Source organism: Thermobia domestica, chromosome 14 (assembly GCF_964235325.1).
Source record: "Thermobia domestica chromosome 14, izTheDome1.hap1.1, whole genome shotgun sequence".
In the NCBI taxonomy this organism is placed as follows: Eukaryota; Metazoa; Arthropoda; class Insecta; order Zygentoma; family Lepismatidae; genus Thermobia; species Thermobia domestica.
The window spans coordinates 175,656,673-175,728,761 of record NC_137467.1 but is presented as its reverse complement, the minus strand read 5'-3'; the positions used below and the strand labels follow the sequence as shown (position 1 = coordinate 175,728,761).

The 72,089-nt window shown below is 35.7% G+C and overlaps 2 protein-coding genes across 6 annotated transcripts; both read left to right on the top strand.

Annotated features, from left to right (window-relative positions):
* Positions 1-33,886: 33,886 nt before the first annotated feature.
* On the top strand, positions 33,887-52,111 carry LOC145670491 (uncharacterized). Of its 5 annotated transcripts, none has more exons than XM_081739217.1 (7): positions 33,914-34,108; positions 39,009-39,260; positions 41,731-41,982; positions 44,162-44,296; positions 45,789-45,982; positions 47,851-48,010; positions 49,472-52,111. In XM_081739217.1, exons 2-7 carry the CDS (start codon positions 39,050-39,052, stop codon positions 49,651-49,653), a joined length of 1,134 nt encoding a protein of 377 aa, XP_081595343.1. In that variant the 5' UTR covers positions 33,914-34,108; positions 39,009-39,049; the 3' UTR covers positions 49,654-52,111. The 5 variants fall into 5 exon arrangements, with proteins under 5 accessions (XP_081595344.1, XP_081595343.1, XP_081595339.1 ...); XM_081739213.1 differs by having other exon boundaries at positions 33,925-34,108; positions 45,789-46,006; XM_081739216.1 differs by having other exon boundaries at positions 33,927-34,108; positions 44,165-44,296; positions 45,789-46,006.
* A 6,742-nt stretch (positions 52,112-58,853) lies between these two features.
* LOC145670490 (uncharacterized) lies at positions 58,854-67,001 on the top strand. Its single transcript, XM_081739212.1, has 5 exons — positions 58,854-59,083; positions 59,907-60,075; positions 61,305-61,483; positions 63,364-63,522; positions 64,579-67,001. Exons 1-4 carry the CDS (start codon positions 58,982-58,984, stop codon positions 63,490-63,492), a joined length of 579 nt encoding a protein of 192 aa, XP_081595338.1. The 5' UTR covers positions 58,854-58,981; the 3' UTR covers positions 63,493-63,522; positions 64,579-67,001.
* The last annotated feature ends 5,088 nt before the right edge of the window (positions 67,002-72,089 follow it).

Genomic DNA, 72,089 nt, shown 5'->3' with positions numbered 1-72,089 from the left:
GTTGACGTATTGAACACATCTCGTCCATTGGTATAAACAGAGAAAGCAACCAATAGCTTTTTTCTTCCTGGTGAAAGGAAATCTAGAAGGAAAACATAGTTGAAAATTATGATTGCTTTATTGGAATGTCAATGACTCCTATGATTGACTTATCAATTTTATCTACCACCTTGTAACGAAGCTACATACTTTCCGGTGTTAACCCGGGATAAAAATATCTAAAATATATCCAAGCAATTCAAGGCCTCTTCTCTACAGCTGCCTAAAATACGTGAAACTAATTGTGCGGGGTTAGCTTTATATATTAGTTTGATGCAAACGAAATTTCCACTTTAAGTTCTGTTTCCGAACTAACTTCAATAACCAACATAGGAATAAACCAAGTTCCTGTGTGTGACGCCATGAACTCTGTACACATCCAGCAAACAGTCTAGAATACTCAGACAATCAGAAGACAATACGTTGTTAAACAGGGTCATATGGGAATGTACTATTAAGGAAACACAATTACAATTAATATTTTTCACAGATCCAAACTTGAATATTCTGCACTGAAAACCCACAAGAAATATTAACTGCCCATTTGGGACAAAAATGGTCAATGAATTGATCATTCGCCTTTGGCATGTCAAAATTTGTTCCGGTGACAGAGCCTAATAAGCCCCGTGAAACCGACCAAATATCACGTTCAGGGTAGTTCTGCTAAAACACTGGATGTGGTTCCACTAAAAATTGTTTGTGATTGCCAACAAGTTAGGTAACTGACATACCAGTGTTGTTTGGTTGCTTCGTGCTGCATGAGTAGACAGGAACCAACAAGAAACGAAGTCTGCATATATGCAATTTCCGAGTGTACGAAATAACGGAAAATATTTCAGCATCGGATCAGCGTCCAGGGTGCTTTCCTAAACTACACCTTCACCCACAGATTATGTTGCTAGTATGGTAGAATATGGTGGAGTGCATCATATTTTAGTTAAGTGTGATGAGACCATTTGTTTTACTGATGGACTCCATAAAATGCACCACAAGCATTCAGCACTATTCAACAGACATGGTCCTCATCATGTTCAAAAATGCTGCAGTCTATAGGCGAGTTGCAGCGTAAACTTTTTTTCACCCATAGAATGCTCCTTATATTTCTCTCATTCTATTCCATCTATTTGCGGAATCCTCATCACTCTCTGCAATAGAAAACTTTTCGTGTTGATCGGGAATTTGAGAACTATTTTGTATCCTACACTCAAGTCTTATTTTGCCACAGAATGCAATCGTTGGATGAGCAATGGTAAAGAAATCTGACGACATCTGCTTTCATTAATCAAGTATTGTAGTCCATATTTTTCTAATGTATCTGTAGATGATGCGCTTAGGCATACATTTAATTCACACTAACGTAAGTGATTCCAATTCAAAATAGGGTATGGTCTCTAAGCTACAACTACTTTTCAACATGTAAAGCGAACATTTGTGGATGTCATCACTAATTCTGATTCTAATTTGTAAGGCCATTCCTAATGTTTTAAGTCGAAATAATTTCTACTTATATATTGCTGCTTAACATAGTAAATGTCTTGCTGAATAGTATGGAAACTTTGTCACATGCAGTTGATCACTTGTAATAGAAAACTTAGGACAGAAACGCAAGTCCTGAAGAACCTATTGAAGAAAGAGGGCGTAGGCCTTAGATATAGTGAAATAACAAGATACGACATTTCTCTAGCCGAAGGGTACTTATACCATCCATTTCTTACTTTTTGATCTGTGTTGAACTCTCAAACAGAGTTCAACAAAGTGGGAAAGGGGTAGTATAAATAATACGAAATGAATTACACAAGGAAAACAGGAAATATGTTAGAAGAGAAAATTAAACAACACAATAACTACTTTAGATCAAAGTGCTTTAATATCACATTATATAAGCGTGTGAGAGAAACAGGACGCATAATAGATTGAAAAGTGTAGAGGAACTCAAAAGAGAAAGTAAGAACAATATTAAAAACGGAAAAAGAGGTTCAAAAGAGGGAGAAAAACTGATAAATTGGAATAATGAGATGAATAAGAAAATTTGTAGCAAAATACTTTAAAGATAAAAGAAATAATAAAGGTATGTTCCTAATTCATGGTTTGCTGGAAGTTTAGTAAATCTTATTGAAAGTAGAGTATCCTTAGAGTATAGCATCTGTTTCAATGAAAAGTTCGTTATTTTTAAGTGTAAAACTTTGGATCATTAGAGATTGGGATATGTATGCAATCAGTGTTGCCACAGTTCTAGCTTTGGAGTGGCTAAAAAATAGTACCAAAATGCAACAAAAAGAGTTCAATTCATTATTTTATACATGACCCTAAAACACGAAACTTAAAGTGGTAAAGTTCTAGAATACACACCCTCTTCCAAGAGCCCGAATAAAAAAAGTGCTCTTTTAGAAAACATCCAAAAAATAGTACCCCGAAAAACCATGGAATTAGCTGAAACTTTTCTCGCACGTTGGAAGTATAACAGAGGCCAAAAATTAAAAGAAAAAACAGTTATCATCTTCGGTATGTATTATGATAAACCCAAACGCCCCTCTATTTCAAAGTGACCAATAAACCAACACAATACTGTAGACATATATGAAAAAATACATAAGACTAGGAAAAATCAATCATCTTCGAGTTCGTGTGTGAACAGTACGTTATAATAAAACATTACAATTTAAATTATTGCACCTTATTATTTTTTATTTCACAACTGAAGGAGGATAATAGACTGTAAGAAAAATAAAGGTAAGTAAAGTGACATTTGTGAAAAACAAATATAAAACTGGTCCAGGGTTCCAGAAACTTCCCTGAAATACATCACAACACATTATTAATAATGTTAAGTACTATTATAACACCAAATATTTGTTACGTGGTGCTGAATTGTTTAGAAATGTACCAAGTTTTCACAAAAGGGGTTGAAAATGCCAATGTAGTACCAACGGAGCGATGAATGACAAAAATGATTGGGTTTAATACAATTGTAGCACGTGTGGCAACACGATATTCAATTAAAAGTTGTCAAAAGTGAAAGGAGGGATTTCATTGTTTCTTAGAAATTACCTCATTTCATTTTCTGATATATGAACTATAAGATTTAGGTTTTATTTCACCGTGTGCTTAATAAAAATTTAACAAAATTCTAACCTTATTTACTATCAGTTAAAAATAATTTGTTTTGGTCAGGTTGAACTACTATATTTAAAAATTGTTGCATGTTGTAACCTACCTTCTTTGTCTTTGCTTATCGCTAAGTACTTGGAACATACGTCATATATAGTACTCGCAAGAATTAGCATTCCAAATAAAGCTAGTAGGAACCTAAAATAATAATAAACAAATATATTGCATAATTATTTACACGGTGAGAGTACAGTAATAGATAGAAACTAAAATTACAATTCTGTAGCTAATGCAAACCGTAGTAGCAAGAAAGCTTTCGGTAAGTTGGCGCGTGCTTGGCTTTCGACTTTCTACGTTTGCACTTCAAACGCATGCTTTCATAAAATCTGCATTTTGCTGTACTTGCAACCGATGCTTTAGATGTTTCGCATAGGTTCAAATTATCACTGGCCGTTCATTGACTATCGACTTGACTTGACTTGCAAAACACTTGCGTCAAGCTTTAATGGAACACTCAATGCGGGGTTGCCTCATATAACTTCGTTATTGAAATCCAGCTTGCAGCATGCTTGCACGTTTTCCAATCAAACCCAGCTTGCGGCATGCTTGCACGTTTCCAATCAATCATGCTTGTTGACTTACAATTCAAACGGTTTGCAAGTTGTTTCTGCTACTATGGAAATTTATTAAAGTAAACAATGTTTCATCGTGATCTTTTCAAATAATAGTCTATACTAATCAACAATAATAATGAATTATTTAATATATATATATATGAATTGCTTTGTCTTGAAAGGGCATCAGTCAAGGTTTTACCGATATTAAATTTTGTGCGAATTCGTAATCATCGACCATATGTCCATATATTGATGTTAAAGAGGCATAAATCTGATGGATAGAAATTGTCAAAAACAAGGCGGGAGAAAGCGAAGCTTTTTGAAAGGGTATCAGTAACTGACTGATGCCGTTTTAACACAAAAGTTGATAACGCCTTCAGAAGCGTAAATTAATTTGGGAATACATTTTCATTGCTTTGTTTGCCAGCATCTTGTATTATCATCATAAATATGACACTGTGCTTATTACGGGTGTCTCTGGCGGGGGGACTGGTTCCCTCAATATTTGGAAGTACAAATATCCAATATTCTATCCTAATTTAATTTATTTACTAACGACAGAATAACATACAAACAACAATATTTATATTTATTCGGGATATAATATTCAGGCTGTGAAACGATTATAACAGAGCTGTGGAATGATTATAACAGAGTTCTCGAAATGTCTCAGGGGGTCCGTGAAGATAACCAGAAAGGTAAAAAAAAATGGAATCAATCATAATAAACAGGTTGAGCTAGGTACTATTATTTACATCAATTTCTTTGATGTCCCTCCCCCCGCGAAATTTTACATGCCAGAGGCGCCAGTGGTGCTGATGGAACTTCAATCGAACGAAAGGTTGTGGCCTGAAAAAAGGCCATTTCCAGTTGATAATATGAAAAATGAAGACACAAAATTTGAAAACTGATGCAAACAGAAAGTTGTTAATAGCTGGCAATTGTGATTCACATTACATTCACTGAAGTATATCTGATGAAAAGTTTGTTATTTTCATGTGTCTGGCAACAGAAGGTGCATTCCAAGTTCCTATATAAAATGTACAAGACTTACATAATATAGGATGGTTTCCAAGTACTACTAAAGCAATTAGCATGTCTTTCTTGAAGAACAATTCCTATTCTTGATTTTCCTTTATGTATACATTTGAGGCCAATACCAACAATCCTTTTCTTGTTCAAGAAGGCTTGTTTCTCCCATCTATTCTTGATTTTATTTCATGTTGAGATTAAGCCCTTTCACCATTCTATAATTATTTCTTTACCATTCCTACTCTTGTTTTTCATTTCTTATTCATATTTGACATCTACATTAATATTGTGTTTTATGTTCCTAGAATCTTTTTTCTCCATTACTATTATTGCTTTTATTTTTCTGTCATATTCCCGACTTCTGCTAATAATGATTTTCACCTTTGTGAAACCTTACTTCTCCATTCCTATCCTTATTTTCATTTCCTTTTCATATTTGATACCTACATTAATAATGTTTTACCTATTCCTAAATGCATATTTCGCCATTCTTATCTTTGCGTTTATTTTCTCTTCATCCTTTATACTTTATCCTACAGACTTATTTGACCGTTCCCTTACATGTTACTTCATGTTACCTCATATTTCAGATCTTCTATAATAAAGCTTTGCCCCTCCATAAAATGTTTTCTTCTATTCTTATCCTTATTTTAACATTAGGGGACAATATTGTTCTTACGGCTTTCACTATCATAAAGATAAGTTGTTGATGCGACATTTTGCGCAATGATAATTTGATACAGGGAAATCTGTCTGTGTTGCCCAACATCGGTTCCAGTGAAAGTTAATCAACTTATACGGGTGGCTAGCTTACAGAAAATGAATGTAATTCGTGTATTTTTAGAATAGGATTTCTAGTATTACTTGATTGTAAACTTGAATGAGCAATGGTGCGACAGCTAGTTTTATATAATATATAGAGAGTAAAATCAAATGAAATCTTTAAGTTTTAGGTCCCGCGCTTATGCTGGTTAGGCAAAAGGAGATGGTGTTGGTGGGTAATGAATGAAATGGTGGAATGAAGAAAGTGAGAGGCAACGGGAGAACTCAGAGAAAACCCCCACACACGGTGTTTGTCCAAAACAAAGTTCACTTGGCAGGGACTGGGATCAAACCCAGGACCCCAAACATCAGAGGTGAACGGTCTACCACTGAGCCACCGCGGCCATTTACTTTCAAGAACAAATCATGGGAATCCAAGCTTTTTTTCTCCCGTCACAAATACAGGACATCTGCCTCTCATATGGGACGGATTTTGTGTGGGCAAGATATCATTATAATCATAGAGTAAACTTGCTTCAATGTGGCCAACTTCCAAGATAGACAGATGACCAAGTTACAAATTAAAAAGTAAGGAATATATTATGGGAAATGCGGGTTTAAGGCGAACCATGTTAAGATGAGCAAGAGGCCAACTTATAGAATCACCAAAGTTGACAGGTTTTACTGTATCTCACTAACATGTGTCCTAATTTTTTTCTTACATATCTCTTTGACGCCATTTCAAGACCGGGGACGCGTGCATTGTTCACGAAGGAATTTGAAATTTTACCCTAAGAATAATGATGCTTGTTGCTGTTAGTGGGCAATCGAGCAGAGCTCCAAGGAGCAGAAACTCTCATGTTCTGTGTAATTTAGCAATAAATCTTTTCCACTTTCGCCATATTTACACGATCAAGCTCAGCACAATTGAGTAGGCCAGAGTACTATGAAATAATCTTAAAGTCATTAATACTGTGGAAATTTGGTATACCAACAACTTCGCAGGCTTACATGCAAATAGTAACAGTACAATAACCCATAGATGTTAATAAGATAAGAGAACGTGAGTAGAACATGTAAGGACGGACGTGTTCGTGAGCGCGTTGCTAATCTTTTGCTCCTCAATATCATGGTGACGGAACAATTTGGTGGCCTTTCTTTATATTTCGGATTTACAATTCAAATTTTTGAGAGATTCGAATAACCAAAAATGCTTTTTCACATATTCACTAATAATATTTCGTAGTTCCTATAAGGTTTGATTTTATTTTTATTCTACACAGAAATTTATTCTTTTGTGCACTAACTAATGTAAATATAAAATTTCATAATTTTTCCTCTATTAAAGTAAACATATTCAAAACACATATATACTACTTACACCATACACCAATCACTGGGCCTTAAGCTTATTTCTTCCGTAACAGAACATTGAGGCTCAACAGAAACATTCACCTTAAACAAGGAAAATATACTGTTGATTTTTGTTTGCAAATTCTCCGCTGTACAAGTAGACGGCATACAAAACGATGTCGTGAGCAGGTCCGGCAACGCAGTAACATTTGCTGGATCACTCTATAAAAGAATAAAGAAATAAATAAATCACACCTCAGTTCCAAGGATCAAAATTTTCCTAGCAAGTGCGATGTGTTGTTATTATCAAATAAGTACCTATGCCCAGATGGCGAATAAGTAATTAAATCATTAGTTTGACAGTGGAGGAGTAAATAAACTGAAGCAATGACTTCTGTATCTAGGGAGACTACTTCTTATTTTATTTATACTTTTATAATATAAATAAGGCATTACAGCAGAGCATTAGCGTGGTAAACTTGCATGCTAATAATTTAATATGCATTTTGACATTCGCTGTATTATGCAATATCATGCTTTGAAAAATATGCACTTTCGTAACGCTCAAAGATGGGAAAATTAATTATATTTTATATTGTCCTTTGTTAGTTCCAGTACAATGTATCTATCAAACACCAGAGGAAGCTATGTAAGACCTAAGTTTAAGATGGAATCCAAACCATCCTAATACATAATTAGCAATTTCTTACCAGAGATCATACGTCATATCTTACAGTACTAGTAGACCCTATTTATACATAATAAAAGAATTCATTATCCGAAAATTTTGTAGAATACTATTTGAAATACCCTTTTCTCGCAGAGGAAGGATAAGGGTTTTCGAATATATAACATTTGTAAGCAGTGGCGTATTTACGACTTTGTTTCTAGGGGGAGTTTGCCTAAAAGTAATGAAATTCGACATTAATATCGGTTATTTTGAACATGCTATTTTTCATCTAAATATACTGCAGATGGCGGCTAAAGTATGACATTAACGACCCCAAGAATGTCTTTATGTACTTCTGTAACCCTGAAAATTGTAGATTTGATAGTAATGTCCGTCGATCTTTAATTTCGACAACCCCCTAATTCCCCGAAACCGAGTATAAAAATAGTGTAATGAAATGACTGAAATAAATTAATAAGGAAAAATAATGAATTCGATGTTACTCATGTCCATATGAGTGAAATAAATAAGTAACGAAGAGTGACAGCTTCAATATTGTTATGTTCATGTGAGATATATAAATTAAACAACGGAGTAACGCTTTTGGTGTTGTCCCTGTCAATATGAATGGCATAAACAAGTAATGAAAAGCAACGTCGTAGCTGTTGATCATGATATTGCTTGGCCAGCTGACATGTCTCTTCTTGTCTAAACTTGGGTGTTAGTGCCATCGTTGCTGTTAGTAGGTAAGTTAGGAAGCAGCTTATCGCTTACGGAAAATACGAATTCCAAATTAATACGGTCAATTTGGGCATGTCATTCGTCATCATCTAGAGACATGGGTGTGAAATTTAGATTTGAACAGCTTTGCGTGTATAACTATTCGTCTCAGGGACCCCAGAACTATGAATTTGAGACTAGCACCCGTTGGGAGCTCCCATGTGGCTAGATGGTAAGCGTAAGTGGTTTGGAGTTTGTGACCTGGGTTGATTCTCAGCGGCAGCGCGTGTGGTTCGTATCCTCAGTTAACATGAAGTTCAACGTCTCCGTTTCTTTGGAATAGAAGCTAAACTCCAATCCACCATCCATAGTATCCATCACTCTGGGTATTTATCCTCTCTTTTATGCGTACATTCTGAATACTCCCGAAACCTAAAATCGACAAACAGCTTTACATGCGATTGAATATTTTCAAGATGTGTCTTTGTACTATTTTTTTTCTAACTTAGACCTATTTATGCGAACATTTGATGATAGATAGACAGTCATTTACACATACAAATTAATATACATTGTTTTATATGTGTCGATAAGTATTTCTAACCTTATACAAAAGCAACATTAATTGTCTAGACGGAGGAGGATACTGACGAAGCTACTACAAATATTCAGTTTTCTTCTGCAAGAAATAACTATGACACAACACTTCAAATATTATGTCAAGGGTCTATATGAGTTCCTTATTGTTCATATCATCGAAGTTCAATTGTCGTGGCAGATTTGTGGCAACGTAAAACACACTAATATGCCAAATTTAATAACGATATAAAAAGGAGGTAAGTTAAAACATTGCATAGCCAATGAAAATGAATAGAAGTCCAGCAGCGTGTTTCCAAAGGTTTCCCACACGTACGCAAAGAGTAAGACATTTCACAGCAAAACGTCAGCTGACAGCTGCGCCAAATGGAGCCTGCTTATTCAATATCGATCAGTTGAACGAAAGACATAAAATAGTATGTCTCAGTCAAAGAGCTCTTGTGATGCTGCTACTCATATCAATATGATTTGGAAGCAATATTTAGATAAGTTCACATAGGGAAGAATCGTCTAAAAACTGGAAGAAGTAACAAGGTGTGACGACTGTGGCCCCAGGACTGTGGCCCTCGAGCATGTGAACCACAAGCAATGGTGTCTGAAGGTTAAGCTGTTGGTCAACTACGATCCGCTACAGTGGAGAATGACAGATACGTAGTGAAACACTCGAGAAGGGCCTGACGTCAAACAGCGAGTGTAATTGCAAATACATCTAAATGACCGCATGTCGCCCATACTCAACACGTCGACTGCATGCTGAGGGCCTCTTTCCATGGTGACCATTATATTTGTACAACGTTGAGACATGCACAACTCCAGCACCGTTTGCGGAGATGCCAAAAGCATCAAAGCTGGACCGAGGAGGTGTGTGGTCACATTCTCTTCTCCGATGAGAGCACACTCAGTTTAAATAGAGACTCTGGACGTAAAATCAGCTGGTGAGAAGTGGGAACATACAATGAACCCAGAAACATTTTCCAAGATGATCATTAGAGTTATCCTTTGTTGTTGTGTATGGAGAGGATAATGTTTTCCACAATTTGATGAGACAAGTTAAATACATGTGTCGTTCTGTTTAAGTCCCTACTGTAAATTTAAAATCTTATATTATATAGCATGTAGAATTATGTTAATTCTACTATAGAAACGAATTTTAAAATATCCCGCAGGAATTCGTGTACCTGTCACAAAATTCAACCAAAAGAAAAGTATTAATGGTGGTACGAAGGGCCTTGCACTTGAATATAATAGTGAATAAGCTATGCACAATCTTAGATGGATACGGAACTTTCTTTAAAGACTCGGCCACTGACACAATTGCTTCGTTGAAGATCTTAGCATAACTAAGAATGATCATTGTCAAAACCTCACTGAAAGTCAAAGGCCGTCTCATGATATTCTTCCTGTGCCCAATATTGGATAACTTTGGAGATTTAATATCAACGGTGAAAAGCCTATAACTATTACAGCAAGGTGCGAATTTCTTTCTACATGAAATCATCGTTGTCCTCTTGGAACATGAGTTATACCGAATTATTCAAACAAGGTCAAAAGAAATAATAACACCAACATGAATGTACAATGAATGTATTCTGTATAAAGGCAGCAAGCGAACTTTGGATTTTTGAGCTCTTCTGCATGGATGTACATATGACGTGTATTTTTTCCAAAATGAGATTTATAGATCATTAACACTGCCCTGCTTTTACCTACTGATGTCAGAGACAATCATACAGGAACATTGTAATGTAGATCTGATTCTAACTATTGATTATTTATTTTTGTTCGAACACATGGTTAACCAATATGCTTCAAATTACATTAGCATGTGCCGTGATGTAAGTTAAGACAGTCTGATCGATCTTTGTGTCCGAATACTCGTGGTACTTATCTCTCTGTTGTACTTATCATTTTTTCATCTTTAGTGGAAGAATACTAAATGCGTTATGATGGTTTCTATTTCACCTCACACTGTAAGTCTTACACTGTTGATGCTTAAAAAGAACGGTAAACTTGAAAAATCAAATAATGATATAAATCATTATTGCTTTCTCTAGTTACAAGTGCTGCTGTGGAGCTGTCTGACGTATACCGTTTATAACGGAAAGATCCACTCAAACGTCTCGATGCAAGTGACGGTCTATTCTGTGGAGAGACCACAAAACCTAACCATACAGCTAAGCTATGATTAAATTTTTTACACACTACACATTTTCCACCTCTTTCTAGTATTACAACACAAAGATTCACTGAAACGTCACGATCCCGTGATGGGCAATTTTCAGAAAGATCCGAAGGACCACAATACTGTTAAACCCCAAGTAATTTAATTACACAGCAGACATTTCCAACCTGTTTCTGCTATTACAGACACGAGCTATTATGTGCAAAAAAAGGATTTGCACATCAACCAAGGGCAACTTCAAGGGATTTCATTGACTAATCTCCCCAGAAATTGAATAATAAATACATTTTAATCAATTGTACAGCAATATACTGATAGCAAATATGAAATTATTAAGTCTGTATAGAACCTTGATCCCTTCTTTCAAGCAAAATCAGAAATGATTATGCTGACTCACTACACTTAACTTTCTTAACAATGACATTCAAACTACTAGCAAAATACCCTATACTCATACTACAATCATGCTGCCGTCCAGGATGATCCACGTTGAGTTTTGAATTAAGATCAGCTTTTCTTCGACAGTCACTATTTTGTTGTGATAATTTCGTTCCTGAATGTATATATTTCTTTGTATGATGTGCAGGGAGTGTACCTAAATGTGTGTAATGCTTTGGACGATGTGTACGAAATGTTCACTGAAATTGAGTTGAGTTGGGGTGATTTTTAGTTTAGCGTCCCTTTCAGCAGCGAGGCTATATGAAACGTGGACCTACCGATTAACATGGAATCCGAACCACATGAGCTTCCGCCGGGAATCGAACATAGGTCTCCAACACCAAAGGCGCGTACGCTAACCGCTTAGCCACGAGGGAGCTCTCCACTGAAATTGAGTAATAAATAATTTTTAATCAATTATACAGTAATATACTGATAGCAAATCTGAAATTATTATGTCTGTATAGAACCTTGCTCCCTTCTCCCAAGAAAAATCTGAAATGACTGTGCTAACATCACTCCACTTAACTTTCTTAACAATGATATTCAAACTACTAGCAAAATACCCTTACTCATACTACAATCATGATGCCGTCCAGGATGATCCACGTGGAGTTTCTGAATTAAGATCAGCTTTCCTTCAACAGTCACATATTTTGTTGTGATAATTTCCTTCTTGAATGTATATATTTCTTTGTATGGTGTGTAGGGAGTAATCCTAAATGTGTGCAATGCTTTGGATGATGTGTACGGAATGTTCATTAATACATGTATTATTTTGAACTATGTGTAGGGAATGTTTGTAAATGAGTATATTACTTTGGACCATGTATACATGTTTTTAAATGCGAGTATTTGTCGGAACATAGTGCGTGTTTTCTCTACATAATTTCTTTAAATACATAATTTCTAATATAATAATGGTTTGAAATATAGAATATAAGAAATTTCTTACCATCCTTTCATTAAGTATTTTCCCAGAATATGTTAAAAATTATATTTGTACCTGTTTGATTGTTTTTTGAAACGAATGATTGGTTCCATTTTGTTGACTATGTAAGGAATGAAACTCCAGTAGACAGTACTTTCCTTGGAAAATGTCATCCTTTTCATTGACACTTATGCTAACACATTCGTCGTAATCGCCTAACCAAACGCGATTTATCTCCAGCAATCCAGAAGGAATTTTGGAAATTGAATCCAGCACTGAAAATATAAAATTGATACTTTATAAACAATAATTTATCGTATAAAAGTTTAAAAGATAAGGGTATTGTAGTTTTAAGTTTGGTAAATTTTGTGTTAAATAGTTCACCGTAGCACTTTGTAGATCATGTTCGGTTCACATTTATATTTTTAACGTGCTTATTGAAGACTGTAAGATACTTTTGTTACATGCAATAGTTCTAGTTCTTGTATAAATTGTAACAACTATTTACGTAAGTGTTAGGGGTATCTCTGTCATTATTGGATCAACAAAATCTGTATAAATAAAAATGAAAGTGACTATGTTTGTGACTTAATAACTCTTGAACTACCAGACCGATCTCGGTCACATTTTCAACAGAGATGACGTTTGGAACCAGAAAGTATTTTATAATTTCACTTTGACAGTAGAGCTTAGGGTAGAGGGAAGCGAAGGGGAGATATATGATACTTTTGAATGACCCGATCGATCTCGATCAAATTTCAACACAGATGAGGTTCGGGGCTGGCATGGTTCCTATCATTTCACGTTGAAGGAGCAGCTGGGGAGAGGAGGAGTTGACGGTGCAACTTAAGGTAAGAGAGATATAACTGATCGAAAATGACCTATATGAGTGACGAAAATATAGTTTTCGGGGTTGCTGAGGTGAACAGTGTACCTTCCAATACCGTTTAAATCGAAGTTCAAACCGACAACTTGGGAAAGGGCAGGGGATATATATATGGGTTGTTAATGAATTATACCGAAAAACTGTAAGAGGTGATTCTCCACATCAAAATATGTCAAAAAGTTTCTATGGACCTGCGGGGAAAAGTTCATAGTTTCAGAGCTAGGACTGTACAAAATCTCAAAAAAGACAAATTTCAAGAGGCTCTATTTCGAATTCGAGAAATCATTGAGTAGTGGTCCTTATTAGCGTAAAGGCGTAACGCATACACAATCCAAAAATGCATATTTCATTAATTTTCAATGGATAGAGTATTCCATGCAGGATGAAATTCCCAGACATGCCATCAACCGAATTTTGAGATATGCTCTGACTTTATGATTGGTCCAAAGCAGGCAAACTTCAAGCCTCAATAACAGTTAACACGGAATCATTTGGCGCGATATCGGAAGTGTTAAGAATCGTCTAAAAGCATGCTACGATGTTCTCTTTCACGCTTATAACTGAAGAAAATGTTAAATAATACCGTGAAGAAATACATCGCATCACACGTTATTCCGAACACAAAAAACATGGAGCTGCCAGTTCGTAACACTTCCGACTTCTCTCCGAAGCATTGGATGTCGATTGTTATCAAGATTTACCTCCTGCCTACTTCGGACCCTCCTCGAAATCAGGGTATATATGAAAACTCTATTGAGAGCATACTTAAAAAAACATATCCTGTACAGAATACCGTCCACATCTATTGAATATTGATGTAATATCAATTTTTGGATTGTGTATGCGTGACCTTCTTCACGCTAAATACCACCATCCACAGTTTCTGGAACCCGAAATCAGGAGCGTCATTTCAGATTTTGCTTGGGGGGGGCAAGACCCCTTGATATGAGTAAAATTTCGCGTGTTTCACTGATTTACTACTATTGTATTGATAAAATCTATATACATCTCAAACTCAGGGGGGGCAAATGCCCATCCCTGCCCCCCCTAAATGACGCCCCCTCCCCGAAATAGGGCCTGTTCAAATTTAGCTTTTTTTCGCAATTTTGGACAGCTCTATCTCTCAAACCATCCACTTTTCTCAATAGGACCATAGGAACGTTTTGTCTAATTTTGATGTGAGGAATCACCTCTTACAGTTTGTCGGTATAGTTCATTAACACCATATATATATATATATATATATATATATATATATATATATATATATATATATATATATATATATATATATATATATATATATATATAACCGACAACATTTGGAAGGTGATTGCTCACACCAAAATAAGATTAAAAGTATAGACTAACCTGGGTGCACAATTGTTTTCTTTCTGATTTATAGGCTGCTGAAAATATGAACAAATGAACTTTAAAGGTCCATAGCTCCAAAACTATGGGACCTACCGTACTCGGGTCAAGACTTCACTTAGGAACTAGCAACTATCTTTATATCTAAGTTTCACAATCCTGCGGTACTTCCGCAACAATTTTTATACGGGTATTTGGTAACCCTAACAGCACAATTACATAGCAAGCATATGCCTATTATGTTTCCCCAGGTACATGGGAATGTGCCTTATGTACTATGAGAGAGAAATCACATGGCTGTCAGGCCCCTAATAACATGCCTGACATGTACAGTCACTCACATAAGTACCCGGATCCCTGACTATTATAATTTCATTAGTTGGTGTCCAGGTCATTTGCAGTTGCGAGAACGCCTAGACAGATGCAACCCAACTTACAGGTAACTTTTCTGGGAACTGACAGCATTTGGTAGCCTGATTCGACCCCGGACTGCATAGGTGAAATTACATCCTTTAATGCATAGGTGGGGTATATATGGACTCCATCCAAATTTTAGATACATAGTAATAATTTTCTTAATATTTGGTAACATAGATATACACAGTATATAACTCTCTTTCTCAATTAAGTAATATAGAACCTGTTTTCAGATGTTATTCTGTAATTAAAACGAATAAATTGCATCATATATAGATACGAAGATAGTTGTATGCAACTACAAACAACATATTATTTTAAACACAAAGTTATTGGTGTGGTTGTCACTATGGTCACAAAGTCTTTTTTTAATCAAAATAACACATTTGAAACTATATATCGGAACATTACCAAAATGTAAAATGTTTTTATAAGTATAGTTTCCAAATAACTAATGTGATTTATATTCGTACATTTCGTATCTCACTTACAGACATGAAGAACAAATGTCCCTTTTGTGCTCTCCACATATTGGTCTTCGACACTTTCCACACTGACCGTGTGCTTTTCTGTCTTTCGCTCTTGGGAACTGATAGCATCTTCCACGTTTCTGTGAGCCATTATCCTGATTATCTTCACATCTCTCATTTCCTTCTGGAATTCCAAGAATATTTCTTATGGATATTTTTAGTTCATCATTGATATTCTGAGAAACGGAACGCTGTACCATGTACTCTCGTGCTAATTCCACTCCTAGGTTCGTTTTTTTAAAAAATCCATCCGATTGATCTTCTCCACAGAATTACTAATTTTTGAGCAAAACCAAAGCATTGACAGCAGCTTGATCAACATTACCATAGAAGAATCTTCGAAGGCTCCTATAGATGCGAGATGGCTGGAAGGACGGCGGAATCTCTGGCTCATTTTTTTCGTAGTGTTTCAACTATTGTAAGATCGAGCCTCAGCATTTCTTCTGCAAGGGATACTGATGTAAATCAATTATTTATCGTCAGATTTCCGCCTGATCCATGCAAACTTGATGATAACTCTCTCACATATTGTATAGCAAGACGCTCTTTTGTGCGATTTTCTTCAGCTCCAATATAAGGAATGACACTTATCATATAGAACATTGTTGCATCGCACTTGTTACTATTTTAACCCATATTTGTCGGGCTCAGAAGCAATATAAACTCTAAAAGGGCAGTTAGCTCGAAACCCTAAAGCTTGCTTATCAACTGTGCAGTATTCTCGTAGAACATACCTTTCTGTACATTTTGTTATGATATTTTTCCACAATTCTGGAACTGGAGAAAATTTATCTTGTTGATTACGAGTTGACTTATCATCAAAATGTAAACACTTTATCTAAAATCGGAAAAGATATTCAGGCATTATGCAACAATAAATGGGCGAACCGAATTTAGTGAACTACATTCTCTTAGTACTTAGGTATCCATCTTTTTGAGAGCCGGAAATATGCAATAACCCTATCAGAGCTTTGATTTCTTCTTCATTTGTGTTCTGAACATAAGATGTGTTTGGTGCATATCTTGTTCTCCGTCTTGTATTTCTTCACTTGTATAGACAACAATCAATTTTATTATCTGGTGTAAGAAGGAAGCTCCCGGCTTCTGTTCCTGTCTTCACATTCTGTGCTGCATCTCTGCCTTTTGGGACCCAAATAATATTCCGTGCAACAGGGCAACGAGTTTGAGCACGTGGCTCTAGCAACCAATGGAACCCATTTTTCTTGGAATTACGTTGGCTATCAGCAGTGTTACTGTCAGTTTCAGCTGTTTCACTCTACTTTCAGATGGACATTGTTCATCGAGCACCTCGTGGTCAGCTTGTAAATTATCAATGAACGTATCACTATTGTCAGCGTCGCTATCAAAATTATGGTCATTATCTAAAATTGAATTCACAACACTGGGAAACTCATTTGGGTTAATGGACAGTGAATCTTGACAAGCTCGTCTTCCCAACATGATAAAAATCCGCGAAAAACAGTTCACGAAATAAACACTCGATACTAAAATTTTACATACTTAAATGTATAGCGGGGTCCAGACCGACACATGACTCTTGATTGTCAAGTACTCTGAAGGAGCAAAGAAATATTGTGACCGTCGTTCACAATGCTTGACACTCAACTGAAATTACATAGAGGGAGAATGTTCTAACTAGTTCCATTTTTTGACACTAGACGTCGGTAGTTCACTTGGGGTCGGGATGGACCCCACTATGCATTCCCGGGTTAAGTGTTCATGCAAGTAAAATGTAAAGTAGGTGACTATCGAAACAGTTGTTCATTCTAAAATCAATCTCTGTGGTTCGGATCATGTTTTCCAAACATCATATATTAATCTCAATATTGCTGAGTATATAATGTATTATTTCTTTATATACTCTATATTTAGAGAAATAAAATACTGACCACGCATGAATCAGTAAATGCTTGAAAGTAGCAAAATATCCAAACTAGAAAAATTGCAGGAAATAAATTTGTAAATGATTGCCTCCATTGACAGACCTTTTCCAATTCTTCTCATTTCAACATCTTTTTCTTTCTGGAGGAGAGAAGATCTTGCCTATCACACTGAGTATGTTGAAATTGAAATTGAAATATTTGAAAAAGTTTCAACCTAGCCGGGTTCGAAACCGGGTCCGTCGAATAGAAGTTCAATATGCGTCACTTCATCTTTCTTCTAAACTATTAGGTAAGTAAAATCGTTGCATGTAAGACTAATGCTCGTATAGTGAGACGTTCCTTATGAGTAACACGAACATAACACGAACCGTTCTTCTAGCAATTATATACTTGTTATGCAAATTTTCTCTACACCCCCCCCCCTAAATATGCCACACGACACCCAAATCGTTCTTGGGCGCAAATTTGGCATAATATTAATTCTTCTTTTTTACCACCTGAGAGAGTTTAGTGCATAATATATTTCTTACTAATCATACAGCATGGGAAATCGGTCTTGGACCTTATGCTCAATGTACCCGGTGTAGACAAGTTGATACATTTATCCATCACTTGCAAACCTGTCCTTACACCCAGCTCTGTGGCATAGTTATACAAACATTGTAGGACGCATACTCCGTGTTGATCCACAGTCTATAAATAGTGTGCCGTTTTTTCCTTTTGCTAATTTTAAATATTTCCCACGTCATAAACTTAATACAATAGTGTGGTTAACTATTCACATAGCGGATATATTACTTACAGAATATGAGCTGATGACACAAGCAATGTACACTTTTAGACTACAGTGCTGTTTTGAACATTTCCTCCAGATCTACGCTTACGTCATTTTGCTCACTACCCGACTGCTGTTTACGAATTTCTTTTTCTGTGTCACTATGTGAATTATGTGTGAATATATTTAATGTATTTCTTTCCAATTGCGTTGCAGTGGTATCCTGTGTGTTTTGTGATTGTCTGTATTATCATTATTATATATACCTACATACCTTATGTAATTTTTTGCAATAATACAGGCTGTTAAAAAGTGTGAAAGTAAATAACTGCCATTACAACGAGACGGGTTCTAATCCCGTCGTGGAATTTATTTGTTTCTTTTTGGAATGTATTGTTTACGTAATTGATATTGTAGTTCTGTTATTCTTTATTATTATTATTATTATTATTATTATTATTATTATTATTAATAATAATAATAATAATAATAATAATAATAATAATAATAATAATAATAATAATAATGCAAAGTCGAGATGTGGCTACATATTTTACATTAAATGAATTTTCTGATTGGATTTCAAGTCTTTTTGTTGAATAATCAACATACTCCATTCTAAGGGGTATGGGGGAGGGAAATATTATCCTGTTGCTTTTTATTTGTTTACTTGCACGCTACACCAAGCCTTGATACTACACTTCACCTTTCTATATCTACGGGAAGTACCCCGAAGGTTTTGATGATCATAAGAGAGTAAGTAAATAAGTGCTGAGATCAATGAACTTTGCGTATTAACAACATTCCAAGTATCAGGTTGTCGGAAAAGCCATCTTGTATTTCGGTAAAATATGACAAATGATGGTTTGTGGATATACTAGAGTTATTCGGATCATGCAATAGTTATGTCATGAACAGCTAAAATGTTGAGCGTTTTCTGTATACATATTGCCCTTTGTTTGGGTTGGTTTTACAGATTTGACCAGAAATGGCGTGGATCAATGAAAACTTTACACATGACCCACTTAACCACCAACAACCATAACCCACGACCCACCATGACCCACTCCGATTTACCACCCACCATGACCCACCACCCACCATGAACCACTGACCTACCAAAACACATCGTCATCAACTCTGACACATGAGTAGATTGTGAAACTCTAGCTAATCGGAGTTTGAATTTTTACGGTCAATCGCTCAATCACCGCTCTGTTACAATAACGGTGAAACTAACCTTTATGATATAAAATGGTAAAGTGTTCATCATGGGCAAAATTACAATTAAATTGAATGAAATTATCTTGGCCTAATTATTTCCTTGTTGTATTATCGATACTTTTCAGTGGAAAAACGGATGAAATTTGAAAGTCCAAATTAAAGTAAGTAGACCAACGTACAAAAGCTTACATTACAAATTTTGTCTATTTTTCTCACAACTTTATTGGTTGATTGTCTTTTGCTCTAACCGCTCCATATAATACACTGATTTTTAGCAATTATTATAGTATAAAGCTCATGGTAAGCATATATGGATATGTAATGCGAAGCACTGTAAGTTTTTTCTCAACTTGTTTCTCATCTAATGTCGATTATTTTTTATTATTTTTTACAAATTAACCCACTGTCAATTTACCATATATAGAAAGTGCCGCCTCTTCCCATAAAGGAGAATTGTAAAACATGCTAAGAGATGTCCTGTTCATTTTCAATAAAGAGTTAATATACTGAACTTCAGTTCCGTAAATTCGGATCCCCATTGTCCCTTAGGATATTATTATAGTGAAAGCAATATGCTAACATCCCAGTTTAAATTAATCCCGGACTATATACCAAAAGTCATTTCATTTGACTATGATGATTAGGCACACATAGTTGCATTCAATTTTTTCGTATAATAATATATTGCAGTGATTCAAAAATGCATTTTTTCCAGTAGTTAGCTCCTCTGAAACTAACAGGCTGTGTGTCTCGAAAGTTAAGTAGTAGTACTCGTCCTATTGCTATTATTATAATTTCAAATATCAATATCCAAAAATGCCTCAAATTCTTTTTTCACTTAGATACTCATCTCAGGCAAGTAAACAGAAACAAAAGAAAAAGGAAAATAGAGGACTTGAAAGTAAAACGTAGACAAATTGGCCAGTGTTCAGAAGCATATTTTAAAATCACGCCCGACCCTACTCGCAGGAGCTAAATACGCGGTTCTGGTTACTTGGAGTTATCCGTTTTTCGCTATGTAGCATTAGTATTTCAAAAACCATGTGCCTGTTAATGGCGGTCTTCATGGCCGAGCGTACTAGTTCCATGGGCTAGTAATTATAATTGCTTTTGGTGAGGGTTCAAACCCGGTCCAAGGAAAGATTCTTTATTTTTGTATTTTACTTTTTAATTTTTTAAAGCTCCATTAAACATTCATTTCATCTGAGTCTAGTTATAAGCAAAAAGGAGAATGACTCGTGCTTCTATAAAAAAAAAGTACACAACTTTATTTCTAAAGATGCCCCAGGGACAGACCGAAGGGAAACAAGAGAACTCGTTCCCATGTTCGTTCTACCTCTGACTGAGAACTTCCGTTGCGAATAGTGTGTACATTCTGTGCAGTGAATATTGTACTTGACGTTCAATACGCCTCAAGCAGTGTTTGTTTCGCTAGAATGTGTTATATTATTTTTCTTTCTTCAGAACGTGTTTGGTGTTTGTAGTTTTGAAAGTCATGTATCCTTTCAGTTTAGTAAGTACTAGTGCCTTGGGCACACATAGTTGCACACATAGTTGCACACATAGTTGCATTATCCCTTAATATCTATATGGTACATAATGTCCTCAGTGTAATCTTTTCAGGTTCTTTTGATTAATATAGACACAATTAGTTCAGGGCATAATAAGACTCTACTAAAGCCCTTTATTGACAATCGAAATCCAGACGTTCCCGTCATTACATTTTCAAGTGACTATGATTCAATTGTAAATACAGAACGCTCCACTGAAGTTGCGCTTCTGTTTCGTAAGCGATTTCACTATGACAGAGTGGCAATGTCTCCCGATGGCCGAGCGACTCGTTGTATTATTCAGAATATATGTTTTCTATGTCTTTACGGCCTTTCTTGGTTTGTACGTACTCAGGAAATGGAGGAATTTTACGCATCTATGATCCCATCATTATTACTCCCATTTATTTCGCATTGTATTTTGGTCGACGGTTTTAATGCTATTATCGACCCCCAGAACTCACTAACACCTGCCCCGCCCTGTCCTTCGTTGGTTGAGGTTGTAATGGTATTTATTTTAGCTATTATATAATTTTATGATTCAAAAATCTGTTTTTTAAAAAAAATCGGTGTTTAATTCAAATTTTTTAAAATGAAAATGAGACATACATGCACAACGGATCTTCTCAGTAAAAAAAATAAAACCGTAAAAAAATCAACAAATAATCCAGGAACGTGTGGTAAAGTCACTCCACGCGAGAGATTCGAATTGAAATTAAAATATTTGATATATATATATATTATACAATTAAATACTATATTCCGATGTTTTGACAGTTCAATGTTTAATTCAGTCAACAGACTCCTTCCATAAATAATTTAACATAAACAAACATATAACATAAGCGCAAAAAAAAATCCAACGTATCCAAGAGGTAATTCCATAAATTACTTATTTTATCTACGCCTCATATGGTCTCAAGTGTGATTTAATTCCCGCACAATTAGTTATTAAACAGTCAGGCAGGGTTCATATATTATGCTTATTTCGGCGCTTGCATTAAACATTTCAATTGTATATTCATAATCACCATATTGGTCGACCTCTTAATTAATCATTTCCGACATTTACTTACATCGATATACACAACTTTCATATTAATAACGTACATATTTTCTCTTAACAACTAATTATTAAATATCTACATGAATATCTTATAATAAAGAAAAAATAATAAAGACAGTGAAATATGATGGCCCCCTCTAAGCTAATCTACACCTAGCCATGAGATGAGGATGACAAGAAAGTAGAAAAACAAATCCACAACAGTGCAAGCCTTCTCAACATAACAATACACCGTACATCTATAGACAAGAACCTCTGCCACATTTGCTTTGATTCGAAACGGTTGAGAAAATACGCTCGGGTTTGGAACCCAGCTGATAGGTAACTTTTATATACCTTCATCACATTCATACGCGGTTTGAAGAATGAAACTAACTAATTGAGGTAAGGCCGAAAAAAAAAACAGTTTGAGGTAGAGGCCGAGACAAGGACAGTCTCGTTTTTTTATAAAGTTTTGTTATAAGGCAGTTAGAAATACAATATCAGAACTACGTAAAAAGGTTCTCGGTTTAGCGACTTCATAGCTTGAGACGTGTAAATATAAAACCTAGATTTGGAATTTAAAAAGTAATACGACGTACAGGTGTGAATTTAAACTTAAGGAAAAATTATCATATGTTGCCTAATATCGAACTCATGGACTTTCTTAGTTCTGCACTAAAGTAATATACGACGTGGAATATAAATTATAGTAAACATGACAAACAATTTTTGTTATTCAACGTATTATCATTTTTATGATTTTTTTTATTTGTAAAGGTATCGAACTCGAGACCACTGCTAAACTGTATTTATCTAGGGACATAAAGGACACGTTAGAATAAGAAGGTAACATAAGAGATTTACACTGAATTTAACTAATTATTTACTATGGAAGCCAAATTAATAAGATATTCCCCTTTTCTCTTCCCTTCCGTTCTGGTGTGTGCGACTAGCGACAAGGTTTAATGACAACACATCATAACTTCTCTATAACCAAAATAAACAACTTGTATTCCCATGATCTATCTTCCAAAACGTACTTGCAAAAGAATTAGTTCATGTCTTAATGAAAAATGTTAATACTTTAATAGTATATTCAATCTGTATCAATCTTTACCTTTCACATGGATCACTTAGGAGTAAATAACTGTCTTTACCTGATCGTGTGGTGAAATTCTATGCTCGACGATTCGTGAATAATCCTTTTATTAGCTACTGTTCTGAAATTAATATCTAACATAGATTAATTTAGAGTATTAACATTCATATCCCCTCTTCTTGCAACACAAACACACGTTCTTACACCTAATTGGCTATTATCATTTCCCGATACATAATTTAATGATTTCTCGCACACCCATTGGCTAGTAACAACTTCCGGGCTGACTTCCGCTAAAATTCAATCATGTCGTCCTTCCTAATCAATAAATGTAAACCATAATTACAAATAATATATCGAAATTTTAACTTGAACGATTATACTTCATCCAACCAGTAAATATTGTTAAAATTTATGTAAAATGCTGTATAAAACTGAATTTTATAAGAATTATACCCTTTATTTGTGCCAAAAGCATACATATACATGGAAATATACATGTGTATACTCCTATATACATATGAAAGCAAATTAACACAAAACGTGTTGTTTTTTTATATAAGATGATCCATGAGTTCTCATCAGTACACAATTCCATCCCTAATTTCTGCCTAAGTAGTAATATACTATATAATTATCCATAGTTACTTCGTCATAAACAAGGGGCGTTTTGAGGGGCACCTTGCCCTATGTCCGTAAAAACTTTAATTTATATCCAAGTTTTCTGCCATCTCCAATTAGTATACAATAACGGTATTTTTCTTGTTTCAGCCTAATTATCTATAAAAACAGAATAATTAAATGCACAGCAATTTTTACTATCGTTTATGCGGGTACAGATTAACAATGCGTACGCCCACTTTATTAATATTATTTAATGATACGGCCTACTGTTAAAAGTGGGTCGTAACAAGGTTGTCCGAGTTTTGAAATTAAAAGACACGTTATTCACATCTCAGAGTCGGCATGATTTTCATATTGCTCTGTAACTATTAAAACTCGTATCTATAGGGCCTATATTACTGATAGCCTCTGTCCACCGTTCTTACAAGTTTTTTACAATTCCAATAGTCTTTTCCGATCACTCCGCAATTAAAATTAGTTTTAACTTACCTTTTTCTGTTGTCACGTACTAGAGGTCCTTCGTATTAGAAGAAGAATCATGCGTTGATGTCACGAGATGAGGTACGGGAAGCATTTTCTCCTCGTTCCCTCTACTGGTGTCACATGCTGAGATATTACCCAACTGTAAGCTCATGATGGAACCTTGACTGCAAACCGAAAATTCGTAGCTTTTCTCAGCGGCGCGCACAAATTACTAGTGCTGATTAACACCATTTACATGCATTTTTGTATTGAGCACTTCGTGAATTTGGTTAGCCCTTCCTTCGCTTACGAACCTTGCACATATCAATAATATCAAACAGCGTCTAAAAACGATTTATTCCTTTGGTTCCCTTCAAGCCTATTTGTAAGATGGTTTTTATCACCGTTTCCCCAATGAGAGTACTTCTATTTACTAAATCAATTTACTTTTACGACAGTCATTCTACGGCTATTCGTTCTTTCAGTCTGGTAGGTCTGCCCCTCATGCTACACAAATATTAAGTAATTTACAAGCCATTACATGGATTTTACAACCGAACGTGCCATGGATGTTACACAGACCACTGATTCTCTGTCTATGATATCCACATTCAAAGCACAATAGCCAGACTCGTATTCAAAAGATTACTGCGGATGAAATTTTCTCTTCACAACTTGCAGGGTCATAGCTCCCCTCAGGAAGACGACTTGACACTTCAGTCCTACAAACAATGTTGGGCATGGCTCAGCACTCTCAGCACTCATCTCACGTCTTTATTTAATGCTTACTTATCTGTTAATCTTTTTGTCGAAACAGGCTATTATGATCCACATTCCCAAATTCACTTCTGCGAAAGTGGTTCAGAACTTTAGACCCATTTCTCTATTACCCGCTGATATTAAGATATTGACGAAAATCCTTACAGCTCGTTCTGCCTTCTTATGCCTCACTCGTTTCAAGCTGCACTTCACTCCACACATAATCTTACGTATATCCTTTGCTCTTTACATGATCTGTTTTCCTATTTCCATTTTCGGTAAGTTCCGGCCGGTGCTCTAGCCATAGATTTAAAAAAAGGCATATGACAGTCTTGACCACAATTTTCCTGTGCAGATTCTCAAAGCTTGGCAGTTTCTCATAGTCATTGCGAATTTACACTCTACTTTCCGAATTCAAATTAACGGACATCTTTCCCCTCTTATCCCGATGAAAGGGCGCTTTAGGCAATGCTATAGTTTATCAACTATCACTCTCGCTCTCGCACTAGACCCTTCGCTAAGGAAATTGGAAACATTACATCTTCCCGGGCCTTCTCGTTTTCTTAGAAATTTTTCACGTTTGCTGATGACATCAATATTACCGTTGTGGATCCCACGCAGATTGCGAGTGTCTTCGATGCGTTACAGCGCTATGCCCGTTGTTTAGGATTACATTACAATCCACGAAAACTCAGCTACTCCAATTCAATGATTTTCGTTTACCCACTTCCGACACTGGGACTCCACAAATACCACAGGTCTTCTCTTTACGGATTTTAGGTGTCCCTTTTACGTCAAACCCAACCCCTTTGTATGAAGAAGTTTGGTCTCCATTCTTAACCGAAGTCCGTCACTTGTATTTCGCAGTCTCCGTTTATTGCACCGAATCCAACTTGTTAATATTTATGTATTTTTTACATTGTGTTACAGAGTGCGCAATTACCCATTACCGGAAATCTACGCGAAAAGGTTTGAATCTCTATTTCTGTGGAATATTTGGCGCCGTTTCTTGTTTCGTCTCTCACTTCCGGTCCTTTACCTTCCCCGTTCTATGTCAGGTCTAGGACTGGTCAATATGCTTCTTTATGCTTGACTTCTATACAGCCGTCTGTAACGCCGCGTCCTTTACACACCAGTGAATCCGTTGTTTTTGACCAAGTTATGAGTTCCCTCTCAATCTCCCGTTCATTCAATTCTATGACTGTTGACCGCCTTACATTCTTTTATTAATACAGTACTGGACCTATGCATGTGTGGCACTATGCCCTGAGGGCCATACTTCACGTACCTTGTATCATTTACTTGAGTCTTACACTTTCGTTTCGACTCCCTTACCTATTCCCCAGCGTTTTCCACAGATTCATTGGTCGCAAGTTTGAGATAACATCTCTGCTACCGTTTTGACTTCCTATTTACAGGCGACCTAGTTTCAAGTAATAGTCATTAGTTAATACCGAGCCGTGCTCGTCTCATTAAGCTGCATCGTCTTCCTGACCTTCAGTGCATCAGATGTACCGAGGAAGACACACTGCCCCACCGTTACACTTGTTGCGTCGGTGCTCCAATTATTTGAAATTGCCTCACGACCTTATTAGGAGGAATTTGTCGACGACGCCTACCCATCAGTTCACAGTGTCTTACATTTTGTTTCCAGATTTCCTTTTCTTCCCATCTACAAAACATCACGTCATTATTTTTCTAGTTACATGCACCATCGTTTATATACACCGGTACGCCCCATTGATGAACGGTCACAATTATAACAACTTTCTTAAACGCACTCGCTACAAACTTTTTTCGTCTCCGTTGGACAAGCGGTATTTTAGTAGAAGTAGTACTTTTGTAAGTCCTACCTTTCCTTTTTGTTACTGCTAGCTTCCCTTTGGAAGAGCTCTCAAATGTAATGTGTCTTAATATATATCTTTGTGTCTCAGTACTTGTTATAGTGTTTTGTTACGGAGTCAACCGTATTCTGTAAAATTTCTGTAGCGTATTGAACTTCTATTCTGTAAGCCCTGGTTCGAATCCCGGCCAGGTTGAAGCTTTTTCAAGTGCTTCTGCATCAATTTCAATTTCAATGCAAACTCAGTGTGACAAGCAATACCTTTTCTTCCCTAGAAAGAAAAGATGTTGGAATAAGGAGAATTGGAGAAGGTCTGTCAATGGAGACAGTGAATTAGAAACTTCTTTCCAGCAGTTGTTCTGGATTTGATATTTTCGTCTACTTTCAAGCATTTCTTGATTCATGTGTGATCAGTGCTTTATTTCTTTGAATATACAGTATAAAATGAAATAATACTACATTACATACACAACCATACTGAGATTAACAGTAATATGATGTTCATTGGACAACACGTTCTGAACCAGACAGATTCATCTCGGAATGGAGAAAAGTTTCGTGCTTTGTCTACTCACAATATTACTTGCATAAACACTTGACTCAGTGCTACCAACTGATGTCAGTGCAGAGAAAAGTTACATGTAAGTCGGGTTTCATCTGTCTAGGAATTCTCACAACAGCAAACGACCTGAACACCCAAGTAATAGAATTACAACAGTCAGTGGTCCAGGTACTTATGCGAGTGACTCTACCTGGGGAATGTACACAGTATGTTCTAGGTATGTTCTTGACAGAAGCAGAGGTTGCCCACAGTACATTAGTTACATTCCAATCAGGTACAAAGGACATTTTTGGGCTGTTTAGCACATGCTATGTATGTACCTGGCATGTACCTTACGCACCTCAAGTACCTCAAAGCAATATACATGTCAAATGTCAAATATACCCTTATATATTGTACCCCATTAAATAACCAGTGCGCTTGATGAAATTTATAATTTTGATTATGTTCTTATTCTTCATCCTAATATACCCTAATATACATAAATAATTAACTGATCACATATGTATGAAAGATTTATCTTAAATTTTATTCATCAGTATGCCATCTCTTTAAGACTTCTAATATATATATATAAAACTTCTAATATATAATGAGGTGTTATATTTTGCTCAAACCGACATTTTTCCTTAATTCCATTTTGTTCGAAGAAGGAGGAAAAAATGTTTTCGTTCCCGTTACATATCGAGGTACTGATGTTGATTCGGAACAATGAGAAGGAAGTACGGCCAAACCAAGCGTGTGCTGTGTATTGAACTCCATATATCTCATGTAAAATTTATTTTAGAGCTTTTCATAAAATATGGATTTTATTAGAGCCAAATTAATACTCCGTGATCGAGATAAAAAATGTCGCACACTGATCTAAAATAGTCACTTTACATGAGGAACACGAAAGAGGGGGGGAATTCGGAGGCCACAAAATCTAAATAAAAAATTGATATTCATTGATTGTCAAGCTTGACCCCATTCACCATACTTAAAACGTACTTGGTTAGTTTTTAGTATTTTTTTCTATTTATAAATAAAGAAAGTGCTGTGGGCCTCAGATCCCCCACGCCCATTGGTAGGGCCATTCAACGCATACGCTAACTGCTATATTCGAGTGTATTGGCTATTTATTTTATTTCCCTTTAAAACAATTTTGGCTTTACAACATGCAGGGTCACTCAGTTATTATTCTGGTGGAGTCATGCCTAATAAACGTACTAAAATAGTATATTATTTTTTCTGATTATATTATTTTACCTAAACATTTTATTTTCAATTAATTCATTAATTGAAACCTGCCAATACCTAAATATGTCACTTTATACTGAAATCACACACACACACACACACACACACACACATATATATATATATATATATATATATATATATATATATATATATATATATATATATATATATATATATATATACTCCATGGTTCTGGATAATCACAATAACATTTTAAAACATTTTTCTCAGCAGAACAAAATGAATTATTTAATAATTATACGATTTTTGTTACAGTTTCAAGAACCTAACGTCCTCTTTATCAGACATTGAGAAAAGACAGAAGACAGTCCTGAGGAAGATATAAGATTTGCTGTCATCTGTCTTTTCTCAATGTCTGATGAAGAGGACGTTAGGTCCTTGAAACTGTAACAAAAATCGTATAATTATTAAATAATTCATTTTGTTCTGGTCAGAAAAATGTGTTTTAAAATGGTATATATATATATATATATATATATATATATATATATATATATATATATATATATATATATATATATATATATATATATATATATATATATATATATACGTTTGCAAAAGTGTGATAATCATACCTAGTATGGTGTGGGGCCTCCTTTTGCGTCCAAAACAGCTTGGATCCGACGTGGAATGGACGTATGCAGCTCCTGAATCGTGGTATGTGGAATTTTGTACCTTTGTTCCTCCAAACAAAAGTTCCCGTTCCTTAAGGGATGCTGGTGGAGGGTAATGAGACCGAACACGCCTTTCTAACTCAGACCACAATGGTTCAATGATGTTCAGATCTGGTGACTGTGGGACCCAGGGAAGGTGAAATAGATCCTAGTCATGCTCCTCAAATCATGATTTCACTGTTTCTGCAGCGTGATAGGGTGCCAAATTATCTTGGTAGATGTCATTACCATCAAGGAACAATATTTGGACCATGGGTAGAACCTAGTCCCCCAAAATAGCCTCATATGCCTTAGCATTCATCATTCCATGCAGGGCTATGATGGGATCTGCAGAAAACCACGATACCACCGCCCATACTGTAACAGAACCACCCCCATGCTTTACAGTTGGGAGCAGACAGTCTGTATCATAGGCCTGCGACGGTGTTCTCCACACGTAAACACGACCGGTTGTTGGAAACAAGGTGAAGGTCGATTCATAGGACCACATTACGTGTTTCCACTGCTCACGAGTCCACGCCTTGTTGTCCTTGCACCAGTGGATACACCTCTTGGCATTTACTGCTGCGACCAGGGATTTGGCGATTGCGGCTCTGCCATGAGTTTTTATTTTATGAAGTTCCCGTCGCACTGTTTTCGATGAAACCGGGCTTGTAGGCCGGAATTGAGTTCAGATGTAATTTTTATTGCAGTGGTCTTCTTTTTAGCTGCTACAATCCCTTTTAATCCCCTCCGGTCCCTATCTGACAGGATCGTCTTTCGACCACTGTTGTGCTTTGAAGACGTCGTTTTCCCCTGAATTGTATATGCCCTCATGACATTGGAGAATTGTGTATGCCCTTCGATACTCCCACAATGTTCGCCATTGTTCCACTAAAGCTTCAACCAGACGTGAACCAACGATCATGTCTGCCGTGTCGCGACAAAAAGCTGTAACTTGAGTTACATTGTTTTGTCGCTATAAGCATTTTTTAATTTCCCGCCACCGATATTTATGTTCACCAGGCCCAGCATTGAGCTGAGTCATATACCAAAGAGAATTTCGATGTAAGTAGGAAATTAGCCGGTCTGTAGTGACTTTATGGCTCTTTTCTTCAAAACTCCTCCGCCAAAGTTACAGCGTTTTGTCGCGACAGAGCAGATGTCTCTTTGGAAGTCTGTCAGGTCGCCGATTTTAGCATACCACTTTCACACTACGACACTCATAGGGGAACTAGTCACTGCTATCGGAAGAGGAAGTGTCCACATTACACATTAAGAACAAAAAAAGAATCGGCAACAGCAATACGTGTTGTATAGTGTAGGGCCTGTATGAAGTGTTTTTAAATTATATAAGAAAAAGATAAAATTAAGTTTCAATAGTGACTGGAAAGAATTATCCTGTTGCACCTCTGGTGTTATCAAGTATTTCTAATCAGAGAATGTACAAGCAGCAGCCTGCAACACTGACTGAAGACGCATATTTCATAGGAAATTGTCAGTTCGTTATTGTGTGACTGTGACTAGGTTTGGGGGGGGCATGAATATGTTACGGGGAGCCAAGTCGCCAAAAATTATCTTACAAATAACTAAATTGTGTTTTTTCAATTAATAATAGAAATTTGTATTGAGGCTTCGGGGGCCACAAATAGTTTGGGACAAGCCTAGTTGCGGGCCTGACTATGACTGTATGTGGGAATCTGCAGCAACATTTGAACAATGGTAAATCATGCTCTTCGCCAGATTTCAATTGAGAGAGAATTTAAAGAACTTTTAAATGAATCTCACATATAATTCCATAGGTGGTAGTGGGGTTGCAATCTTTCTGCGAAATGACATTGACGCAAAAATTATTTGTCAATCAGGTGGTCATTATAGCTTCGAATCTGAGTACATCATAGTTGAGATATGTATTGAGAACCAAAAATTACTTTTGGCTTGTGTGTACCGCCCACCAGGGGCATCATTTAAGAATTTCGAAGAAGATATTTCTCGTATCTCACCACTTTATATGCATAGTCTCATACTTGGGGACATGAACTTTGATTTATTGTCCACTAAACGTGAAGTAGAAACATTCCTCGAGATTACTACATCCTTAAAATTTTCCATCTGCCCGCTCGAAGCTACGTTTCATACTCCACCTTAGATTCACTTCTCGACTTAATCTTAACTTCCGACAGTGATAGAGTTCTTCATTTCGGTCAATTTTCAGTACCTGGCATTTCGCGTCATGATCTTATCTTTGTTTGCTATTCAATTAAGACTCCCAAATTCATTACTAAAGTTGTTTTATACAGAGATTTAGCCAACATTAACAATGAAGCACTCTTGCGTGATGCTGCGTTATTGCCTTGGCATCTAATAAGTTCTTTTCCTTCTGTGGATGACCAACTATCTTATTTCAATGAGTTATTATTTTATCTTCTAAACATTCATGCCCCCGTGAGAGAAAAACGTGTTACTCGTTCTCCTTCGCCCTGCATTACAGATGAAATTCGAAGTTTAATGGCTTGTCGCGACAGAGCGTATAGCAAATTTAAGAAAGCACGTAAATTGAATCTACCCAACGAATAAATGACGAATTTGAGGAATATAGGATCCTTAGAAATAGATGTAATCAAGCCGTGCGTAATGCGAAATTAAAATTATCCTACACCCTGTTTGAGAACAAGAATTCCTCCCATCTTTGGACAAATTTGAAGCTACTTGGCATTCGTAGCAGCAAAAGAGTCCAGCCGGATGTAGCTGCTCCTTTCTCTGCCGATTATCTTAACAATTATTTCTGTAGAATTGATAGCTCTAGCTCACAGATAAATGCAAGATCTGATAATACAGGACAAATCCCTAATTTTGAAGAAAATGTTTTCTCTTTCACTTGTGTTACCCCACAGGATGTAATGAAAGCGATTAAGAGGATAAAATCCACTGCTATAGGTGCTGATGAAATAAGCATAACATTGATCAAGAAAATATTACCCTTCGTCCTCTCCCCAATTACCAATTTATTTAATCTTTCCCTTACTACCGGAACATTCCCAGTCTTGTGGAAGACAGCACGAGTCCTGCTTCTTCCTAAGACTAAGGATGTAAGGTCAGCAGAAGACTTAAGGTCTATTTCAATATTACCTGCCCTATCCAAAGCTCTTGAATATATTGTAAGTAATCAAATATGTGAGCACCTTCGAACTTACAACCTTTTAGACACTTTTCAATCCGGGTTTCGTAAACTTCTTCAGCTCTTACCAGTATTACTGATGATATACTTTCTGCTTTGGATAAGAGAGATATGTATACATTTACAAAAGCGTTTGCAGCGAGTACAAAATGCTTGTATACGTTTTATTTTTAACTTAAAATTCTCAAATCATGTTACGCCATTCTTTAAATAGCTGTAATGGCTGAAGATGCAGCAACGGCGAAACTTGCACTCGTTGGTACTGTTGTATAAAACACTTACTTTTACAGAACCTTCCTATCTTCTAAAACACCTTATTTTTATAAGCGATTTCCATGAGAGGGACACAAGATCACGTTTTAATAGCCAACTTGCAATTCTTATTCATAGATCAACTTATTCCTCCAAATCATATATAATTTCAACGTGTCGTGATTGGAATACTTTGCTAGCCTTTATCGAAGCAGGGTTGAATGGACACAGAGACAGAAGAGCCAATAGAGAAGCTTGTCATAGAGATATGAAACTCAACATTTATTACATATTGTAACAAGTATGTACTTTCATGTAGCACTATATTATATTTGTGTGTGTTATGTGTGTGTGTGTGTGTGTGTGTGTTTGTGTGTTCAAGTGACCGTCTGTTTCTTGTGTTTTTTTTTTACTTTCTAACTGTTTTTTTGCTATTGTTAGGTATATTCTTTGATTTTTCAATTTTGTGTCATGTTTAGGTGGTAGATAAGGCTACATATAGTCTTAACCTGGACATGTAAAATAAGTCGAAATAAATAAATAAATAAATAAATAAATAAAAATTTAGTTAGCTCGATTATAGTAAGGTGGAAATAACCCTGTCAAATTTGATGCAGTATACAGTGATTTTTGAACATTTTATTTGATAAAACAAATTTAGCCAATGGAAGCAGTGGTGCCTTTCTTGCAATGAATCCCTTTCAGTATTCATGATGTTGTGGCGGTGTTAGTTTACAAAACTGACAGACAAGTCGTTGCTTGCTTGCTTACGTTTTACATGTTAATTCAATACCCAAGTAACCAAAATGGCTGGGCCAACGTTAAAATATGGTTGCGTTGATTTTTGGTGACAAAAGCAACGTTGGTCCAGTGTTGTTTACGCCGTTATTTGCAACCAACCAAGTCCCACTGTTGGCCCAACATCATTTTACGTTGAAATAATAGTTGAATTCAACAAACCTTTTTGCAACAGTGGGCCATTGTTGATTTTTAGGTGTATTTTTTATATATATAAAATATGTATTAATGGAAAGTAAAACAAATATTAAAACAGAAGAAAACACAATTACGTAATTTAGATATGATATTTTTCATGTTGAAATTACCAGATTTTCACGTCTAGTTCATACTGTGGACGGTAGGAGGCAGGAGTGATTCCTACCCAGAGTGCATCAGGCGAACCGCCAGAAGTCCGCCATAGTGTGTAGTGTATGTACGAAGATTGCGCCCAGCAGGATTCCGTTTGCTGGATTTCGGTAAGTTTTCATGCAATTTTGTAATTATTTCATGTCATTGTAGATATGTTCAGTAGCATGCCTAACTTATATATAATAAGTGGTTGTAGTTCAATACGCAATCAAAACTTTCGGCGTACATAAAATCCCGTGTTGTGTTCGCTAGGATTATAAACAAAGCGGCAGGTAATTCTATTGATATATGATTGCCCATAATAGGTGTACGTAAATTTAAAAACGGGTAGAGCAATGTGGGAAGCGTTGCGTTAGCTGGTCCTCCTTCCTCATAGGTTCGTTAAATTTATGTGAGTTTGTTTCAGAAGTGGTAAAATAAACACAAATGGTGTCAGTAAAACTTTACCGTGAGCTGCACACGATATACGCCGTTAACGCGATTGTACCAAGTAATTTCGGAACAGGTTTGGTTTTTTGAGTACGGTATCTTTAAAAAAAATGCGATAATAGGTCAGATTAGCTCCTGTCGCGCATCGTCTGCTATGGTGCAAATCATCGTTATTTCATTGCTAGTGATATGCATAGTGCTAAAAAGGGTGGTATGCAGTGTGTGTATGTATGAGTACAAGGGCACACCTAATTTCGGCAATGTGTCCTTGCGCGCAAAAGACAGCGTTGGCTATTGTGCAAATTATCGTTATTTCGTTGCTAGCAACGTCTACAGTTAAAAAAGGAGATAGTGTGTGGAGTTTTTAGTGCAAGGTCACATTGCCAAAAACGTTTATGTACCCTTGTACTCAAACACACACCCTCTTCATCACCCTTTTTAGCATTGCGGACATTACTATCAACATAATAACGATGATTTGTACCATAGCAATGCTGTATGACGGAAGGAGCAATTCTGGTAATATTTTACATTAGCCACTTCTCTCATATATGTAGCTTATGATACAAATCAGTGTTATTTTGGTTGCTAATAAATGTGCAGAACAGAAAACCCAAAGAACAAACCTTAAAAAGGCTGGGGGGAGGTACCCCCGTGTTACGAGCGCGCTATACACAGTCCCGCTACTCCCAAATAGCGCTATTTCGTTATTAATTATGTCCACAACCGTGCAAGCATCAGTGACTACCAATTTGGTGTTAGTTTACATTAGCCTCTTCTCACCCTTGTACAACGCTAGTTGGCGTGAGGCTTTTCAGCGATTGGAGTTGCCAGTTAAAATGATCTACCTTTATTTGATTACCACAGCCAACTCTGTGAACGAGAGAAGATGATTAAGTGTCTTATAAGGGTAGGTCCTTAGAGGGCGGAGACGCGGCAAGGTGACGGACGTGTTTGTGCGCTTTTAACACATTCCTTTCCTTCCACAATGAAATTATGGATCTTTGTAGGATTATGGACATAAGTAATAACCAAATAACACTGTTTGGAAGTACCGGTATCGGTACCGCGTATATGTCATGCTCTTAACCCCCTCCCCCCACAGGTGCCTTTATTGAGGTTTGTTCTTCGGGTTTTCTGATCTTAACATTATTAGTAACCAAAATAACATTGATTTGTACCATAAGTAACACTGTATGAGAGAAGTGGTAGCAATTGTGCACAAGTTGTGGGCCAGTTTTTACGACGACAATTGTGTTATTTTCTTTACATATTTTGTCATTTCCTTTCAAAGTTATGTTAGGATAGGTTAGGTTAGGTTTTGGTTCTTTTACTATTTCCTACTTACCTTCATGATTTGTACAATCCGCGGCAAAAAACCTGCAACATGAGGATGTAAGTTTATTGTGAAACTACGCCTAACAGCACAGGGAATAAACATAACGTCTAAGTGGAACGAATCACGCCAGGATACACCTCGGCCTCCTCCTGTGCACACTTATTTTGGAGCATAAAACTTCGTCATTTCACAATAAACTTATATGCTCATGTTGCAGGTTTTTTGCCGCGGATTGTACAACTGCTCAGTCTCTCTTCCCACATACGTAAGCACGAAATTTAATATTGAAATATCGCACGATATGCAAGATTAGGCCATTTAGGTACTTATTCACGGCTATATCGCGATTCACTTTCATTTGTTTCTCTTATTTCTCGCTAAATTCGTTTAAATTTTTCTCACAATTCACTGACAGTTGAATTACGATTCAGTGCTATTAACACATTTCTCCTGTAAATCTTTCTATTTTTGCTAAAGTTGGCCCCCAACTTTTGCACGAACTCCGAAGCGGCTCACGTCAAATATTACCCAATCGGCTACATTCTAATAATATACCAACCCTGTGAGACAAAAAACAAAGTTTCTTGTAGGGAGTGATTGGGCATGCAATGCGCGCTCTTAACACGGGGGTGATTTTTCCTCCAAGTGCATTTATTGATTTTTTTTTTTATTCTAGTCATAATTAGTAATCAAAAGAGAGAGAGAACTAATAGCAGCATAAGCAACACTGTGTAAGTTACTAATCGTAACAATTATCGCTGATTGTTAACGGCCCATTTTCAAGTACATTGGCAGCATTGAGTAGCTACTAAGCGTGTCGTACGATAGAACTAATGAAGATTGCAATGTACACAATTGCCGTAAATTCGGCAGTTACGTTATCTGGTTCTCGATACAGACTTCATGTTAGATAAAGTTAGGTTATATTGCATAAAAATTGTATAATGATGATATGAGGAATGGTTATAGTAACGTTTTGGGCCTTGCGCTAAATGAAATACCATATTTAATGTCACACACAGGGGGGGGGGGGAGTTTTGACAGGGGTATTCCAGGTTACAAAACCTTAAATTGGTCAGGGAATTTCAGAAACATCTCCCGCTCGCCACCCTGTGCTGTATTATCACGTGAGATACATGATGTATTAAATTCACTACAGCACCAGTACTACAGTTCACTTTGATATTTGTCAACAATCCACATACCAAATGAGCTGAACATGTGCGTCGATAAGGACGAGGTTCGCGTGTTAGAAAATTGAGATACGTGAGTACGCCAGAAATGGGATGATAGGAAGTATGTAAGATTAGCAATCTCCACATTAGAGAATAATAATGTTCGTATTTCACACAGTTATAAATTAATTTAAAAAATAATTGTTTTGCAAGAACAATTTTTAATTAAATGGACATGCTGCAAAATATAGAATTATTTTCTTATCTAAATTCTCCACAAACATAACTGTGAGATACGTATGAATTAGAAATGAACTTTTACACAACAGCTCACTAAATAAAAAGGTTTAAAAATTTGTTTGGTTAATCCATCTTAAAATTTGAGAAAGCTTGGTTGGTTTGTATCAAAAACGTTTGAGCCTATTTCTATGCAAGAAATGCTTTTTTTTTTTTTTTTTTTTTTTTTTTTTAAATTTTACCTTTGTCTAGGTTTTGAAGAGGGTTTGGGCATTCTTAGAAAATCTCACTTCTTCCCGAAAAAGAAAACATTAGAAATGGGATTCAGTGTCCTCAAAATTGAATATATCTCCTATAGAATACTAGTAACCTGAAACTCACAATTTGCTCCACGACTGTAAGCTTAATGAGTAATAAGAAAAGTACTGTAGGGTTGCTGGGGAATATATATATATATATATATATATATATATATATATATATATATATATATATTAGAAAAATCCCCGTTTTTGCGTACACCTTAAGTTCATGAAAACAGAAATAAAGACCATGCTAGTTAGCTCTGTTGAATTCCTATTCGGGAGATCATGAGTTCGATTCCTACGGCCGGCGATCCTAACCGGGTTTTCCAGAGTTTCTCTGTCCTAGCAGGCAAATGGTGAGATGGTACCTGACAAATAGCACTGGTCGGCCCCTTTTTGTAGTTAATGTAGTAATGTATCTAGTGTAAAATGGCATTAAGACATATCTCGTGTTTGTTAAATTAATTAAATCAGGTGGTATGATTTTTCATTATATTTCTTCCTAACCACCCATAACACTAATGGACTCACATATTTAGACCCTATTATAGCCTCTATCTTGTTTAAATGTGTAAATAAAGTTCAGGTATGCATGAAAATATCCCCGCCCCTGTTTCGTCCTCCATAAAAAGTTCAATCAGCGTTCCCACTGATATGGGAAATTCGCGCAATTTGAAGTACGGATTTATATTACTCAAACCGTTTGTATAGCATTATTTTGCTACAGCAGGTTTTTTTATTATTATTATTATTATTATTATTCGTCTTGCGACGAGCCACAGGTTTCATATTTCCACTTTAAATTAGATGTAACGGCATTTTAACGCCGAGTACACATGTGCAGATACAACTGTACTTGTATAATCAACTTCTGCTCGGAAAAATAGAACTTTTTTTTTTTTTAAAGTCCTGGAATTGTGCAAATAGTGACCTGGAAAAGTCGGGGCATTCGCGGTCGACAAATCAAATAACTGGGAACGCTGACTATTATATACACTGATATTTTAATTATCGTCTGTTTTTCATTAAATATCGAAGTTTGGGATTTAAAATTGAAATATATATATATATATATATATATATATATATATATATATATATATATATATATATATATATATATATATAAACAAAGCAATAAATATATATATGAGCATGTAAAGACGTATTTTTGTACTTTTCAGTGTATACATTTCTAATTTTTGGTGCAAATCCGGGGTCTAGTTATCACAACCTTGAAGTGATTGTCTAAATATGTCATTATTAGATCAGTCCGTTTGAGCAATTGAAGTTGTAGCACCTGGCGATTAGATATATGATGTGGCTCGTGCCATATTATGATAGGTTTAATAGCACTAGTTTGGCCATCACTGGGATAGATGTATTTTTTCAGTTTGGTTAGGTTCTGAAGCTAGATCCCGGTTTGAACTCTTTCCCTTCGAACTGATGATAAATTGATCGAAGGTGATTTCAGATTTACTGGAATGATAATGACAATCATTAACGTATTTGATTGTTTCAGTGTATTAAGTAGGTTCCAGATCAACACCTTTAAAGAGGAAAATGGAATTGTCATATCATGTTGTTGAGTTTAAAGAAGACAGTGGCGGAGGTGTTGGGATCGTACATGAGTCTTGGCTGACTCCCAGGAAAAGAGAGACGTATTGGCCACCTCGCACGTTAATGTTTAAATATAATAAACTCTTAGCAGAGAATAGTACGCCTACGGAAGATTGGCCTCTACACACCATAAAGAGGTTTTTTTATCACACAGGTTTGTTTGTCAGCGATATGGAATGACAAAATGTAGATGTTATTGAAAAAAAAAATTGTTAGTTTGTTTAATAAGATAATATTAACGCGGTAATCTTAGTAGCTGATCTTGTGTCGAGTCGGCCCTATGCCCCTCTTTTGTGCCCGAAGTTTAATCTTCAGTTGATATTCAAATTTGTAGAGAATGAAACGTAATAGCCCATTACCGGGTTCTGTTCGTGCGTGTTTGCTATTTTCTTTATGATTGAAAGAGTTTTATTGTTAAATGTATAAGGAGGCATTTCATACGAATTCACCAGAGGCATGTTGCTTCATAGTCACAGATTTGGCTGATATTTATTTTACTGAAAGCTAGTGTTATATAGGTAACAGAAATGCAATATGAAATTATTCTAACAGATACTGCAGAAAACACAGGATGTTCAAAGAGTGATTTCCCAAAAAGAAACGACCAATTTGGGAAGATTCATCATTTTTTTGAACACCCTGTATTTTCTGCAGTATCTGTTAGAATAATTTCATATTGCATTTCTGTTACCTATATAACACTAGCGTTCAGTAATATAAATATCAATCAAATCTGTGACTATGAAGCAACATGCCTCTGGTGAATTCGTATGGAATGCCTCCTATACATTTAACAATAAAACTCTTTCAATACTCTGTGATTACTATAGATATTCAAGGTATAAGTGAAGTGATTTCCACGAAGCAGGAAAAAATCGTAACGGATACAATTGTTTAAAGTGTTATGGAGTTGAAATCTCTTGCTGGATGGAAAAGTGAATGTATATTGACTCAGCTAATACTTAGAGTAAAAGCATATTCCTATAAGTCACATTAAATAGGCTACTTTTCGATTTTAATTAGTTTCCAGTCGAGTGTAATAGGGAATTATACCAGTTTCAATTAATCGTTTTGCGTTCAAATTCGTTTAGTCAGGATGAGCGAACAAAATGCAGATATAACAAGTCTCATCGAGTTGTCTCCTTGTATGTCTTGGAAACTTACGTTAGTGTGTGTTTCTTCTTTATGTTATATATATGAATTGTTGCTTTCTTTGTTTTTTTTACTTTTCCTTTCTATCGAAGTTTCTGGTCTCCCGTTTCAAAACGTCCACGACTTTCTGTAGCCGTAAACTCTGTTTGAAAAGTGTCAATGTTCTTCCTCATGAACAAAGCCTTAAATTCACAATCACCGTGTATGTGTGTGTGTGTGTGGAGGGGAGTTTCGCCTAAGAATGATATCACTCGCCGTATTGACTTGTCTGTGAGATACCATCCTTCGGCGAACCTTCCCCTACACACGATGATTGTGAAAGATCATTGAAAATTTTCAAAAAGAGTCTACGGCTGCAGAAAGTCGTGGACGTGTTTTAAAACGGGACACTAGAAAGTCGATAGAAAGGAAAAGTACAAAGCAAAGAAAGCAAGATGTGTGTGAAGGAACAGCCGCAATGTTAGATGGCTGCACTAGTCTCGTATACAACTAATGTGTTTTGGGTTTTCTGGTGCTTCCACAAAAGTGCACACCCCTTATGTAGCAGTGGCTTCCGCTTAAATTGTCTGATTTTCACATACGTTGCAGCCCATGACGACTACATCAAAAGTTGTCATGGGCGCAAGCTCTGGAAAATTCATATGCGCGCGTTCCAGCGCCTCAAGTTTACATATGGCCGAAATATGGTTTAGGTCAAATCGCTTTGTTTTTATAGGCCTTCGCCGGCCAGGTTGGCTTTCTTGTTAAATGATTTTTAAACTCGACAAGCTCTACAACATATGTGAAAACAATCTTATTCCAACTGAAGTTTACATGAACTCGAGCGCGATGTAGCGCGCACATATGAGTTTTCAGAGCTTGCGCCAGTGACTTTTAATGTACTCGTCATTGTCTACAACATTTGTAAAAATGAAGCGATTTGACCGATGCCACATTTCGGCCATGTTTAAGCTTTAAGCGCACTGTAGTGCTCGCAGGTCATGTGTAAACTTGAGCGCAAATGAGAGTTTTTCAGAGCTTGCGCCCATGACAACTGTTAATGTACTCGTCATGGACACCAACATATGGGAAAAGCAGCAAATATAACCAAAAGCCAGTGCTCCACAGAGGGTGTGCGGACTACTGGCTGATTTCAAACATTCAACAAAACCATTTCAAGGTGTCAATTTGTGCCGAATGTTTACTTTATTTTTGATTCACAAGTAAAATTGCTTTATTGTTATACAGAGAAGCTCCAGCTTGTTATCAAACTTAATCTAACCTTTTAAAGACGTCGAATATCCAAATTCGGCAGCGATCGACACCTGAATTTAGTCCCCAGCTCTGAAAATATGAACACTGTAGTATCATATTTGTTCTGATAACGAAACACTTGAAAGTATTTCAAACGTTTTTCACACCTCTGAATTTCATTACCGTCTTCATACCGTTTTGGGTGTTTTTACATAAAGTGACTCAAATTTATTTTTCAGATGACCTACTCAAGGCAAGAAGAAAGCTGGTACAAGCCCAGGATGAATCTAATCTAGAAACTGATAACGAAATTACAGGGCGACCTCAGAGGAAGAAAAAGCGTCCGAGTAGATTAATTAGTGATGATGATGATGATAGTGAGGATGAATTTTATGTAAGAGGGCAATGTCGTACGAATTACAGGAATTCATCACTAAGTTTACCTTCACCGCCTCGTTCATTACCATCAGAACCAGCTTCATGTGATGCAGGTGTGTATTCTTTATATTCTCTTAATTAGTGCCGGCCATTGTGTTGTTTGTGTGTTCTGCCGAATGCATAAACTGATTCGAATGAAATTTTTACAGATTGTTTATTGTTCAAAGTACAGGTCAGGCTCGTTGGGGAGGTAAATCGGACAGCAGGGTAAAACCCTGGTCTGAAAGGACAAAAATGTATGAAAAACAATAATTTTTTTTATTAAACACAAATTTAATGCACTGTCTTCTGTTAGAACAACCTTAGAAATGTGCACACACACTTTGGAGATTCCAGGCTATCTGTGTGGACGGGAGGGAGGCTAAATCAAAGAAGGGGAGGGGGTGGGGGTGGAGGGTGCAAAGGAATACTCGAAAAATGAATCCGAATAACATTTTTACAGATTTATCGCGAGGTCTAATGTTAAAATAACCTTCATACTAGTTAAATTTGAGCACAGTTGCAGACAGGGTGCAGTTTCCTGCCGTTTGTGATCAAATATTCAATTTTGACGATAAGTCTTTCCTTTTTTACCTGTGCAGCATGACTGATTTGTGCAGTTGGAAGTGCATTGTAAGGGTATCTAAAATGTACCAGGGTTTATCCCCGGTCCTGTCACATAGTTTTCACTCTTTAAAATAAATATCTGCACCATACAGAGTATTGGCACAAAAAAAAAAAGACCAAAGCAATGCTATTTAAAAAACGCACACCCTTACGTGACAAGTCAGTGCGTCTGAGGAAGGTCTTGTTACAAATTGCATCTTGTCAAGTAAGGTATTTTTGGGAATAAATAAAATTGCTTTCGTCATATATGTTTGCTTTTAGTGAATAATATTCCAAAGTGGTATACAAGTTCACTCAGAGTCGTTCCGTGCAGAGTCCACACTTTATTACAGGGTGTCTATCGGTCACGAAAGTCACGAACTTTAGTTTTTGGGTCACGATTTTTTTAAAACTGCAAATGTAAGTACAGATTGGAAAATTTTGTTTTATAAAACGTCAAAATTCATCACCGAAAATGTCTATGGTCGGCTTTAGATGCTACCAAATTGCTAGTAAAGTACCTTTCTATCGCATGGATGAAAATTCAGCCTAATTTGTACCCAAATTTGCTCTTGAGAATGTTAGGAAATTGTGATTTGGTCTGAAAGGTCATGGAATTTCATTTTGGAATTTTAGTAGACACCCTGTATTATTGTTAAAATTGAGTTTGTTTCCCTATATGCATACATTGACGAAACGAATCTTCGTGTCATTTCAAGCTGCGTTAACGTAGATACAACTATAGAAAAGCAGAGTGGAACTGAAATTTAAAGCTGCTGAAATTGTAAACATTATTCATTGTATGCCAATAGGCAGATTTCTTCAGGAATATACCTATTGCAGATACTTTCATGTCTGAAATTCCGGAAAATTTCTAGACAGTTTCTTTGATCACATCCGGACACAAAAACTTTGCTTGTGAACGACATAGCTGCCACAATTTTGAAACGGGTTAAAACCAAACTTGGCTCAAAAGTCGGTTTGTAAAATATTTTAGATAATATAATTAGTATACTCATACTTTGTGTCCAACACTTTTAATCCGGATAAGTTCATTAGCCAGAATGATCGGATGGCAAATTTTAAAATGGCGGGCATTCAAACAAAAAAAAAAAAAAAATACTAATTTCCACGATTATTACCCAGACAGAACCAAATTTGGCTGGGGTGTTTGTAATATGTGAGTTAACCAAGATAATCACAATGATCCATCAAAAAAAGTCCAAAATAGTTGGCATTTAATTGTCTAAAAAAAACATGAGTGCCGCAATTACGAACGTTTCGGAACCAAATTTTGCCCAAAAATTGATAGTTGCAGTACAATATGTTGGTTGAGTGTGAAACTTAGAATAATTCTTTAAAAAAATGGCTGCCACGTGTACTTGTAGGAACTGATTGGGACCAGAGTTCGTACAAAAAATTAGATATTTACGATATCTGAGTTGAATGTGAAAATCGGCATAATTCAACAAACTGCTTTGAAAGTAGAGATCGTTTGAAATGTTAAAAGAATCTACCTGTTCTTTGCGGCCCTGTTCCAAAAAGCGTATTTTTTAATGTATGACGGTGAATATGATCTTAATATTTTGAATAATCTGCGAAAGTTTTCATTTGAGTTTATTTTTTTTATTTATTTTTTTTTCTCAGCAGAAGTTACAGAAGGTCGACCAAGTTCAGATGGAAATACATCACCTGACAATCAGCTGTTAGAAGGCGGAACATCAAGAATAATTTCGAACTCGACCTATCCACAGTCGTCCACAGTTTCAGAATGCTCGTGCAGTAAGTTACTTTGATTGATTTTAATATTGCATTTTTGCCAAAATTTTATTTTTTTCATGTTGTTTACATAATATTAAAATTTCGAGTTATACGTTCGTTTTAACCATCGCAGCTATGCAACGCAGGACCGAATGAATAACTTTGGATTCCAACCACCCTCAGAACTTTAATGAAGTAACAGTTCATGAAGTGACAGATTTGTTCTCACGTTTCTCCACCATTTTATTTTGCCTGAACAGAAGCTGAATTACAAAGCATTCCCATTATTCATGGCAATGAAATTGCAATTATGTGCCCACGCCTCCAAAAGAGCATATCCATCTCATTCTGCACATGATCTAACATCAGACAACCAACTATGAGTGAATGATATGAGGTTTAAGAATTACAAAGGCTTTAGAAGATATTTTGTAATTCTGAAACCCTGAAACCGCCCACTATGGTTTGTTGTCTAATATTAAAGAATGTGCAGAATAAGGATGCATTTGCTCTTCTGGAAGTCTGGGTACAAACTCAATTATATTGGCTGGCACAATGACACGCTGGTGACTCCATGTAAATAGTCCGTTTCCTTTAATCTTAATTTAGTTTTCCCTGAGTTTCTTTTGCTTCATGCCTGATGAAAGGCATAGCTCTGTTCGAAAAATCCCTTCTAAAGTTTTAATTGTTAAAAGTAGTTGTGGTACATGCCAGTTCAGGCAAATTAACACGTATCTACATTAGGTAGGCATTTTCGTGTTTTTTCAGCTTGATCTGAATATAGGCTGACCTAGTTGGTAGGTATTACAAGAATGTAATAGTGTAATTAAAACAAAGAGACACACTTGATAAGTATATAAACACTGGAGGATAATAAAAATCACTTAAATATCTGGAGAAATAAAACTTCCCGTAGCTATCTTTTTTTCTTCTACTTTCGACTTTTAGAGAATAGTCGTGTAGTACAAAGTAACGTAGTACAATTTTAACATATATGAATACTGTACTATATGTTATTTTACATTAAATATTTACAATGTTAAAATATATGTTATTAACTTCTCAGTACCTTTGTTTAAGAAAACATTTTCTGGGGTTGGACGTAGGGCCAACATATTCACATGATTTTGGACGTAACTTAATGTCAAGGGTTTCAGTAAAAATCAAGTATTTACCAAGATGTGAGTGAGAGTAAATTAAAAATTACTTATTTCTTTTGTACTCAAGGTTTATTTTATTTATTTACTATCTCTTTTTCTTTTTATTTTAAAATACAACAACCCTAGATATACTTAGGTCACTTATTCCCAATTTAAACAGCAAATGGTGTGTTTATGGTATTCTGGCGCTTCGGCCTACTGTCCCTTCCCACCGCCTATCTTTTCTAACAAGTATTTTCTTTCATCCAAAAATTCATACACGTCATGTTTGAACACAACAAGAACATAATATTTGAGAGTAATTATTACAAAAATTTGAGTATTAATTTTCTCCCATTTTGTTTTCATTCTAGGTTTTGCAGTAGTTGCAAGACACCTTGCAGAAATGAAAAATATGCTAATAGATTTAAGCAATGATGTTTGTTTACTGAAGGACCAATTAAAAACGGCAAATTCTACATCGCCTGCAAAAGTGAACTTACCGGAAAACTGCGCAATTCCATGTACATCAGTAGTTGACGTGTTAAACTTGGAAGAATGGCTTCAAGTACGTGACAATGCAACGACGCTGGTAAGCTTGTGTTCTAAATAATAGTATATTTGCATTTTTACGCTAATTTTGTTTCCGTACATCAATATTTAAAAATTGAATTAAGGAGACAAATTAAATATCATTCAAGCTGTTTACTTTAATGAACATCTTGCCAATTTTAGATACTTTATTCATTCCGGAATATCGTAAATTGTTTATGTAGGAAGATATTTCTAGTTTTCCCTTGGGAGGGGGGCTCACAGAATCCAGAGTCAAAATTTATTTTTGGATTTTAGGCAATTGTGGATGAAGGGAAGAAGTCATAATAAGACGTACTCATGTAAGGTAACAGTGCAGTAGGCAGAAACAGACCTGCAACTAAACTGCCCGTCATTTTTATCTTACACCCTTCCTTGTCCCGTGTTAACCCAAAGTTGATTAAAAAGAAAGAATGAAAATCGAATGTGGATTCTTCAAGGGATCCTACCGGCGAAAGGAGCCCCCACCCTTCAATGAAGAGAGGCCAATTCAGTACGTTTGAAATACTGAAGAGGACTTCATTTAATTAATTAGTAGAGTGAATTTAAGAATAAGTTAAAGTAAATCGGGGGCTGGGTGGAAGGATACCTAAAAGATTTGAAACCAAGGGGATAGGGCCTCAAATTTCTTTTATTAAAATAAAATCCCATTAGAATGACGGAGAATTTGGCAAATTAAAAATAATACCTAGAGATGAATTTAATGTGTAAACGTGTCTAGGACTTTAACCTTTCGTTGTGCTACGTTCATGAATTGTTGAATTAAGTTTACCGAACCCCATTATTTATTGTTTACGCGTCTTAAAAACACGTCAACTTTCAAAGTTCGTTCAAGGCAATACATTTTAATTTTTAACATTTTTCTTTGAAAACACTGAAGTACCAAATTGTGTAAACTCGTACCCACAAAGTAGATCACACTATTGTAGTTTATTTGTGGCAGCCCTGCTTCTAAACAATTATACGTTGAGATAATAAAGATGTTGCTCGGTAAGTTTGGTTAGAAACTTAAAAAAAAAAAAAAAAAAAAAAAAAAAAAAAAAAATCAATGGTCCACTTAACGAAGAACAAACCCCGGTAATATTTAACCGGATGGAATGCCTAGAGGAGGCTTTTTCCTTCATATTCGAAACTCTATCACGGACACGTATTCATGGTTCAAAATATTCAACATGAACCACACCGTCGTCTCTTACGTTACAACTTCGACCTTAAGTACAACGGCGATGTGTGTGTGAGATGTTCTTTGAGCACTCCCTGTTCATAAGTAGTTCCCACAAAGTATTAGAGCTTTAGAGCAGTTGCCAATGGGCAATCCCGTGTGTCGAACTACCCTAAACATGGGAGATCAACTGATTCGTGTGCTGTGTGCTTTCAAATTCAATGCATGAGCCGTACATCATCATGATTGTATCGGTACGCAAGAATGGGATCGAAATAATCCTTTATTCATCTGTGAACAGTTATTCTCCGTGAATAATGTTTTATCTTTTCAAAAATACGAAGTTATTTGATTACTAAACAGTTCATTCTGAAAAATTGCATCTTAGTTATCGACTAAACACCTCCAAACAGTAACTAGATTACTTGGGCTTTCAAGCGACGGCTGAACCGTCTCATTCCTTAAATGATGTCTTTGCAACAAAAATTGCACTTTTAAACAATCCTCATCCTAGTCAGTGCGTAAGTAATGTTATAGAAATCCACCCTTAGATGTTAAATAGCTATTGCAATTGACGTGAGGCCATTGGTCTGTAGACCCACTAGTGGTATATTGTAATTGCTTGACTTACAACGTGAAGGAAGTGTTTCATTTCTTTTCTTATTTTCATAATTGTGTTTCAGGAAACGTACCTTGGCACTTTTGGTGGGAGAAATCTTGGCCACGTCGTGAGAAACATATTAAGAAGAGTTTTTACTGACGAAGTAGCGGTCTTGTACAATTGGACTGGGAAATGTAAAAAGAGATCCCTGGAGAAGTTGACCATTTCAAGAATAATAATAGGTAGGATATTACCTTATCTCGATACTTCTCGTAAATTTGATGCAGTGGCACTAGTCGACTTGTGTTGACGCCTTTCATTTCACTGAAGGAAATTCAATGATACTACTATGTAAGGAGCAGAGGTTGATGAAATATATTTGAATTATTTCATGTTAAAAGGGCATATCTGCAAAATCAATGAAGCTCATTTTCGCATTTCATCACCCTCTTCTAGCCTGGGCCGCCAGAAGGAACAAGAGTAGCGAGACCGGCCTTCACTGCTGGGAGTTCTGTACATTTTCAATAATTTTCTTCAATGCGGAAGAGAGCAATGTTGTGAAATGAGAACTGACAGTTGTATTGTATTTGGAGATGGAAGATTCGGTTTGGGGATATTCACGTAGCCCTATGCGATATTCACTGTACAGAAGATTGTGTGTAAGCAAACCTGGTGTAAAAGGAAATGTGTTTTCAAGAAGAAGCGGGCAGATGATATATACGACTTAACAAATTTTAAAAAAAAGGTTAATAGCGTTTTGGACGCCGAAATTAAATTGCCGCAAATTTTAAACGTTTCCCTAAATATTTCATAAACTTATAAAGAGGAGAAAAATTGCAAGTTGTTGTTCTTTTAACAATGTGATTTTCCAAATGATAGCGTAGTTACAACTCCTCTGAATGTTTTGGTTATGTAAAAAGCGAGGAATGAGTTGTTTTTTCGCGTTAAAAAGTTTATTTCCTAACTTTCAAACAACGGAAAATATTCAGAGAAGTTTTAACTACGCTATCATTTGTAAAATCATGCGTGCAATTTAATTTCGGCGTCGAGAGCCCTCTTAAAACCCACCACTTAAAAGAAAGAAAGAAAACTCGATGACCTATCATCAATTTTTATGTTGTAAAGAATTAAAACTTGATACAGAGTTTGGGAATAAAAATTAACTGTTATCAACGTTGAACGTAGTTAACTTTTTTTTTTTTTTTTTTTGACACGAATTTCCTTCAGTTTGCCAATATCTGAGAAGAAAGCATAGCAGTGATTCTTGCAGTTGTTTACGTAGACTGTGACTTATCTCTGGTATTCGTGCATAGCTTATACAATGTTCTGACTTAAAGTGTTTGAAATTTCCTTCATGATTTTTACCCATTTTTGTTTTTGACCTCTCTTCTTTACTTAATTACAACCAAATATTATGATGTGAGGCTGTTAAAATTACTATTTCTGTGTGGTGAATGCTCAGATTTTATTTCATTGTGTAGAATCGTATTTTTTTAAAATCAACTATCATTAAGACAATGGTTTTGTTTTCAGTCACGCCAGTCTGTTACATAGAACATTGTAGTAAGTTTGCGTGCTCATATTTCAAGTGTTTTAAAACCGTTACTGAAGTACGGATAATAAAGAATTGATGTAATCTATTGGCTCTATTTGTAGTATATCTAGTATTGTTCTGTTGACTTCACAAATTATTTTCATTTCAGGGGCTGTGCGTCTTAATGGAGTAGCCAGGAAAGCAACAGACCAGGAAATAAAAGAAAGGATTCAGAACTGGTTCCGCTGGGGAAGAGATAGAAATGGAGGAAGGGAACGAAGGCGTACGTCATCTAATTTCCAAGAGACACAAGAGGAGACTAATCGAGAAGGAGGAATGGACCATTCTTGAGGCATTGCGTTCATCTGGGAAACAGGTTGCAGGATGTTCTACTAATTTTGTGAACTTTCACTCAGGTACAAGTGTTGCTAGTAATGTAAATATTTACAGTCCTTGTATAACAAGCGCTGATCTGAACTTTAGGCTTAGCACCAAAATTAATGACGTTGCAAAATGCCTCTTTCTGTATGTTAAAAAAAAAAAAAAAAAAAAAAAGCTTTTGTTTTCGTTGTGAAATTATGACTAAGGCTTTTCACTTCGATGAGACACGTTTGGTTTTGGAGCTATACAGCTGCTGTCTGTTTTTCAGAATCTGGTTTTAACGGTATTCCAAGAGACAAAAAATTGTGAGCAGAGAAGACCACTGAATTCTTTTAGAAAGGACGCTAATAATGAGTGTCCCAAACTTCACGCAAGAATTAATTTTGACATAAAATACATATTTATACTTAAAACTTGATTGTATTTATTTATTTATTCATTCATAAACTATACAGTATACGGTTATGCATGGAACAACACATCGGGTAAATAGCTTCCACATACTCACACTGTTGAAATTTTCCATGACCTTTTTAAATGAATCTGGCTGACTTTCGTTCATATAGCGTTCATTTTCCTTGTAGTTCTACGCTTGTTGGCATTCCAAGGCGTTAATTCGATTTTCTGAACTACGAATGCAACGATTTTGTTGATTAACGAAGCCCTCAAAGTGTAATCGGCGATAAGGCTCATTTTCAGTTCAAGTCAAAATGTAACAAGTACTTTTTGCGTGAATTTTGGGACACTTTCGTATCAAGCATACAGGAGACATATTTTGATCCAAGCCTGTACTACAGTATTAATTAGGGATGGGAAATTTCGGAAATTTTACTTTCTAGATTCCGGAAAATAAAATAGAAAATTTCGAATGTCGGAAAATCTTAATTTAAAAAAAAAAAAAAAAAAAAAACGGATGTTTAGAAAATAATCCAGTTTTTTTTTCTCCCAAGGTCAAGAGTCAACACGTTGAGTGAATGTGTTTAACCAACCTCCAGTTTTTTTGGTGTGTGTGTGTTAAGGCAATGGAAAACCAGCTTTTGTAAAGTATGGCAATTCCCCACGCGACCAATTGAATAAATAGACATAAGAAATTATATTAAAAAAAAAAAAAGCTTTCAGTTCGTAAATACTGCTCAAAGTTTTGGTCCAACTTGAATCCGCGTGTTGTGGGCTTGTTGCTCTTTAGCTTAAACCGCCGCAGTCGGATAGGGACAAGCCATTTTACTGAACAGGAAATATTGGGGCGCGTCACCTGGCCAATTACATCATTGTTGTCGCCTTCCGTCTTCTGCTACTCAAGGCAACCCGAATGAAACAAGTGGCTGCCCGACACTGTCAAAAGCTCTGTCGCTGATTTAAGCAAAACGCGGAAATTTTCTATTTTGTATTTCGATCGCATCTGCTTCTACTTTCCGTATGTTGGATATATCACCGATGGGATACACGGATGCGTCGGGCGGCCCGAAATACATTGTTAGGTAACTTGTTTCATGTGAATGGCCTTGCGTAGCAGAAGCCGAAGGTGCATGCAATGATGCCATTGGCTATATGGCCCGCGCCATAATATCCCTCTACAACATGGCTTCTTCCCCCCCCCCCCCCTTCCTGGCTGTGACAGTGAGCTCAAGAGCACCACGCGGCTTAAAACAAAAATCAGAATCTCGAAACGCAGACTGCTTGTTTCATCTAAGTACGGATTTTTTTGAAAGCCAGATTTCGGAAATTTTTGGCCTAGTATTAATGCCTTCAATGCGGTTTTTTTTTTTTTTTTTTTTTTTCAGTTTTGTGATGTATCATTCTTGTCTAAATCGTATCAGTATTTAATAAGAAATGAAAAGTATTTAATATTTTCTTGGTATGCCATAGCAGAGTTCTGTGCCCTCTTGCATAATTGTGGAACGTTTCATGTATCTATACAGGTAGTTTCTATGAGTGTAATATAAGATTATTTTTCAAATAAGACTCTTTTTATTCCTTGTTTGCACGAATTGTTTTCACGTTGTTTCAATACTTATCAGGAAACCTTTCTCGCATTTGAGAATTTAAAAAATAAAAATGAGACCATCCGTATAATCTTTTCAAATATTGTAAAATGACATACAAAATATCACACTGTTATTTGTAGTAAAGTTATTTCCTATACAATTATCGTAAAACATTATAGTTTTAGGACATCTGAGTAATAAGCAAAATGTATATAGTTATCACTAAAACGAAAATGTAAATGGTTATCAATGAAAGAAACAAATGTTTTCATTGGTTATCCGAATAAGCGTAATGGCCTTCAAAGCATAACTATAGCTTTTAAAGGTTTGTTTAACATGTTATAAATACTAATTGTACGATAATTTGACATCATGTATAAATTACATTGTGTGTATGTGTATGTTTTTTTTTTTCCTTCAAATTTTTGAATAAAAACTGTCCGCTCAAATATACCTCTTTGATTTTCTTCTGGTCCTTGAAGTCCTTTCACCAGTCATGTGTGAAATATGACTTTTTTTTTTTTTTTTTTTTTTTTTTTTTTTACAAACTGCCGAGGATGGTAGCTCCCTTGGTCGCAACAGGAGAATGACGGCATTGTATCTTGTGCAGGACCAGACAATAGTGACGCAGCCAGTGGTGTACGGGTAGCAAGCCTGCTTGCCAAGAGGCATTCGGCTAGGTCGAGCGTAACCACGAACCCTTCTCCGGCAGGGCTTTCTCTGGGTTTCCTCACTCCCACCTGGGGAATACCCGGATGCTGAGTTGTGCAAATCCAGAGCCGCGCTACCTTCCCACATTCTTCTCCCTCCCATATCGGCCTAAGCATTGATATCTAAAGGTTATAAATAAAGTTCAACTTTTCTTTTCTAGTGAAATTGAACTTCATTTATAACCTTTAGATATCAATGCTTAGGCCGATATAGGAGGGACAAGAATGTGGGAAGGTAGCGCGGCTCTGGATTTGCACATCTCAGCATCCGGGTATTCCCCAGGTGGGACTGAGGAAACCCAGAGAAAGCCCTGCCGGAGAAGGGTTCGTAGTTACGCTCGATCTAGCCGAATGCCACTTGGCAAGCAGGCTTGCTACCCGTACACCATTGGCTGCGTCAGTATTGTCTGGTTCTGTACAAGGTACAATACCGTTATTCTCCTGCTGCGACAAAGGAAGCTACCATCCCCGCCATCCAGTCCATGTTGGTTGAAATATCGTTGTTACCTATCGTTGGCCCAACGTGGGACCAACGTTGATAACTGGTTGGAAGTTGAATAATGGTTGTGTCATCATTTGTATTGTCGTTGGCCCAACGTCGATCTATAGTTGATAAATGGTTGACATTCATTAACGGTTGAGTTGTCATGTGTCCTGTCGTTGGCCCAATGTCGATATATGGTTGAAGTGCATTAACGGTTGTGTTATTGTTTCTATTGTCGTTGGCCCAACGTCGATATATAGTTGATATGTGTATAAAGTTGAATAATGGTTGTAATTACGGTTGACTTTTTGTTGGGCCAACGTTGTAAAATGCTAACCGTTGTCAAACGGTTGCGGTAACGGTTGATCTTTTGTTGGCCCAACGTTGACATAAACATTAACGGGTGAAACATGGTTGAACAAATGGTTGACGCGACATCAACGGTTGGGAGATTGTTGAAAAACTGTTGTTTTCTTTGTGGCACCAACGTTGAGAAATGGTGAGTTGGCCCAACAAACGCAAAGCGGACATGCCCAACCATCGTTTCAACGGTTGATAATTGGTGATGTCAACTAAAAATCAATATTGGGCCAACCATTTTTGGTAACATGGGTAGGTCCAAAAACCAGACGTTGTGCTACTAGAAAAATTGTAACTTGTAACTTGTGTTCTATTGACAACACCGCTTCTATGGTGACATCCTCTGTAGTGCCCAATGAACGTCTATCTTTCTCTAAGAAACAAAATTTTAAAGAATTTCGCCATTCCAAGGATAACTGGGATTTAATTATAAAAGATTAATCCTGAATTTATTGTAATACTGAAGTATACCCCATTCCTCCTCATTCTACCCCACATTACTGCACCACCACCAAAATATTATTAGAAACCGCCTTTGTTAACATACTACATTGTACTAACTTGTTTTGATCTGTTTGGTAGTTTTTCTACACAAACAATGAAAATAAATAGGTCATAGTAACGCATAAATAAAAAATGGTAATTTAAATATTTACACAAATATAGACTAGTAATAATATAGAATAAAAATATATGTCGTCTTAGACATCCCAACTTCATATCAAACAAGTTAAATTACTTCCGTGAGAAATGACCTTTATGCTGTGGGCCTCAGAGTCCCTCCCCCTTCCTGTTGGTGTTCCATGTAACCCAAAAATATCTTAGTGTTCCTAGCGTTTACTATGTTTCGCTGTTGTGTCGAAAACCCAAGGAAAGTAACACATATCTTTTCTCCTTATCCATATTATTATTGGACAATTTTGAACGTACATAGGGCAAAATTGTCTTATGTGTAAATTTTGTATAATTTCCTTTTTCATTGTAGACCGGAATAAACTCAATATAGTGGGGCGAAGAAATGCAAAATGTTTATTGAAGTCGTTATAACGTTTAACACTTGCGATTTGGGGAGAAAATAAATGTAAGGAGGAAATAAATGTTAAAAACTATTTCAAACATATGTATTTTTAAATATTTCGGCAAAATTGTGGAGCACGTGCGTGCCCGAAGATATAAATCGATTTTATTTTTTTAAATTCCTTTTTACTGTCCCCAGTTCGCAACTTCGAAAACAATTATTTTATCGGCCTATTGTAATACCCAACTCTGTAGATCCTTAATCGTGGGCATTGTTATTCTCCACGGACTCTGGGCAATGTTGAGAGTGCATTAAAATGCCTTTTAATTTCAAGCAAAAAAAAAAAAAAAAAAAAAAAACGGTGTCACTTCCCTCACAAACATGTTTTCAAAATAGTTTCTAACTACAAAGCTATTTAATGCTTAAGAATAAAGTACGAAATCAGAAACGAGAGAGCAAGTGCAGCTTTTCTTGCTGGTTTTCGCAAAATTTGCAAATCGTAGCGCAACACTAAAGACCTATAATTGATTATAGCTGATAATTTGATATTTTCCGATTATCGCAACTTCCGCATAGTGTTCATTGAAATCATTAGTAATAAAATGAATTAAATAACAAATAGTTCTAAATAAAATCTTACTTTTTAGCGCCCAAGGTTGCCAACTGGTGAACATGCGTAAAAATTGACGATCACAATCTTCATTTCCCGTGGTAAGAAATGTCATATTGGTTTTTATTGACTCACCAAAAACTGATCTCAAGTATCCGCCATTCATGTCTGGAACGTTCTTTCCTGACGTACTCTGTAACAATTTCAAATAAAGAGATTTAATGTACAGTTTAAATCAGGGGTATTATTTGTGAAGAACATGGTTAAATGCATTCTCACTTTGAGTTTGAAAAACACATATTCTTCAATAACTTGTATACTAATATAGTAACAAAAAGTGAAATTCATGTGACCGGTGAACAGTCTTTTTCTCGCTCTGGCGAAATTTGAACTGACTCTAATGCTTTCGACGGATACCATTTTGTATTTGAAAGTACGCTATGCATAATTGAAGGAAATCTTATATTCTAAACACGTGTACACAACTATCAGTGCGAAAACGGTAATTCATGTCGAGAATCTATTTTTGAAATCGATTTGGCTTTCTAAAAGAATGGGTTTCATAACCTTCGTTAATCCTTTATTCAAACAAGAAGTGGTAGAAATGAACCTTTTCCGGTTCCATCGATGAACATTACAGATTAAAGTTGCAATGTATAATGAGGAGCGGTGTTTTGTAATCGGTTTACCGTTTCAAGGAAATATATTACCTCCACCCGTATTACTATACTAAAGCTACAAGTGTTATGTTTCATATTCACTTCCATAATGCGAAAACGATAATAGATACCAAGAAACATTTTTATTATGAATCTGTTCTGCATCTCAAGAATAGGCAGGGCCGGATTTCCCAATAGGCCCGGTAGGCCCGAGCCTATGGGCGCAAGCTCACAGGGGGCGCACGGCCGAGGGAAAAAATTAAAAAAATATCTAGAAATAAAAATAAATAGCCATAACTTAACATATTTTCTGAATCAGGCTAATAAAGCATTCTGATTTTGAAGTTCATTGGAACAAATAATTGTTGGTAAAGTTAAACTATTTTTCAACATTATGCATCAACTTCGTTACAAGATTGATCTCAAACACGGGAGAACTGGCTGTTTTTTTTATTATTATTCTTTTACTACAGTTTTTTTTTATTTATTTGCCTAAATGCCTAAATTGAACAAAACCAAAGTTATTCACCAATCTTTTGTTAATACATTAACGGTATTTTGTTACACTGAAAAAAAGGGCTTGGTCAGGAATACCAAATTTGTTTGGTCAGAGCATTTGGTCACTTTTTTTGGTTAATTTAACCAAAATTTGGTCATTTTGACCAAACGTGTTTGGTCATGAACACTATATTTTTTGGTCAGAACATTTGGTTGATTAATTTGGTTATGCGAACCAAATTTTAACTGATTTGGTAATTATTTGGTTTTCCGGACCAAAATGTCTATTTACAAGGTCACATGTGTTTATTTGCATTCTGGATAAACATTTCGATTACGAAAGTGTGGATCGCAAAAATAAAAATACACGTAGAACAATAATCATAAGGGACACCGTAAAAGAATTGTGTGTAAATGAGTGTAGTATGCACTATACAACTTTCTCAACGAAGTCACAGTGATGTGAAGTGAGAAGTAATTGTTACGTTTCAACGACGTAATGGATCCATGATATAAATTTATTAAGAAGCTGGAATTTACCGCAGCAAATCGACGTGTTTCAAGGTAAGTGTACTTTTTCGTATATATTACTTTTGCTGTTAGTTCACATGTACTTATTCTATTGGCTGTAAATTTGGCGTAACAAATACGCCTTGGGTAAACTTTACAATGCACGCCCCAACTGCGCATCGATATGTAGAACCGCTTTCAAAGGTGTAGTAGATTAGAGTAGGGTAGGGTACAGTAGAGTAAGGTAGTTGTAGGAACGGGTTCGCTTAAGGTTAGGGAATTTTTGATCAATTTTCATAGAATTAACAGAGAGTAATTTCTGGTTTCAAAGTGAGTTTACCACCCGGAGCGGGCATTATTAAGTTAAACCTAGGCCCTTACATATGGATAAAGGGGGCATTGACGACACTAGAGCAGGGTATAAAATTGCAGGGGCAAGAGTTGGGGTAATTTCTATTACCACTAGATACTTCCGGAAAGGGGTAAATAAAGTGACACTAACGCTAGTAGTTTGCAAAATAAATTGGTGCATTTATAGTTTACAGATGAACAAAAATCTAAAATTTACGGAAGAAATATGGGTTATTATTTAGTTTCTCCTCCAGATCACTTGGTATTGACTCTGACTTACATGGTAGGGGTTACCATTCGTTATTTGTAAATGTAAAGTAGTCATGAGTATAAGTACAGTGCGAACGTATAGCATAAAAACTACGCATAAAACACTAACCAACTTGTGCTATATGGACACTGAAAACCATTTATGCTATCGAACAGAATCAGAACTGAAGCGTAGCAGCGGGGGCCCGACAGTTAGAAACGATGTGCGTCCGTAGGGAGCAAACGCGTCAGCGACGGTGGGTATTCGCATAAACGAGGTAGTTAACAACAGCTTACTCTAAGTCACAGTACTGGGTCCTGAGCCGTCCATGGATTTGGGAGAGATACTAAATGTCATCCGAAATATAAAGCATAATTTTGAAAGAACATTTCATGGAACACAAATATAGAATCCTTACTTTTGAAATCGATATTTATCGTGAAATACGCTGATAAAAGCGCGCATTTTTACTTTCGGTACACCACTCGAAATAATTGTTAAAAAAAATATGATTTTCACTAATTTACTTCTTACTGACCCCTAAAAGACTTACGCTGGGCGACATGAAAATATCTCACTTATTACAGATAAATATCGATGGCCCCACCAGAAGTAATTGTGAAAAAATCACAATTCTTTTACGATTTGCGTATAAATAAAACTTTCTGATTGTCATAAATATACAGTGCATAAACGTAACCTATGCTAGGTGGACACTAAAAAGCGCGAATGTTATCTAACAGTCAGGACTAAACAAAGATGGTGAGCCGAAGCGGCAGCGCAGGGAGCAGGCACGTCAGTGATGGCGGGTATACGCGTAAGTAAAGATATGAAAAGAGGTGGGATATTGCAATGATACGAGTTTCAATAGCACTTGTCATGCTTTGACACTAGTAACGCTCCACTTGTAAACGTAAAATTCAGCTTGTGTACACTATATCATATTTCTTCTGTAAATTTTACAAAATTGTGCTTCCGTAACATGAACCACTACCCCCTCCCTATATATATTCGAGTGTATACTTCTTATTAGGTAACTTCTATTAGGTATTCGGAAAATATTACATTCTTCAAAGCATTCAGAGAATAGTGTATTATCTCCAAAAGATAATTCTGTGGTTTGGAGCAAAACGACCAATGTCAGAAATTGCAAAGAGGAGAGAGAGAGAGAGAGAGAGGAGACGGGCTATGATTTCTGCATAGAACCTTTCATTGTTTGTTAGAAGTACATTAGTCTTTGAAAACAATCGGTTAGCAGTAGACTTATTGTTAGCCATAGGTACCCGTTATGTACCAAATTACAAAATGATTTGCATGAGTTAAAAATGCTCTTAAATTCTTGTTGTTGCTTCTATACCCTTGTAACTTTGACAGTATGAAGCTGAAGTATGAAGTTACCATGAACATTTTTCTCTTTAGCTTAGACCAAATACACCCATTTCTGTAAAGGAAAAAAAAACTGGGGTGAGCAACTTCCTATACTCTTTGTGTGGCACATGATCGCGTAACATACAAAATTTCGCTTGGTAGAGTAATAAGACTTAAACGCTTTCACCAGTGTATAATTCTTTTTTGATATTCAGTAAATATCTGGTTAATTATAAACTTTCAATCTATATTTCAGAACAGGAAATAGACGAAGCAGCATTTAATTCATTAACTGATGAACTAATTACGCAGTTAATTCCCAAAATAGGGACATGTGCAAAATTATGAGCAAAATTTAAGGAATTTATAGAAACAAACACAATTGAAATTTATGATGTGCTAGATGACGGTTCTCTCTCATTTGCTTCACCATCAGTGTCAACGCCAGATGACTCAGTGTCAGTTCGATCTGAAACTACAGAAAGCAGTTGTTCCATGCCAGCACCTACTAAAAGAGGAACTGATACGATGATGAAACGAGAGACAAATTTCTCTACAGAGTCTCGGAGTTCGAAGCTCTTCAAGCTGACAGATTTTGTAAGTGTTCTGCCTTTAGTCACTTGAATATGAATTGATGCAGTGATACTTACGCTGCAAATATGAACTGTGCAAATATGATTCATTACCAGTCGAAATGTAAAAGATGTTGGCGTTCACCTTTTAATCTGGTGACAGCCTGCGTTATATTTATTCCATCTTTGTTAGTGCAAGTAACTTTTCCCGGGATATCAATCACATGATGTGCTCGTTGTCCAAAGTTTCGAGAACAGACGTTGTTCTCATCATCAGGGTCAGTATCATGAGAACAATGTTTGTTCTCGAGACTTTGCACAACGAACACATCACCTGGCTGACATCCCGAGAAAATTTATTTGCATCACGATACCAGGAAAGCATCAGGTACATTGAAAGAGCTTTTGGAACGTCCCACGGTTATGCTGTTTAGACTAAGGTAAACAGGTGATTAATGAAAGTGAACGATCGCATTTTTGTTGTGCTCTCACCGGGAATTGAATCCAGGACCACATACATCAAGGATACACGCGTTATCCACTAGAGTAGCTGGGAGGGTGAAGAGATTGGTATTCAGTTATATTTTCGGTTACTTCAATTTAAGCGAAATGATATCACGATATGCAGGATCTTTAAAATTGTAACTTTTTTTAAATGCGTTTATCTATAAAATTTATATTTCCTTGGAGTATACTATACTAAACGTATGCTATACTAAACGTGGAACATCACATAGAAGAGTATAAATATGATAAATTATTCTGTAATTGTCTGAAATGTTTTTTATACATAATTTAATTTATTAAGGTTCTAATTCTAAATCTTACAGTAACAATGTCTTTTTTAGGAAGTATATTATATTCCACCAAAGTCACAAGGTCCAAATCAGAAGATTTCAAAAGGAAAACTCGTTGACAAATATAGAAATACACGCAAGTCGTTAAGAAATTTTGGCATTGTTGCAGAGTCAGGTCCTTCAACAGAAAAGCGTGACACTGGAACTTCTACGGTAGATGGTAATGTTTAAAATGTAATCTAGTAAATGATTTATTCATCTCTGATCATACGTTTAAAAATGAAAGTAAACCTTTGAGTTTTATGTCCCATAGTTATGCCAGGTAGACCAAAGGAGATGATAATGATGATAAGAAATGAATAAAGTGGGAAGGAACGGGAGAATCCCGAAAAATCCACGCAGACGGTGTCACTTAGCGCGATTTGGGATCAAATAAGGTATCTCACACGTCAGAGGTGAACGCTCTACCACTGAACTACCGAGGCCCAGATCATACTTTAAAAAGTGCCAATGATTTACCTATTTTGTGCCAGGGTTTGCGAGAACCATGTTTTAAAAAATGGTTTAGTTTCGTTTAATTCTTTTTTCTCTGCTAATTGAACGTATGGAACACACATTAATATAAGTCGATACTAACCTAAAAATATTCCTGTAAGATTAAAACGTGGTTCTTCAATGTTCACATATATTTCTGGCAAAAAATATTGAGTGCCTTTCATCAGGATGGCTCAAAACTTAAAGTGTATATGCGTTCAAGCTCAGTTCAAGCTGAGTATTTCAATAGTATAAGGTAATAATGGGACTGTGTAGATATTGTTACTGTTTACAACATAAAACTACAGTCGAGAAATTTTACACCTACTCTTCAGTTAAGCAACCAACTAATCTATTAAGGATTAAATAGTGCACTATATTAATCAATACTAAGATTCTGTGTGTTTCTATTTACAAGACTGAAGTCCAAATTTTGTATGCTTAATCTTCAAATCCTTCATTACAAGAGTTACTCTGTTCATAAGAAATGATAAGTAGCATTTATTACTAAATATTTTGCGACTTTCTTCGTCGTAGATAGTCATTATATAGTACCACTATTACGTTATACCATTGAAGTACTAAGCTAGAACATGTAATTTACATAAGTTCTACATATTTGAAGAATTAAACCATTCTGATGAAAGGCATTCGATATTTGTGCCGGAAATATAGATTAACATTTGAAGGCAATTTTCAAGTTCAGCTTCACAGGAACAGTTCCAGAACAGTTTTTTTTAATATATTTCTTTCTTTCTTTTCTTTATTATATATTACATATGGATATAAATACTTGTACAGAGGACTTATGAAAATATAGAATCATTTTAATTGATATTTGAAAAATATAGGAATTTATTACTAAGTTTTTAATGTAATACAGATCTGTTTGGTAAGTTTATTCTTCTCTTTCAGAATGTGGCATAGATATTGAAAACAGCTTAGCGTGGTTAAAGCATAGTGTCGAGCCCTGGCAGGAAGTACTTGATCTTTGGAAGAAAACGTTGAAAGTTCGATGCAAGCAAGAGGGCAAAACTGTTCATGAAATAATTTCAACTTGGCTAGCATTGAAGCAGCCTTTGGGCTATACATTGGTAAGTTTCATTTAATTAACCTTCATTCTGTTTTACTACTAAGTACTGTGTTGTTACTGAATAGGCCATAATTTACAAGCATTAAATTATTCTTTGGGGCTGAGAACATTCATATAAAATCTTTTACTTACGTCCAGAAGTTGATTTTTTCATAACGTACATTTTAGAACAGAAGTTTCCTTTAAAATTGTGTCGCGTTTGTACAGAAAATAGTAAAAACCTTCAGGATAAAGTCATACTAAATATTGAAATGACATATACTAGTTTAGGTATTTGTATGTCTGAGCTAATAGACCTTAGTTGTCATAAAACCATAATAAAAATATATATAAATGATGGACAAATAAATTACTTCCTTGTCCTCTTATGTAATATCTGTTCATGAATGTTGAGATATGTTGAAGCAGGTCTGAACTGCCTGTGGGTTGGTGGTTATCGGTTCGATGCCCGGTAGGTGTATAATTGTATAAAAGTAATTCAGATTCAATTACAAATTATAGATTCCCTCCTGTGTAGCTCAGTGATGAAAGAGGATAGAGACAATCAATGAATCTTAAAAGTTTTTGCAGTTTCCTTTTCAAAAAGTGAATATTTTGCATTGTATTCAGATTGCATGTTTAAAGAACTAAAACATGTCTTTTTAGCTGGAAATAATTTTTCTTGCTGGTTCTTTGTAACATATTCATCCCCACGCATGGAACACAAAGTGGGAAAGTATTAAGTTCAGTTTATTAGCAACTCGATCTTGCTTTGAACAACTAGATGAAATGCTCAATTGCAAGTCTGAAAACAAATGCTCTAAACCTAAAATTATTGTTTCCATTTTTAAGACGCATATGATTAAGTGGCCATACATTACGAACACTTGCATTGAGTTTATCTTGCAATGGAAAGAAAGGTAGTCATATTCAGTAAGATAAAAATTGAGAACTGAGTTCTTGCAACACGATGTCACTTGTTTATGAAAGCGAGATCTCAGAAGGACAATACTTACATGACTGATAAACAATCTTTCTTGTGATTGCGTATCAACCAAGCATATACGTACAGCAATAGAAACTTTGACGGTGATTTTTTTTTTAAATGCATAAAGTACTTTTCGACTCAATAAGCCTTTTTCTCAGTAGATGGCAAATAGTGGTTTTATTGTCTGATAAACGCTAACAATATTGTAGAATTTTCTTCACTTTGCCCTTTGACAAATCAATGTGAAACCCTAGTGGCCTTATTTCAGCATGTAGAACCTTGGCTTTACGTTCGGAAGCTTCCGGGCTCAAATCCGGTCATCGTTAGTGAAATTTCCCTGGGTTTTTCCTCAGTCATCCCAGCAAATGCCGGGATGGTACCTGTAATATTAAGTCCAGATCAATACTTTCCCCATCCTTGCCTAATCTATCCGAGTAAATAGACCTTTGTTTATATTAAGCAATATAACCAAAAACCATCATAACACGACGAAAGCCCGTGATGCCACAACCTCAATATGGGTCTAACTGGCAGTAATCGTCAATGTAACATCTTCTTGCACTACGTATGTGGCTTTTGTGGTCTACTTATTTAAGCTAGCAGTAAGTCAATTTCCTCAAGATGTTGGACAACACCAGAGGAAAGCAGGTTGAATTTGAACCCAAGTCCGAGTCCGTAAAAGTACACGCTGTAACCAGTAGTTTGTATTGAAATTGTTACAGTTAAGAAATTTCATTTATGCACTTAAAGGAAGTTGTGATTCTTATAACAAATAGATAAAATACTGACTGAAAAGTAAAATAACAAATGGTAAGGAACACATGTTCGTGGAAGTCATCACTGAGTTTATGTAACAATTAATGATATAATGTTATCAATGTAAATGTTTTAATACAATGGAATTCCATTTCCAGATTGATCAAGATAACAAAGACTTATATCCTGATCATACATCCTTGTTCGTGAAATGGGATTCTGTCAGTAAAAAATTGGAAAAACTAAGGAAAAACTGCTACATGACGCTTCAGCAGTCGAACTTTTAAGTCTGTTAGACACAGAAAGTGTTACAGAAGGTAATATTATTTTTATGTTTTTTATTCTTCCTTTATTTCTGTTTCATTAACTTGAAATTGTAATTACTTGTACGAATGAAGTTGATTTTTCTATCTGAATCCAGTATTATTGCAACAAGTATGTTGTAATGATCATATTAATAGTTATACATTGGTTGTATACATAGGATTGTAGCGTAAACTAAAGTCACTTGTGCCTTTCAAAGTAGTATAAAACTGTTCCCGCCAATAATTCCCCCCCCCCCCACACACACACTCTTCAAAGACATACGTTGGAAAGAAAATTAAGGTTACGCCAAGAACCCTGTTTTCGGAGCGTGAAGCTGAGCTACGACGTTTCATTACGTATGAACAAATACGAACTCGATACATTTATTTAATAATAACCAAAATAGTGGCCTCAGTGGCTCAGTGATAGACCGTTCACCTCTAGTGCATTAGGTCCCGGGTTCTAACCTTGCTCCCACCAAGTGAACTTTGTGGTGAACAAACACCGTGTGCGTGGGTTTCCTCGGGGTTCTCCAGTTTCCTCCCACTTTCTTCATTACACCATTTCATTCATTTCTCATCACAGTCTCCTTAAGCCTAGCCGGCATAACCGTGGGGCATAAAACTCAAAAATTTCATTTCATTTTAATAACCAAAATCACTTACTGAGGATAAATGTGATCTGTTCTATATTCTCTGTTGGTAAATGCTAGTGAGGAAGTTCTTATGTCTATTTGAGAACAAGCTGTCGAGTTTTCGTAATTTAGTAGCTTCTGTCTTGTTTGAACGTATCGTTTCTGCAGTCAGATATAAATAGCTTTTGAAAACCTTTGCAGCTTTTAAAGCATTTAATAGCTTTTAAAACATTTGCAGTATTAGTATTACTTACCAATTTTTTAGCTTCAAAATAACATATATTTATAGGCACAAAATGCATATGTCATTGTAAATGTGCAATAAATAATGCTTTCAGACTATTGAGGAAGCAGAAGTGTCTTTGTTCTTATATGTAAGAAAAATTATTTAAGTATGTAACATGACCAGTTAACCTCTCTCTGATTCCAACAGGTAATGGGTGATGTTCAACCTTTCATGGAAACGAGAGACCTGCAACATTCGTTGAGTGTTCGTTGTTGACAATTACGGAATAAGGAGCTGCTTAATATACAGCTACGTTAAATAACTTTCGTCTGCAATATAGATTTTTGTGTTTCCTCCTAAAATGAACTCTAAGTGATTTGGCCCCTTGAAATTCGCGAAAACAACCTTCATCAATACATCTAAAGACTCCATTGGAGGGTATTCTGTGTTTGAGCTTTAAATGAAGGATAAGTGTTGCTACTAGCATAAAATTTGATTTGTAAATTGAACCAACAGGCATTGTTACAAACAATTACATATAATTCATTCAATTACGTATAACGCATGGTACTGAAATAACATTTGTTTAGAGAAACGTGATTCAAGCAAGCATAAAATATCAGTAGTTGTATCTGTTTCGACCACTATTGTTTACAGATATTTCATATCAGTTAAAAAAAAAACAAGAACAATCATATCCAACAATAGTGTATCGTCTGTTTATTGTGATGACTACTTATGTCATATACCGCTTTTTGCAGAAGAAGCCAAAGATGTTCCCCTTCCTTAGGGTATTCTGCGTTAAACACAAAAAAGTTTTAAAACATATGTCCACACCCTTGAGCACGTTGTCTAGCTCAGTTAAGAATAGTTTATAATTTATTTGAAAGATCTTCAATGCTGTTTGCTGGGAGTAAAATTATAACTTTTCTCACAGTTTTTTACCTTCTTTGTTATAAAGATTTATATTTGGCCTAAAAATGTTATTTTATTTTCACTAACCAGTTGATACATGTTAATATCATTGTTTAATTTTGAATAGATTTATATTTGGCCTAAAAATGTTACTTTATCTTCAGTAAACAGTTAGTTTCGTTATGTAATTTTGAAAAGATTTATATTTGGCCTAAAATGTTATTTTATTTTCAGTCAGCAGTTGATAAATGTTAATATCATTGTTTAATTTGGAATTTAATATTTTTGTTTAATTTTGAAGTCTGTATGACTCAGTTGCTATACTCAGTTATAATAAAATTCTTGTGTAGAAAAGTATTGTATGTACATGCTTTATATCCTAAATTCGTTCTATTTTTCTCCAAAAGTTGATCTATAACTTCGTTCATATATGTGTGTACATGTATTAGAACTTCATGAAAATGTACATGTATTCATGTACATGCATGCTATTCTAGGAATAAACCGACAAGCCTCGAATATGTGTTCAGGACCTCAGAATAAGAAAACAAAATTTATTTGCAACTTTGGTCGGAAGCGCCTAATTGTGCAGATGGAACCAATTTAAGATAATTAAAGACATACAAGAGTGAAAAAATGCGTCTGAGCCGTGACTCGAACCCGGGATCTTCGTCTTGCCATGCAGATGTGCTACCCAGTCCGCTCTCAGTAACAACAATACATTCTTTCACTCTTTATAACGATGCTGTTCCACAAGGTGGAAGAGTGTACGGCTGTTCTGGTAGCGGACTGAATGGTGCAGTGGTAGCGCATCTGCATGGTAAGCGGGAGGTTCCAGGTTGGAATTCCGGTTCAGTTATATGTTTTTCAGTCTTTGTATATCTTTGATTTCGTGCCTACAAAGGGTCTGGTGTGACAAAATTGGTTGTTTTCTCAATTTATCAATATATTGATGTAATTATTTAAATTGATCGTAGTATACTACATTGAATAAAACAATCGAGGAACTTTGGATACGGTTGAGTACCTCGATACGAGAGGGTTGTTTAAATTTGATCCGAAACGTTTGATTACGGAAAAGTATGTTCTACTTACCTTAAATTGGCCTCATTTCTGTAATTAGGCTTTTCCAACCGAAGTCGCAAATAAACTCTTTACTTATAGTGAGATTCTGAACACGTGTGCGACGTTTCCCGGTTGTTTTATTCATTGTAGCCGCTCCTGCGAACATTTCTACTGATTATCTTAAATTGGCCCCAGTTACGTAAATATGTATTTCCGACCAAAGTCGTAGATAAAATTTTTTCTTGCATTAACATTTTAAATACGTATGCGAAGTTTTTCAGCAACTAGTTTTTAATTTATTTGAAAAATCTTCAATGTTGTTTACTGGGAGTAAAATTACAGCATAAGTTTGCTTTAAGTTCTTTACGTTTTTTCCTTGAAGTTTTGCTTTGATCTAAAAATCTTACTTTCAGTACTTTAACAGATGTTAATATCATTGTTTAATTTTGAAGCCTGTATGACTCAGTTGCTGTTTTTTTTTTTACTATTATTATTTACAGTAAAATGATTTTGTAGAAAAATGTTATGTGTAAATTCTTTATATATTAAATAGTTTTATTTTCCTCAAAAAATTGATTTGAAACTTTGTGTACATATACATAGAATTTTAAATTTACATGTATTCGTGTACATATTTCGTATGTTGCTTCAAAGTGTATATGTAAATCTTATTTTTGAAGAAGTTCTTAATAACTATAAGCAATAACTTCTAACTTTATATGTGGGTTACCGCAAAAGTCATGCTAACTTTTTTTTTCCTTTCTTACGAAAATGGTCACGCATCAAAAACTTCTGAAATATCCAAATGGAAGGTTAGCATATACGTAAACGTTACATGTAAGGAATTCTGTAAACATACACATCTCCATCAGAATATAGCATGAGAGAAAAAAAAAGTAAAAATAATTGTTCGTATTATGGGATGTGTATTTATATCCAATTTATACGTAATATTTACATATGTATTAACTTTCCATTTGCATGTTTAAGAATTTATTGCTTTGTTACCATTTTCGTTAGAAAATATTTCCCATGATTTTTGTGATAACCCTCGTATTATTTTCAGTTTAGTACCTATAGCAACAGTATTTGGTAATTGCTACCAAATGGTTTGGTCAAATTCACTAAATACGGGTTTAGTATTTGCAACCAAATTATTTGGTTCCAAGAACCAAATTTCGTTCATTTTAACCAAATTTTTGGTATTCCCAACCAAATTCTACTTGTTTGGTCATTATTTGGTCAAAATTACCAAATGCATATTTGGTACTGGTAACCAAATAATAGGTTCCTGCAACCAAACAAATCGTGACCAAATGATTTAGTGCTGGTGACCAAGCGTTTGGTTGGCGCTATATTGACCAAACGATTTGGTAACCAGCACCTATTTTTTGGTCAATTTGACCAAACTTTTTTTTCAGTGTAAGCCCAGAACCAAGTAAATTCCTCAAAAAACTTTCAATGATAAAATTGCATCGTGGAGTGGTGTTTAAGCAATTATCATATAGGCCTGATATAATTATTTAATAAAGGTTTTTAGAAAAGTAACTTTAACCAGACTAGAGGCGGGAAAAAATATTGGGCCTAGGGGCGCCAAAATGCTAAATCCGGCCCTGAGAATAGGTTCCATCTCCTTCGGTATATGTGTATAAAAATGGAAAATGGTGAAATTCAACCATTTCTCCTGTCAACACTGATCGCTTAAGAAAAATTCGGTACTTGTTAGCGACAAACGATCGTTCGCAGCCTAGCCATCGTCTTACGTAAAGATACAATTCCTATCCAACCTCCCTACTGAGACCAAATATAATAAAAATTAACAACTAACCCCAGTTTTAACAGTGATAACCGTAGATCAAGACGGCTAGAGGTATCAAGAAACGGTCCTTTGAAATATAACAGGAATCCCCAGAACAAGCTCATTTTTACATTTATTTCTGCATGTCAACCGAAAAGGGATTCATTCTACAACAGCGTTGCCACACTTGGTACAATTGTATCAAATTCTTGCCCTTTTTGTCATTCATCGACTCGTTGGTGCCACGCTGGCATTTTCAGCCCCTTTGGTGAAAAAATTGGTACAATTCAACCCAATTCAGTACCATTTAACATATATTTGTCACATTTTCAAAAGTGTCAGTAGGACTTTTCCTACATTTCACGTTACTCATACTGTGTGTTGGACTCTTTAAAAAATACTCTTGAACATTCATTCCGTGACGTTGCACCGCATAACGCTACGAATTTTGGTGGAAAATTCATAATTCGAACTATATTCGGAAACAAATGACGCTAGATGGGCGAATCCATGACGCACATGAAGGAGACGAGAAAGAAGCAGAATGGTGGAAATTTTAGCTTCAAATCGTAAGAAAAAGCACACACACGTTGAATCAAGTGTTGGATATTCTAATAAAGACCAGGCAGTCACCAAGTAAGTCTATACTTCGTACGTGCGAGAAAAGTTTCATCTACTTCAATGGATGTTCGAGGTCCTCCTATTTGGATGTTTTTTTTTTAAAAAAAAAACACTTCTTGATTCGTGGTAGAGGCGGAGGATTTCTAGAATTTTAGCTCTTTTAAGTTCGTGTTATAGACCCATCTATTACATTGGTATAAAATAATGAATTCAGCCCTTTTTGTTTCAATTTGGTACTATTTTTCAGCCCATTCCAGAGCTAGGACTGTGGTAACACTGTTCTACAATGTCTGGTTTCAATACGGATCACAATAGTTCAAAGTGGTAACATATAGAGAGAAGCTGTATTTTTTAATATGGCTTCCCACGGCTCTTTTCCTCATGAATGTTAATTCGTCGACTTTTAAATGAACAAATCCATTTCCTTCACTTATCACACTTGGTCTAAAGATGGCATAAAGTCCCGATGAATAGCTGCTTCCGAATATTGTTTTGACGTAAGAAAACGTATAGCATCTCCTATCTCGCATTTCGCTGGGTTTTCTATTGCAGCACACATTTTGAGACGTTATAAAGTGATGGCTCAGTGATAGAGCGTTCACCTCTGGTACTTGGGGTCCCGGGTTCTATCCAAGCCCCCGCCAAGTGAACTTTGTAGTGGACAAACACCGTGCGTGGGTCTTCTCGTGGTTCCGCCGTTTCCTCCCACTTTCTTCATTCCACCATTTCAATCATTATTCATCATCACCGTCTCCTTCAGAATAACCGGCATAACCGCGGGACGTAAAACTCAAAGATTGCATTGCATTGCATTACGTTATAAAGTGAACTAGTAATCAAACAACCTTCACTCTAGCACGGACCGATGCAGACTGATCTAGCGGATACAAATGGTAATTTTCGGGTTCCTTCTACATCCTCATTCCACCAGTTCTGCAATTTTCATTAACTTATATAATTATATCTCTACTTTAGTCTATAATATAATTCTAAGGCGTAAAATTAATTCATGAATTGCATATTTTATTACTTACTTTTTAGCTTGTCATGCAAACAGCTGACTAACTTGTGCTGCACGGGATCTATGATGTAATTAAATTCTCTGAATATTATTAGTAATAGTATTCCCTTCGCCTAAAATGATATTGTGTACAATCAGATGAGACAGTATAGCTTCACTATGCTGCAGCTTACAGTATCCGCTAACAAGCATAGGCTTTGGCAACTCATGTAATGTCATGACCATTAAGGGCACATTTTAATGCGGTGTTAAAGACTATATATACTAAGTGCGCTCTTGCGTTACGAATTTGATACAAAAAATTATAATGTCTCTGCAGTAATATTACATTGCAATTTTTTCTACTATCCGGTAATTATGGGAAAAGGATTTTTTAAAAAAATGAAAATAAAAACGTTTTGAACTCTGACAGAACTACATGTGCTGCCCTTCTAACAAAGCAGTGATGCAAACCTGAAACACTATAAAATCGCATCTCTAGAAGCAAAACATCCATTTTGCATGTGAATTTCCCAAGCTGCACTATTATTGTTACTACTACTACTACTACTACTACTACTACTACTACTACTACTACTACTAATAATAATAATAATAATAATAATAATAATAATAATAATAATAATAATAATAATAATAATAATAATAATAAGAAGAAGAAGAAGAAGAAGAAGAAGAAGAAGAAGAATGATATAGAAATGAAACCTGTGAACGAGTTGTGTTATTTTTTTTCAATTTCGTTCTGAATTGTGAACGAATTTCAATCTTATCTGTTTATCAAATAGTTTGAGAACAACTGTTTCCTTTAATCGAAAAGAAGTATATTTTGTTATATTGTCAGAAGTACAGTTACTCCATCACAGCGTGTATCATATCACACTATACTGAGCGGAATGGTGCGCGTGAGGCGGGGAAACGGTCCGGCACCCGAAGTAAGCTGAACATAAAATTACAGATGAAAAAAGGAAAGAAAAAGACAAAGGAAAAATTACATGTAATATTAATAGTATGTATGTAAATCCTCTTCCTGCTTTAGGAAGTGGTCCTATAATGTTACACATGTTAGGAAAATGGATGTGCTCTTGTACTAAATGGAAGAAAAAAGTAATAAAAATTGCTCGAATTCAAGGAAATCAAGGATTATTATTAAAAATGTTCTTACGCTTCGTACCAACCTGATGGCACTTCGCACCTGGTCTGTAGACCTTATTCATATGTACAGGTTGTATACTATTACCCCGGGTGCTGATTTTCCACAGCATCGTACTCGGAATAATACTAAAAAATGTTTGTTCTCCAAACGTTTGTTGATGATCGTTTGAAAATTAATTGTTTCTCTATTTGATATTTTACTTTCCTTCTTCCATTCGATCATTACTTTGTTTTCTTTTTTCTTCAAATGCTAGAGTACTTCGTTCCTTGTTACTTTTTTATTTTTTTTTAAAGAATCAGATTTGATGAGTCACTTGGCCGACAAGTCACTCACTAACATGGACTTTGCCGATAACAAGGAAAAGAACTCAGGCTAAAAGTTAGAAACACTGAAAGACTTTACTCGTTAAATCGTCTTCTTGTTCGTAGATTTTTTCTTGTGTTTTGTGGATTATACATATAGTTTTTAAAATCCTATAAATGGTGTCTATTTCGTCCAAAATTCCACAAAATGTGATTTTTCCCCACTAGTTGCCACCAAAGACAGTATCTTAACTGTAAGCTCCTAGCGTCTCCATTGCGTGTCACGCTTATTCCTAAATATATATATAACGTTTCTACCTGCTTGCCTCATTCCAATAGATGTCGCTATTGTGTATCCAGTTTGCCAGTTTGAAACCAGGAGCGTCATTTCAGATTTTGCTGTGGGGGGGGGGCAAGAGCCCTTGATATCAGTAAACTTTCGCGTTTTTCACTGATTTACTACTATTTTATTGATAAAAATATATAAATCTCAAACAAGGAGGGCAATTGCCCCTCTCTGCCCCCCTAAATGACGCCCCTGTTTGAAACTATTGTGACGATTTCTATTATTACAATCTGTAAAACGTATTGTTTCAGTTAAACTATTTCCAAAAAGAAGAAACGCTGTTCATGTTTAGATTTCAGCATTCAAATTTGTATAAGCAGTATGTTCGTTGATGGTCCGACTAAAACGAAAGTGTTAAACCTTATCAATATAATTCTGAAACGTATGACTATTTTTCATTTAAGCATTTGAACATAAAAATAATGATTTTAGTAATTGGCAAAATAGTATCAATAACCAAAATTCAACGAATTATAGAATGTTTCACTCGTTATGTA

Excerpts from the sequence above, each read along its gene's own strand:
- LOC145670490 (XM_081739212.1), top strand. The coding sequence starts at position 58,982 with ATGCCAGCACCTACTAAAAGAGGAACTGATACGATGATGAAACGAGAG. Across the intron at positions 59,084-59,906 it reads TCTTCAAGCTGACAGATTTT|GAAGTATATTATATTCCACC; the intron begins GTAAGTGTTCTG and ends TGTCTTTTTTAG. Across the intron at positions 61,484-63,363 it reads AGCCTTTGGGCTATACATTG|ATTGATCAAGATAACAAAGA; the intron begins GTAAGTTTCATT and ends TTCCATTTCCAG.
- LOC145670491 (XM_081739213.1), top strand. The coding sequence starts at position 39,050 with ATGGAATTGTCATATCATGTTGTTGAGTTTAAAGAAGACAGTGGCGGA. Across the intron at positions 41,983-44,161 it reads ACCAGCTTCATGTGATGCAG|CAGAAGTTACAGAAGGTCGA; the intron begins GTGTGTATTCTT and ends TTTTTTTCTCAG. Across the intron at positions 48,011-49,471 it reads CATTTCAAGAATAATAATAG|GGGCTGTGCGTCTTAATGGA; the intron begins GTAGGATATTAC and ends TTTTCATTTCAG.